We start from the raw sequence: 55,434 nt of genomic DNA, 5'->3' as shown, positions 1-55,434 counted from the left end.
ATGATTAGAAGATTGAGTTACAATCATAAACAATCAAGGAAACTCTAATAAAACATGAAAAAAATGAGGAAAAATCTAGAATAATGAAAAAAATAAAATTTTTACACTATAATACAAAAACAAAGGATCACAAGATGCAAAAAAATCAACTAGAATTACTCCCCGATAATGGCGCCAAAATTTGTGTGTTGTCGCAGTCAACTAAAAATAAAACCTATACTCCTAAAAACATATGTTGCAGTACGAGTAAGGATTGTACCCACGAAGAGTGATTAGTCTAATTTTATGCTCCGTGAACAAGGATGGGGGTTTTGAGTATAATGAAAACACTATTAAGAAAAAAAACTAAGAAACAATTCAAATTAAAGGATCGAAATCAATCAAAAGAAGAAACCTTGATCTAAGTCAACATCCACCATTGGAATTTCACAACTGATCATCGATGCAAGCATATAGCAATTCACATTTGAGTATTCACCATTGGAACTATCTTCCTCTCTCTCTCCTTAGTTGTAGCTAATTAGAAAATAAGTGATCCAATTAACCCTAACTACTAAACAACCCAAGACAAGCGCTAAAGGTTTAATCAAGCAACAATCTTAAGAATTAGAAAGATCAATGAAACTAAACAATACAAGCACAAGTGGCCGTATTTAATTTAGTCCAGCATTCTTCTTAAGAACAATAATTCCTGATGCATCAAATTATCAAATCTCAATTGCTTCACAAGATAGAGGAATCAAACAATTATGGATTTGACATCTAACCTAGCAGTAGATTGCAATGAGTAATAAACTGGTAGGCCTCCTAGTGATTGAACAAGACAAGCATGAAAAAAATTATAGAAGGACATCTGATACTCAAAACATAAATTGAACGATGAAAACAAATCAGATCTCACAATTTTATTAATTCTGAGGCTTCAATTTCCTTTCACCAAGTTTGAAAGTTTAGCCATGCAAGGCCATGAAGAAAATTGAAGGAAAACTAGAGAAAAGAGGAGGAAAATCTGGAAAATGGAAAAAGTGGGGGCGGTTGACAGAACTCTACTTGTGCCTCCTTCTCTTCTTAGTCGCCTAGGGTTTAGGGTTTTCCTTTTTTTATTCCCCCGCTTTTTCCCCTTCTAGGACGTCATAGTGCACGTGTTGCGACTTCAAGCCAGATTTAGACCTAGATGCAGCCAGTATCTCTAAAAATTTAAAACATAAAAGTTTTAGAAAGTTTTCCTGGCGTTCCATATCATCTTAAATAATCTCAAACAGAGCTCATATGAGAGAGTTATGCCCAGATTACGAAGCATGTTGAAACTGTCCAAAATTACCCAATTAACTACGTTTTGCACTTAACGCCTCCATTTGCATCCTAAAGCAAAATATAAGAATAATGAGTATATTTAGGCACCAAATAATTATAAAAACCTAAGCATTAAGGGAGAAAAATACGACATTTTGCATTCTCTTCAAATTCCCCCACACTTAGCTTGTCCTCGGGCAAAACGCAAATTCACTTTCCCGAAAACACCAAGGTTGTAACGCCATCAACTAAGAACAACCAAGCTCTTAAAAACTCATAAAATATCATGATAAAATATTCCTAAATAGCTTAAAATTACTTACTAAGCATTTTCATTCAAAAATGGAGTAAACTAAATAAGTAGACCCTCGTAAAAATAAACACTCGACTCTCATGTGTTTGAGGGATATGTATTTCGCTCAAATTCATTCCAATGGAAATGATCTACCATAGGCTTGCATATCTTCTCATTCTCCACCACTCAGGTCACATGCATCACACAAATCATAAGGACTTTTCAAGGGTTGTAACGGGGTTTAGGATCAAGGTGGGAAATATTTAGGAATGTAGCTCAATAGCCATCGAAACTAGTGGAGAAAAAATGAATCAACTCAAACTCGAATATATAAGACATGTAAAACCAATCACTCCACTCAGAAACTTCTTCAATTTGTATCTATCTCGTATAAATAGACCCCTTTCTTGGAATTTTAGGACGAATTATGAACACGATCTGTTTGTAACTTTAAAAGCCATTCCCTCCATCACTACCTTTCTTCTTTTCTTTTTCTCTTATTTTTTTTATTTTTTTGAAAATTAAATTAACAATGGAACTCATGAATTGAGGATGAAAACATGTTCCATTTCACCGGTGATAGCCATACCACAAATCCAGACACCCCCACACTTATTTCTTGCACAACCATACGAATCATAATGATGAACAATGTTCCACTAGCTCTACGGCTTGGGTAAATGTTTTTTTTTTTTTTTGGTTTAAAGCTTGTAACATGGGTTCACAAAAAAAGGAAAAAAAAACCTCGAAGGGGTTCAACAAAAGGAAAAAAACTGTTTTGAGTACAACAGGTAGCAACAGTTTTGCCTTACACAGAACTGATAAAATATTTCTTTCAGAATCTTAGAAATAAGTTCAAGAAAAAGAAAATCACAAAATTTCATGATCGGCTAGTTCCATGGACAACCAAATTGGTCCTAAGTCCTATCAAATACGCAGTTAAACCAAGGTTGAATAGCATGTAGAAGACATACAGAGGACGGTATGGCTTGCTGACATCCTGAGGAGAAGTAGTCACACCAGAGGGAAGCGTCATGTAGATCACCATGCAGAAATGCATTCTTCAAATCCATCTGATGCAGATGCCAGGACTATGAAGCAACAATAGCTAAAATATTGTGAACCATGTTCATCTTGGCAACTGGAGCAAATGTATTCTCATAATCAATCCCATATTCCTGCGTGTTTTCCAAAGCTACGAGGCAAGCTTTGTACTAATCCAAAGAACTATCTAATCGAAGCTTTACAGAGAAAACCCATTTGCTCCCAAAAGGCTTAATAGTAGGGGGGAAAGTAACAACATCCCAAGTGTGATTCTCCTCAAGAGTTTGAAGTTATGTTTGCATTGCCTTTTGCCAACACTCATGTGCCATTGCCTATTTGTAGAAAGAGGGAATGGAAATAGATGATAAAGTAGCCACAAGAGAGACAGTGGAGTAGAAACCATACTTATCAGGGGGCAACAAGGGTGAATAGACCAGCGAAGAGTGGTGGAAGCAGGAGCAGGAGGAGGATCAGGAGCAGGCACCAGGTCAGGATCATATGGGGGCACAGATGAGGTGGAACTAGGCTCATAAAGTCTAGGGAGAATAGATAAAGATGTAGATGGCAACACAACATGAGTTGGAAAGAAATATTGATTTTTAAAGAAAACCATATTCCGAGAAACACATAGATGATGATGATGGGGATCATAGCAAACATAGCCTTTTTGAGATATAGCATAACCAAGAAAAACACACTTAATGGATTGGGCTGTAAGTTTATGTCATTCATGAGCAAGTAGATGCACAAAACTAACACAACCGAATGTCTGAAGATCCACATATGAAGAAGAATGACCAAATAACTTAAAAAAATGATGAAACATGATGCAATGTAGGAGAAGGCAAGTGGTTGATTAAATGAACTGAAGTATACAGTGCTTCACACAAAAAATGAGGAGGAACAGATGAATCAAGTAAAAGAGTTTGTACCACATCAAGAAAATGATGATTTTTCCTCTCAGCAACGCCATTTTGGTGCGGTGTCAAAACATGAACGCTAAGAGATGATACCTTTGCTTTGAAAAAAATCCTGAAACTCATTAGACATGTATTCGCCACTAGAATCAGAGCGCAATACCCTGATGCTGGCAGAGAATTGAGTCTGCGTTTAAATATGACAAAAAACTTCAGACTTAGCTCATAGGAAATAGACCCAAGTAAAATGACTAAAGTCATCGATAAAAGTAACAAAGTACTTATAATGCACATGAGAAACAATAGGAGCAATTTCCTAAACATCACTATGAATAATCTCGAAACAGTGTGAGGCATGAGATGCATGATGAGGAAAAGGTAAGACTTTACTTTTGCCAAGTTTACATGATGAACAATCAAATGAAAGATTAAGAGAAGAACAAGTTGTACTTTTTAATAAACCAGAATTAAACATGGTACAAAGTACATCAAAGTTTTGGGTAGCCGAGACATCTATGCCACATCTTAGTTCCAGAACTAACAAAATTACATGCAAAGGAAATTAAAGGAGTACGAGGAATACTGGTCGAGAGAAAAACTTGAAGGGGAAATAGTCGTCCCACATTAAGCCCCTTCGTGATCATCTTCCCTGACGCTTGATCCTTCATAACACAACCAGATCGAGAGAACAAAACATTACAATTATTATCAACTAACTGACCAATAGAAATAATATTTTTGGAGAGATCAGGGGACACAAAAACATCTGTTAAGGTAGGAGAAAGATCACCAACAACACAAATAGGCAGAGAGCTGCCATCAGTAGTGTTAATTTTTAGATTTCCATCATACTTTCTGACATTGGAAAGAGAAATAGCAGTGCTGGTCATATGGTTAAAAGCTCCAGAGTCAACATACCATGGCCGAGTAGAGACTTTATTCTTACTTGATAGCCCAAAAGTGGAAAGGGCAGAAATGATCATCTATTGTGCCATTTCAGGAGTGAGTGTACTCGGATTTGGTGGGGCAGTAGGAACAGTAGTCGGAGTAAAATGATCATCTACAGAACATCTTAGAGAAATCCCGAGCAAAATGACCAAACTCTTTACTGTTAGAGCACTGGACAAACTTCATGTCCCTACCCTGGTTTCTCCCCTGTTCTGCATAGACCATAGTAATAGGGGCATCAGTATTAGTCCGATGTTCCATGCCAATTTGAGTGGCAATACGTTGTTCCTCCCTTAGAAGCTCACTCAAATAGATATCCAAAGATGGTACAAGATGACGATTCATCAGATTAGAACGTGCAATTTCAAACTCAGAACGGAGCTTCATCAAGAATTGAACTCTCTTGTTTGTCTCATGCTCGGCTTGAACAACAGAGAGAGCAGGAATTGGAACATTCTCATAAATAATCTTGGCATAGTCGGCCCAAAGGTTTTGAAACCCAGAATAATATTCTTCAATGGAGAGGCTTCCCTGTGTGAAATGAGCCATCTCATACTCCCATTGAAATCGGTGAGCCGTGCTATTTTGGTTGTAAATCTTGTGGAGGTAATTCCACATATTAGCTGCATTTCTATAGGGCCACAGATTAATAACAAAGTGTGGCTCAACAGAGCTAAGTATCCAGGTCATTACCCTAACATCCATGGTTGTCCACTTTGACAAAGCTGAGGCCTCTCGAGGTGCCGGATCACTTCCATCTATATGACCACATAGCTCTTTTCCCATAACAAATAAATGGAATTGAAGTGCCAATGTAGGGTAGTTCTTACCCGTGAAATGAATAGGTAAAAAATCTAACTTGTCAGATGACATGATAAAATACAGATAACCACATAGAGACATAGCAATTTGAGGGCAATCCTTGCTAAAACGCAAGCCTTGAGTCATCAAAAAATGCCGAAACCCACTTTCTGAAAATTTCTGAAATTGGGTTAAATCCCCGTGAGTCACCAAACTTTCTTAAAAGAAACTGAAACCCCTTTTGTTAAAAATTGTTTTTCGAGAATAAATTATGAAACCCCTTTGATGAAAACACCAACTCAAAGTCAAAACTTGGAACTCCGAATCAGAGTCCAAACTCAAAATGCCAACTCTAAGTCCAAATTCAATGTCACCCAACAGCTCAAGCATGCCAAGAAAAATAACAGTAGCACCATGAAAAAAAATCTCTAGATGGCGGTGTGAGCCAAAAAGGTTCGGTGGTCGCAGTGCCAAGGCGGTGCCAGAAAGACCATCACACCGAATTAAATCAAAGCTTGTTCAAGGTGGTGCGAGCCGAAGAAGTTCGATGGTCACAGTGCCAAGGCAATGCCATAAATTTTTCCAAGGAAGGAGTTTTAGAGGTTACCGGAGCCGAAAATTAGAGTCCGCGATGGTGTCAAATGTCGCTTGTGAGACGAATCTTGATACAGGGAGCCCATCTTTCCAGTTCACCAGAGAAGAAAAATTCCCCTTCTATCCGCGTTTGGGAGTAATGGACTGTGGTGAAATGGTTCTGGAATGGCGATTTCAGGATTGGCAGGTAATCTCTGATACCATGTCAATATTTTCTAGCCCAAGAGTGGCTACTAAAACAGCCAAACTGAGTTTCTGAAGAGAAGAGCAACGACCAAGGATTTCCACCAAGAGGAGCTACTGTGAACAGCCAAAATAAAGAGCTTCAAGCTCTGAATCTACCAAGAGTAGTTGCTAGAGGAAGCAACAACAACCAGGAAAATCTACCCGATAGGCTCCTAGAACAGCCACAACCGAGAGCTCCAAGCTCTGAGACTGACGATCACACCAACACACAAGAGAAGCTAAAAAATCGGGGGCCCTCTTCCCCTTCCTTTATCTTCTGTTTAAACATAGGGTTAGGTTAAGTACAAGAAAGTCCATGGGCTTAATTACAATCCAACCTAGCCCATTAATCCTTGCTTATTAACCTATATACATATAAATATCTAAACAAGTAACATTAATATTACTTATAACTTATATGAATTTCAAAAGATGGTAACAGAGACATTATTATTGAAGAAGTGGTTTTGAGTGTTGCTTCGGTTGGGAGTTTGTTGGAAGATGGGGTCAGACCCACAAGCTCAAGGCAAGAAACTCACACGTCAAATGAGTTGCACATGTGTGAATTATGATACTTCACTTAAAGATGGCATAGAGGTGTACATATGTGTTCTTTTTATGTCTTTTATTTCATCAAGTTGTAGCCTTAAGGGCATTGTAAAGACTATAAATAAAGGTATTGGCTAAGAGGTAGAACATTGAAGCACTCTTTTCTCTTTCCATAAATTCGTCCAGCCCTCACTTTCACTTTGACGTAAACGTCTTTTCCCTTAATCCAAACTCTCTCCTTCCATGTCCTTCTTCTTCTCCTCTCCTTCTCTCTTCTTCTTCTTCTTCCTTGTTGATCTAAAGCTCCTTTCATGAGATCCTAAATTCCACATGGTATTAGAGCAAGGAGTTTAGGATCCCTCTTGATGAAGTTATTATGAAATTTGTTCAAGAAGTTGTAAAAGAAGGAGTTCAGTCATGTAGAGATAAGTTCATTCTCTTCTTATTTACATTTTATTTCCTTTCCTTATTTACATACCCCTCTTTAATATTTTTTCCACTTCTTGAACTTTGAATCACATCAAGTCAAGATAAATCTTTATATGTTGTGAAGATTAATTTTTATGACTAAATTGATGTTATAATCTTGATCTCCTTGTAAATAAATTACAAGCGTGATCAAGATCATTTGCTGTTTGCGTCTTATTAAGATTGATGGGTGAGATTCAATTACCTTTATGTAACTTGGATCAATTTCATTTGAGGTAGAATTCCAACACATGTTGCTTTAACTTCTCCAACTTAATGATGCTCATGGGTTTGTGTTATGTTGTTGGATGCCCACTATATGTTTGGTGAAATTTCAGCAGCCATTTACCCTTTGTAGTTCCTTTTGAACTTCAACAATTGATTTTTTTTAACGTTGAAGTATCCCATGAGCTGAAGATAAATTTCTTCCAAGTATCTTGATTTGACTTTAAATCTTCTCTAAATATTTTCTCTATCTCTCAGTTTGTTTTGGAGTTTGGATTAAGACCTAATCGGTTGCATCTACCTTCTTCTCTTTGTTTTTAAGAATACAAGAGGAGTTGAGTGATGACTGGATGTTATTCTCACTTGCTAAAAGCATAAATTTGTTGATAATTTGGTGCTTGCTCTCATGAAATAAATTGGTTCTTGTTCTCTTTTTTTGTGACTGATTTGGTCCACGGGTTCTTCAAATTACATTGAGTAATTGTTCTTTGAATAAGGCCCCTTCCCTTGACCTCCACATTTGACTTGCCTCATCATGGAGAGTGGACACAATAGTAATAAGAGTGATATACTCCGTATTACTACAATTCCACTTAGAGGTCTCTCCAATTACATGAGCTAATCACAATTGGTTCAGAGGGTTCTTATTACTCGTGACCTCTTAAGCCACATTATTAAATTTCCTCCTCCAATTGATGAAGAAGATGAGACCTACCACAAGTGGGTTAAGCATGATAACATGAAGATAAGTTGGCTCATCAATAGCATGGAAGAGCATGTGGCCAACCATGTGGTCCACTTGGAAACCGCCAAGAACATATGGGACACTTGTGCTAAGCTTTACTCAAGTACTGCATCATTACAAAAAATATATGATGTCTTACAAAATATGCTGCATACGAGACATGGAGATAATATTTGCGAATTTTTAGCACGGTTTCGAGGCCTTCTCCAAGAATCAAAACTAGCTCAGCCATACTCCACTGATATTGTAGTTCAAGAATGACAATGAGAAGCTTTGGCAGCAGCCATTTTATTATTGAATATTAAACCTTACCTTGAGGTTGCCAAAACTCAGCTTCTGAGTTCTTCCGCTCTTCCATCTTTCGATGACATTAGTGTTACATTACTTCGGATACTGGATCCATCCCCTCCTTCTCCTATTGATGCCCCATCGGCGATGTTCTCTGGCAATCAGGGTACCTTTTCCTCATACCGGGGACTGGGCAAAAATATGAGAGGGGGGTCGAACTATGAGAGGGGCTAAAAATAGAGCTGGTAGAACGGGTCCGAATTCTTCCCATACTGAGCCTTGAATTTGCACTTACTATGGTGGTCAGAACCACCTTGTGGCAACATGTTGGAAACTTCATGGCAAGCCTGATTGGGCGACAGCTAACCCAGTCTTTGTTAGCGTTGAGAAACAAGAAGATAAGGCTGAGTCATCCTCGGAAAATGTGACTCTTACTTCTGAAAACTATGTTGCATTTCAGAAAATGAAGTCCTTCATGGAATCCTCTATTCCCTCATCATCTAGTGCTGCCACTACTAGTGCATCAAGTATGCTTTCTTCTTCTTCTTCCTTTTCCTCTTGGATCATCGACTTTGGGGCCTCCGAACATCTATCAGGTAACGAACACTTGTTGCAATCCTTGTCTCCTTGTTATCCTCAGAAATTCGTTACTATTGCTAATGGTACCCAAACCAAGGTCCTGGGAAAAGGTTCATTCTCTCTTACCTCATCTATTCCACTTCAAGATGTTTTGTTTGTTCCTTAATTTCCTTTAAATTTGCTCTCGGTTAGTCAATTAACTAAACAATTAAATTGCTCTATCACCTTCTCACCGTCTTCTTGTATAAGCAGGTGATTGGTGGCGGCCATGAAAAGGGGGGTTTGTACTACTTCACTCTTCCAACTTTAGCTGCATTATCATCCACTACATCCGAGGCCCAACTTTGGCACAACCGACTTGGTCATTCGTCTACCCCTTCACTTCGTTCTTTGCTTCCGTCCTTAAAAGAACTTTCTAATTTTAGTTGCAAGGTTTTTCAATTAAGTAAACATATTAGGAGTACATATTCTCCTCGTCTTACAACTACAAGTACTGCTCATTTTGAGCTAATACATTCTAATGTATGGGGACCGTTATGTGTCTCAAATATTTCCCAAGCTAAATATTTTGTCATTTTTTTTTATAATTTTACTCGAGTGGCTTGGTTATTATTTATTTAAAGAGCGTTCAAAAATTCTTCCTTTGTTTAAAAATTTTCATGCTATGGTCTTGACAAAATTTGGGAAGAAAATTCAAATCCTTAGATCTGATAATGCTAAGGAATACATGTCTCATGAATTCAAATCATTTTGTGAGAGTAATGGGCTTATTCATCAAACATCATGTGCCTATACTCCTCAACAAAATGGTGTTGCTGAAAGGAAGAATCGCCATCTTCTTGAAGTTGCTCGGGGCCCCCTCTACTCCATGAAGGTACCCTATTTCTATTGGCTTCATGCTATACTTACAATATGCTTTCTTGTTAATAGGTTACCTTCATCAGTCCTTCATCATAAAACTCCTTACTCTATGTTATTTAATGGTGAGGATCCTTTTTCTCTTCCTTTTTCTCTATGTTTTGTTCATGTTACATCCCTACATAAAAATAAACTTGATCCTTGGTCTATGAGGTGCATTTTTTTGGGGTACTCTCACACTCAGAAAGGTTATGTCTGTTACAATCCTACCCTTTGGAGGATGCTTATCTCTAGGGATGTGACTTTCTTTGAGGACACCTCCTTCTACTCCTCCCATGATGCTCCTCCAAGATGGACTTGTCCTTCTACTACTCCTTGTTCATTTGTGCCTTTTAATCTTGAAGTTAACCCATCCCTTAATGCACCGGCTGTACCTTAACCTATGGAGTTGTCGGATCCACCAGAGGTAAGTCCTTCTCCTCCTATGTATGGGCCTGAATTTGATACTCGGCCTATTAGTTTAAGAAAGGAACGTCGTTCTTGTACTACTTCACATCCTATCTCAAATTTTATGTCTCACTATCACTTGTCTTCCAAGTATTTTCAGTTCCTTTCGTCTCTTTCTTCTACTTCAATTCCACAGTCGTATCAGGAGGCTCTGAGGCATCCAGGATGGAAGGCGGCTATGGATGAAGAAATGCATGCCTTATACGAAAATCAAACCTGGTCCTTAACATCACTCCTGAAAGGTAAAAGATCGATTGGTTGTAGATGGGTTTTTTTGATAAAAAATAATCCGGATGGATCGGTTGCTCATCTTAAAGCTCGACTCATTGCTAAGGGCTATATGCAGTGTTATGAGGTAGATTATGAGGAGACCTTCACTCCTGTTGCAAAATTGAATTCAGTACGCATCATCCTGTCTATTGCTGCTAACTCATCATGGCCCGTCTATCAATTGGATGATAAAAATGCTTTTTTAAATGGTGATATAAGTGAGGAAATTTATATGGTCCAACCACCTGGTTATGTGGTTGAGGGGGAGTCAGTATGCCGGTTAAAAAAATCTTTATATGGGCTTAAGCAGTCTCCTCGCGCGTGGTTTGATAAATTTAGTAAAACACTTCTACGGTTTGGTTTTCATCGGTGCTCGGTTGATCATTCCGAATATTATAAAGATACAGTCAAAGGGAAAATATTAATGGGTGTATATGTGGATGATATTATCTTAACCGGTGATGATGCTTTGAGCATACAAGAGGTGAAGAAGATGATATGTCAGGAATTCAAGACTAAAGACCTTGGTATGCTTAAATATTTTTTGGGTATAGAAGTTCTTAAATCCAAACATGAGATAATATTATCTCAAAGGAAATATGTCTTGAATCTCCTTGAAGAAACAAGAATGAAGGGTTGTAGACCAGTTGACACACCTATGGATAAAAATTTAAAATTATGTGCCACAAATGAAGAAGATATTGATATTGGCAAATATCAAACACGCGTGGGAAAACTGATTTATCTCACGGTAACTAGGCCAGACTTATCATATGTTGTAAGTGTGGTGAGTCAATTCATGCACAAACCACAAATTACCCACTGGCAGGCTTTAGAGAGAATATTACGTTACCTAAAAGGAGCTCCAGGAAGAGGATTGATGTATAAAAAACATGGGCACTTCAACATAGAAGGCTTCTCAAATGCAGATTGGGCTGGATCACCTGATGATAGAAAATCTACATCAGGATATTGTACTCTGGTTGGAGGAAACTTGGTTATATGGAAAAGTAAGAAGCAAAATGTGGTTGCAAAATCTAGCGCCGAAGCAGAATACAGAGCTATAGCTCATACCATTAGTGAACTTTTATGCGTTAGGACCCTTCTTACCGAACTAAGTTTTTATAAAAAAGGGTCCATGGGTCTGCATTATGATAATCAAGCAGCCATTCATATGACTTCAAATCCAGTTTTTTATGAAAGAACTAAACATATTAAGGTGGATTGTCATTTTATATGGGAGAAGTTTCAAGCAGGAATAATCTCTCTCAAACATGTGTCATCTCAAGAGCAAGTAGCTGATATTCTCACTAAACCCGTTACTTCTAAAATCCTATCGTTTATATATGGCAAGCTGGGTATTTATGGTGTCTTTTCTCCACCAGCTTGAGGGGGAGTGTTGGAACATGGGCTCACGCCCACGAGCTCAAGACAAGAAGTCCACACGTCAAAGGAGTGGCATATGTGTAAAATATGGTACTTTCCATAAAGATGGCATAGAAGTGTAAATATGTGTTCCTTTTATGTCTTTTGTTTTAACAAGTTGTAGCCCTAAGGGCATTTTAAAACTATAAATAAAGGCATTGGCTAAGAGGTTGGGCATTGAAGCACTCTCCTCTCTTTCCACAAATTCGTCCAGCCCTCATTTTCTTTTGACGCAACCTTCTTCTCCCTTAATCCAAACTCTCTCATTCCACGTTCTTCTTCTTCTCTTCTCCTTCTCTCTTCTTCTTCTTCTTCTTTCTTGTTGATCTAAAGTTCCTTTCATGAGGTCCTAAATTCTACACCAAGAAAGATGGATTGATATGGATAAGGAATTGGAAGAAATACGAGCACGATTAGATGCTTCCATTGACCGTTATGCAAGGGAGGAACGCGTTGCAGCAGCAAAACAAGTCACACGACCTCAAATCTCCGACCACATATGCGCACAAGAGGTAGCAGACAGGCCAAGGGCCAGAAAAATAAACATATTAAGGTGGATTGTCATTTTATACGGGAGAAGTTTCAAGCAGGAATAATCTCTCTCAAACATGTGTCATCTCAAGAGCAAGTAGCTAATATTCTCACTAAACCCGTTACATCTAAAATCCTATCATTTATTTGTGGCAAGCTCGGTATTTTTTATGTCTTTTCTCCTCCAGCTTGAGGGGGAGTGTTGGAAGATGGGCTCAAACCCACAAGCTCAAGGCAAGAAACTCTCACGTCAAAGGAGTTGCACATGATTGAATTATGATACTTCACGTAAAGATGACATAGAGGTGTAAATATGTGTTCTTTTTATGTCTTTTATTTTATCCAAGTTGTAGCCCAAAGGGTATTGTAAAGACTATAAATACAGGTATTGGCTAAGAGGTAGAGCATTGAAGCAATCTCCTCTCTTTCCACAAATTCATCCAACCCTCACTTCCACTTTGACGCAAACCTCTTTTCCCTTTAATCCAAACTCTCTCCTTCCACGTGCTTCTTCTTCTCCTCTCCTTCTCTCTTCTTCTTCTTCTTTCTCGTTGATCTAATGCTCCTTTCATGAGTTCCTAAATTCCATAGAGTTTAAGTCCATCATGTATACATATGGGTGTTTTAAGTCCATAGAGATTTTTTTATATATATACCTATGGTTTTTTTATTGTCGTCTTATGAATGACAGACATTACCCACTTTTCATGTTTGATAGTCGGTGCCTGAGTTGGGACACCATGATGGAGGAGCTTATTACTACATATATGTCACCCCCTTAATTGGCATTTATTACTCCTACAACTTGAGAGTCATTGTCCTGTGGAGGGACACGGTGGTGGAGAAGTTTTAATACACTTCTGAACACTGCGTATAGACCCACTACCTGAGAATTATAGGAGTGTGCCCTACATCTAGCATGGTGTTATGGACTCCACAGCATCACGAGTTATCCACAGGCATAGGAATTAAATTATGTCAATTTAATTTTAATGTAATTCCATTTGGTTTAGTTTAGTTTGGTTTGGTTTAGTTTGGTTTGGTTTATATGTAATATGGCATGAACCAATTGACCCATGGGTCTAATTTGTAGTTCCATCCTCAACCCTATTTATGGCGACGTCAAGGTGAAGGAAAGTAAGTATTGAGAAAATTAGAATTAAACAGGTCAGATTCTCCCTCAGAGGTCTAGGTCGGATTCTCCCTCTGAGGTCCAGGTCGAGCTTCCTTCAAAGCTCAATCATTCCATTCCGATTTCCATCATTCCACATTCAAGAAACAAGAATCCTCTTCCAGCGTCAAGATTCAATAGGGAGGGAAGAGAGGAAAGAAGGGTGATGCGATCCATGGCTCGGGAAGAACCTATCATCTTGGTATCAGACAGGTCCACCCTTGGGGATTCCTTTTCCCCTGAGGATTTGTGGCAATTAGTTGAAGATAATCGCTAGAGGATAGACGTTCAGGCTCAATCCCTGGAAGAAGTGTGTCAGCCCACATCTGACCTACATGAGTCCATCAAATCCATGGACGCCGCCATCCAAGCCCTCCTCCGGCGACAAGATGACAGTGGTCCACAAGCACCGCCGGCGGCAGCCTACTCTCCACCGGCTGACCACCATCACTACCAACCACCACCTCCTCCACCACCACCAATGCGCCATAACTATCCCCATCTGGGGCTGGCCGCACAGGGACCAAATACGGTTCCCAGGTATTTCAAACTCGATTTTCCTACATATGATGGGTCTAAGGACCCCTTGATTTGGTTAACCAAGTGTGATCAATTATTTTATCATAAAAAAAACACATGCGGATGAGAAGGTTTATTTGGCCGCATACCACATGCTTGATGAAGAGCTCCAATGGTACCACCAATTCCGAAATGACCAATTGGTTCAGGATTGGGCAACATTTAAACAATCATGCATGATGAGGTTTGGTCCCCCAGCTAGTAGCAATCCATTGGGCGAATTAATCAATTATAAGCATAATGGATCACTAGAGGTGTATCAAAAGACCTTCCAGGAATGTTTGGCTTGCACTAATAAGTTTCTTAGTCACACCCAGTATGTTCACATCTTTACTACTGGTTTGACAGAAGCTCTACGGTTGGAAGTTGAATTACATGGTCCTACAGATTTGGACCACGCTATGAATTTAGCCAGGTCAATTGAGCATAAACAGCGAGTTCTGAAGGATTCACTGGTTAGAAAACCAACTTGGCCAGGAAGGCACATTGCCACTGTGCCAACACCATATTCTGGGCCTCCACGTTCTGGAGCCAGTGCAGCACCGTGCCCAGACAGTTCTAACTCTATTCCACCAGCTCCTTGCTTCAAAAAACTGAACAGACAAGAAATGGAAGTTGACAGAAGCTCTGCGGTTGGAAGTTGAATTACATGGTCCTACAGATTTGGACCAAGCTATGAATTTAGCCAGGTCAATTGAGCATTAGCAGCGAGTTCTGAAGGATTCACTGGTTAGAAAACCAACTTGGCCAGGAAGGCACATTGCCATTGTGCCAACACCATATTCTGGGCCTCCACGTTCTGGAGCCAGTGCAGCACCGTGCCCAGACAGTTCTAACTCTATTCCACCAGCTCCTTGCTTCAAAAAACTGAACAGACAAGAAATGGATCAAAGAAAGGCCAAGGGCCTTTGTTTTAACTGTGATGAACAATATGTCCAGGGTCACATATGCAAAAGATTATTCAGTATATGTCTGTGGGAGGATTGTGAGGACATACTACCAGAGGAAGAGATTGTGGAGATAGACCAAGAGGGTCCAGAGATTTCACTTCATGCCATGAATGGTCTGCGCAGTTCTAATACCATGCAAGTTAAAGCCCAGTTACATCATCTACAATTACTTGCTTTAGTTGACTCTGGCAGCACACATAATTTCATCAGTCAGCCAGTGGCCGAACAACTTGAGTTAGTCGTCCAGCAATAGACAGGCCTTTCTGTCTCAGTAGCCAATGGGGTTAAAATTACCAGTGTGGGCATCTCTCCAGCCACACACTTTGATATTGAGGGACACGGCTTTATTGCAGATTTCCTGGTGATTCCACTGTCCGGATTTGATTTGATACTTGGAATTAAATGGCTACAACTTTTGGGGCCTATTTTACGGGATTTTCAGGCTCTGACCATGACCTTCACAAAGGACCACCGTCAGATTACATTGCATGGCACCCAGGCACCAGTGCCCTTCACCCTTCAGACTGTTCAGGTCCATAGCACTGACAACTGTAAGTTATCTCAATTACTTACAGACTTTGAGGATATATTTCAGGAACCTACTGGTCTACCGCCTATTTGGCACTGTGATCACCGCATCCGTTTGAAAACGGGCACTGAACCTGTAGTGGTGCATCCTTATCATTACCCCCACTTATAGAAGGATGAGATTGAAAGGCAGTGCCAAAATATGCTCGCCCAGGGTATTATTCAGCCAAGCAGGTCTCCTTTTTCCTCCCCAGTATTATTGGTCCGCAAGCATGATAAGTTGTGGAGATTTTGTGTGGATTACAGGCAACTCAATGTGCACACCATTAAAGACAATTTTCCTATACCAGTGGTGGACGAGTTGCTAGATGAGTTACATGGTGATACTATATTTACCAAGCTAGATTTGAAGTCTGGCTATCATCAAATCCGCATTCATCCATCAGATGTGGAGAAAACTGCATTCCACATGCACCACGGGCATTTCAAGTTCCTCGTGATGCCATTTGGTCTCTCAAATGCGCCTTCCACATTCCAGGCCCTTATGAATGAGCTATTTTCCTCTCTCTTGAGGACATACGTTTTGGTATTTTTTTATGATATTTTGGTATATAGAAACAGTTGGGAAGAGGATCTTTAACACCTTCACCAGGTATTTACTCTTCCCCGCTCACATCATTTGGTTTTAAATCAGTCCAAATGTTCTATGGGTACCATAGAAGTGGCATACTTGGGCTACGTTATTTCAGTAGTTGAGCTGAAGGTAGACCAGAGTAAGATTCAGGCCATCACAAATTGGCCTCCTCCCACCTCCATTACAGCCTTAAGGGGATTTTTTGGCCTACTTGGGTATTACAGGAAATTTATTCGTAGCTACGGCCAGCTTGCAGCATCACTCAACAACCTACTCAAGAAAAATGCCTTTACCTGGTCCGAGACAGCGGCTCATTCCTTTCATAAGACTGGACTATGGAGAGATGTCATAAGACTTGGAGTGATTTTAATCTCACTTATCTTATGCCAGTTGGGCCTCATGGAAGAGACCAGCAACGTGAAGGGTAGTGTTGGAAGATATGGAGGACTGCCATTAGAAGATCCGATACACCATTTGCAACAAGTTAGGAGTTCATGATGTTCTCTCATCCCCAACTTGAGGGGGAGTGTTAGAAATGGGCCCAAGCCCACATGACCAAGGAAGATGGGCCCAAGCCCATAAGATATGGACCACAATGATCACGAGTTGGTGGGACCCACCATGATCACGTATATTATAAATAGAGGTTCATGTACTTTGATTACAACAAGTCAATGAAGTATTTCTCTTTTCTATAAATTCAACACCCCAGATGACAGAAAATCTACTTCGGGATATTGTACAATGGTTGGAGGGAACTTGGTTACATGGAGAAGGTAGAACCAGAATGTAGTTGCAAGGTCTAGTGCAGAAGTAGAATACAGGGTCATGACACACACAGTTAGTGAGCTTCTATGGATCAGATCCCTTCTCACTAAACTGGGATTCTATAAAGAAGCCCCTATTGATCTACATTGCGATAATTAGGCAGCAATACATATCACCTTAAATCCAATCTTCCATGAGAGAACAAAGCACATTGAAGTAGACTACCATTTCATATGAGAGAAATTCCAAATCGACATATTATCTCTCAAACATATCTCCTCACAAGGCCAAGTTGCAGACATTCTCACCAAACCAGTCACTCATAAGATCTTGTCCACAATTTGCGGTAGGCTGGGATTTTACGATGTTTTCTCACCCCTAGCTTGAGGGGTAGTGTTAGAAGGTGGGACTCACCATGATTACACTAGCTGGTGGGACCCACCATGATAACGTGAGGTGGCATGATAGGTCATCACATGAGCTGGCATCCTTATCACAGGAGATGGAAGATTTGGCAATCAAATGGGGCCCTCCATGATAACATGATGTAGCATGATGGGTCATCACACGAGCTGGTATCCTTATCACATGAGTTGGAAGATTTGGCAAGCAAGTAGGACCCACCATGATAACGTGTCTCATAGAAGAGTTTTAGTTTAAATAAATTTTAGTTATGTTAGTCTACTGTTTATGTTGAGTTATTTAATTATGCGAGGACTTATCTTTAAGTGTTAGAGTTTGGGTGTAATTGGGACAAGGGTAGTTTAATTGTATTTGGATTCTACTACTTTCCTCTATTATAAATAGGGGTTCATGTACTCTGATTACATCAAGTCAAGAAGCTCTCCACTTCTCAACTTGTGAAGAATCTTTCTCTAGCATAAACTCCTTTTCTCTCTTTTCTCTTCTCTCCTCTCTACCCTCTCTCTCTCTCTCTCTCTCTCTCTCTCTCTCTCTTCTCTTTTTCTTCTGCCTCTCTCATCTTGCTCGAGATTTCAATCATGGGGTTCTAAATTCAACATGAATGAAGTAGATCATTCACTTGAACAACCTAAAGAGTTAAGTGGGTGAATCATGTTATAGTCCCTAGCCATGGATCGAGTAACTCGGCGTGGGATTTGTGAATCCAGCATTGTAATAGAGCTGTTGCTCTCTGTAAGGATGAAAGGAGTCTCCTTTCTTTGGCTGTTCTCGGATAGGAGGAAAGCAGCCTCCTTTGTGAAGCTAGGCTGTTGTTCTCGGTAAGGGTAGAGAGCCCTTTCTGCTGCTGCGCAAACAAGAAAGGTCCCCTTTGCTTCTCACTGTTGAGAGGGTTTAGAAACCTCTCAGCTGCTGCTCGGGTTAGGGGCTGAAAAGCGTCTAACTTGGACAGTCCTTGGATCAGAGGTTAGGGGTTCCTAACCTTGCTGCTTTCTGGCTTTGAGGTTGAAGCACCTCTCTAGAGGTTGCTCTCGGTTTGGGGTTGGGAAACCTAGGTCCTTGGTCAAAATGAAGGAGAGAAGCCCCCTCGTGCTGATGTGGACGTAGGAGAGGCTACAACCTCTGATTGAACTCGGAAACAGGAAAACAATCCTTCTCCCTTGGCTTCAGTAAGATCAATGCAAACCAGAATTCAAAAGGAAAAGAATAAACCCAAAATCAAGAGAGAACTATACCTGGAGCTCGTCAAGGAGACCTCCCAAACACTAGAGCTTGTTAAGGAGAACTCCAAACTCTGTTTAACCTAATTCAATGTTTGCCTTTCTTCTACTTCTCTACCTCTAAATAGGGTTTGACGTCATTAGAGTTTTAGGGCTTAAATTGACAATTCTGCCCTTGCGACTTGGATCCTTCCATACTTAATGAAAAGCTATACTTAAAAGCAATATAAAATATGAAATTTAAAATTAACTAACTCAGTGAGTCATTTCCGCCTCCTTTGGGTGATTCGGTGAGCTATTGAGTCCTCAACAAATCAGGACTCCCACCAAAATCTTGATTCATCCACTTGAATTCGTCGGGATGCATTTTTTTCCGCACGACGGTCTCTTTCTTCCTCTCAAAAAATTTCCTCTCCCTCTCGCACCTGCTCTCTTCTCCCTCTCACACTCAGACTCCCTCTCCCTTCTCCCTCTCGCTCTCAGCCTCCCATCGTGTTGCAACCTCTCGCTCTCGCTCTCGAAAATTTTTTCTCTCTTATCTCCCTCTTGCTCTTGGCCCGCAACAACATTTCTCTCCCCTCGACCTTCCTACCCTCTACGTCATCTCCGACCTTTCTCCCCTCTTGCCTTTACCTCTTTTTTTTCCCCTTCTCTCATTCCTCACTCTTTTCCCCTAAAGAAACCTCTCGATTTCCTTCAATTTTCCCCATTTGAATTTTGATTTCCTTCAATTTCCCCCATTTCGGTGTCGATTTCTTCAATTCTACTTCGATTTCCCTTAATTTTCCCATTCGGCTTCGATTCCCCCATTGGGCTTTGGTTTTCCCCAAATTTCAGAAGGTAACCCTAAACCATAATTTTTTTAATTTAATTTATTGTTGTATTTGATTTAATTTAATTTTTGTATGTGGTATTTATTTTATTGTTTAATTACTGCATAATTCCTGGATTTAGGGTTGGGGTTTATGGTATTTAGGGTTTAAATTCCTCTTTATAGATTATAATTTCGGGTTTAGGGTTAGAGTTTAGGGTATTTAGGGTATGGTTAATGGCATTTAGGGTTTTGGGTTAATGGTTTATGGTATTTAGGGTTTAGTTTTTTTTTTTTTATGGGTTCTTGGTCTTAAGGTAGGGTTAATAGAAATTAGGGTTTAGGGCTTTAGAGTTTGGGTCTTTCAAGGGGTTAGGGTTTAGGGGTTTGGGGCTTAGGGTTTTTAGGGTTTAGGGTACTGGTTTAGTATGATGTACTTTCTGGAATTAGGGTTAGGGTTAGGGTTAATAGAAAATAGGGTTTTTGGAGGTTTTCAAGGGTTTAGGGTTTAGGGTTATTTGGGTGTACTACCTCGAATTAGGGTTAAGGTTAATAGAAATTAGGGTTTGGGTTTAGGGTTTAACGCAAAATTCATACAATCAAACTTGTTGATTCCGAGTGCCGATCCTTCTTTACCAACCATTGCTCTCAATCACGAACCCAAGCTCTAATACCACTTGTTAGGATTTAGACGGCCTAATTCCAAACTAATGAGAGCAATAATAATAATCACGGAAGAACGGAAAAGCATGCAAAAGAACAAACAACAAGATTTATATAGGTTCACCTCAAGGTGAGACTATATCTTGTCTTCTGCAGTTGTAGTAATCCACTATGAAGATAAAATAGTTTACAAGAGAAATCACACACACTTATAGGTGTTTATCTCTAAAATCTCTCAGGCCGCAACAGATGGTTCTCCACGATGATGATACAACCCTAACATAACCCCGCATGCCCACCCAATTATAAAGAGAAAACTAGGGCAACTACTTTATAAGAGTGAAATTCCCAAACTGCCCCCTTCCAACCCCACAATGACTTTACCGTCGATCCGCATACCGACTTAGCGTAGGGCGTTGATTAGGTATATTGTCACAACAGAGATGTTTGATAGATCAAACTGGACCATAAGTAGGTATTTTAATAAGGTGTTGGATGTTGTTCTCAAACTTCACTCTGATTACATCAAAAGGCCTTCAGAATGCACTCATTCGAAGATTTTAAACAATCCAATGTTTTAATCGTACATTAAAGTAATATCACTTTCCCTCTAATGAACAATTTTTGATTAATATACTAATTTATGTTTGTATTAATTGAAATGGTATAATTAGGATTGTATTGAGGCTATTGATGGAACTCATATCAAAGCGAACGTCCCACTTGAGCAACAACAAAGGTTCTGGAACAAGAAGGGTTATCTCTCACAAAATGTAATGGTAGCATGTACATTTGACATGCAATTCACTTATGTACTTGCTAGATGGGAGGGATCAGCAGCTAATTCCCATGTATTGAAGAACGCATTGACTCGCCGAGATAAACTCTTTGTACCTGAAGGTAAATAATATGTTTTTATGCAATAATTTTTTTATCTATTATTATCTTCAATTATTTTATGTGGAATATATTTTCTATTGTACGTAAATATTATCTAGTCGATGCTAGTTATGCAAATCTTCCATGATTTTTGGCTCTGTAATGAGGAACTCGTTATCATTTGCAAGAATTTGGAGACAATCTTCCTAAAAATGATAAAGAATTATTCAACCGAAGGCACTCGTCTTTGAGGAATACTATTGAGAAAACTTTTGGTGCTTTAAAAGCTAGATTTTAAGTGTTGAAGGCACTCCATTTTCTTTTCAGATCTAGATAAAAATTGTAATTGGTTGTTGCATATTACGTAATTATATACGTAGAGAGGATTAGAGTGATACATTTGAAATGGAAGATGATGTTTTGGGTGATGAGCTTGGTGGATGAGGCGATGTGTTATGGACTCAATAGCTCACCGAGTCACTCAGAGGAGGAGACAATGACTCACCGAGTCACCTACTTTTACTTTTATTATTTATGTTGCTTTTAATTTCGAATTTTATTGAGTATGTAATAAGACTTGAAGGTAAGGGTATAGTTGGGATTTATAAGCCTAACCCTAACCTATCTTGGCATGAATGACCCTATTTCAAGGGTAAGGAAGGAGAAGTAAAGGTAAGTTTGGATTTAGATTAAAATAGAGTAATTAGGTTCTTGCTAGTCTCCCTATTCTAGGGCTCTTGGCGTTAACTCACTTGGTGGTTTGTTGCATCCATTGAAGAGTCCTTGAGGAGATCGTGGGAGGAAGAGGAAGAGGAATCACCCTTCTCTTCCAAGCTGCAAGAGCAATCTATCTCTGCCATGAACCAACAGCAAGACGAGGAGGTTTGTGTGAGCCTTATCATCAAAGGAGGAGGCTTTTGAGTCGCTGGTTGGAGGAGATCTTCAAGAGGTATTTCTGATTACCTTTTTCGAGTTTGGAAAGTCTTCTCTGGTCTCTTTTAAGTATAAGAGAATAGATGCATGGTTTTAGGGATTTATACCTGTTGATGTGAGTCATAAAATACGGGTTTCATATCTGAGTGCTTAAATATTCCTTTAACTTGCTGGTTGTATCTATAATTGAGATAAGGAAACTCCTTTTCAATCCTAACGTGAAAGGAGAAGTAGAAGAGAGTTCTTTTCACAAAAACGTGTTAAGAAACCCTCAAACAGTGCTGGATCCTTATTCAACTCGCCGAGTTACTAGATCCATGGCGAGGGACTATAACAACTTGATATCAGAGTAGGGTAACAGCTATCCTCAAAGGTCAGGCAGAAGACAGGGCAGAGAATGAGAGAAGATTTGCTGGATTGGAGGAAAAGTTCTCTAAAGTTGATATCAGTATGGAGACTTTGAATGGAAAAATGGACTGCATGGAGGCTAGTCTGGCTACTGGAAGGAACACAACTCCAGAGCAAAGAGGAGGGCACCATTCATATAACAGAGGGGGAGATGAGTTTACGAGGCGCATGAGTTTCTCTGGCCAACAAGGACCCTTCATTTATGGGGGACCCTTCAACCAGGGAGGAGGCACTATACCCAGGTATACTAAACTCGAAAATCCCACTTATAATGTGTCAGAAGACCCTTTGGTATGGCTATATTGATGCGAAAAAAAATTTGGCCATCAAAGAGTACCAGCGTATGAGAAAGTGGGGATGGCTATTTTCCACTTACTGGGAGAAGCACAACTCTGGTATCAACAGGTAGAGGCAGATAGACCGGTTGTTGATTGGGAAGAATTTAAGAATTTATGCTCTCTTCGTTCTGGTCCTCTTGCGTACAGCAATCCTTTGGGTGATTTGGTTCTGTTATGACAAACTGGTTCCATGGAGCAATATCAAAAACTGTTCCAGGAAAAATTAGCATGAGCAAACAGTATGGTACTAGTGGACTAGCAAGTGGCACTATTTATAGCACGCCTGATGGAGGCATCAAAGCTTGAGGTAGCTCTATGCACCGATTAACTTATCCAGTACGATGAATATAGCCCATGCTTTAGAACAGCGACAAAAGGCCCTGGACAGATGACCCACGTTGTCTGGGGAGAAGAGCACTTCCTCCACCTGGCAGAGCAGATGCAATTATCCTCCGGGGCTTCAGACCACAACCTCCACCTAGACACACTCCAAGCACCACTTTACCAGGGGATATGAAATCGAGCAGTCATCCACCTCAGTACATAAAAAAATTGACAAGTGCTGAGATAGCGGAAAAGCGGTCCAAAAATTTGTGTTTCAACTGTGATGAACCGTATCGGGCTGGTTTCGATATGGTGTTCAGAATCAAATGGTTACAAACATTGGGACCCATTTTTTAGGACTTTTCTACATTGACAATGAGTTTTGTCCTAAGTGGTAGCCAAGTACTCCTACAAGGAAGATAGACAGAGACACAACAACACATTCATTCTCTGACTGCCCCGGATATTTTAGCAAGCAGTATTGTGTTATGGACTCAATAGCACACCGAGTCACTCAGAGGAGGAGACAATGACTCTCCAAGTCACCTACCTTTACTTTTATTACTTATGTTGCTTTTAATTTCGAATTTGATTGATTATGTAATAAGACTTGAAGGTAGGGGTATAGTTGGGATTAGTTGGGATTTATAACCCTAACCCTAACCTATCTTGGCATGAATGACCCTATTTAAAGGGTAAGGAATGAAAAATAGAGTAAGTTTGGATTTAGATTAAAATAGAGTAATTAGGTTATTGCTAGGTTCCCTATCCTAGGGTTCTTGGCGTGAACTATCCTTGGTGGTTTGTTGCATCCATTGGGGAGTCTTTGAGGAGATTGTGGAAGGAAAAGGAAGAGGAATCATCCTTCTCTTCCAAGCTGCAATAGTTATCCATCTCTTCCACGAACCATCAGTGAGGGAAGGAGGTTTTGCGTGAGCCTTAGCATCAAGAAAGAGATTTTTGAGTTGCTGATTGAAGGAGGTCTTCAAGAGGTATTTTTATCTATCTTTTCCGAGTTTAGAAGAGCTATAGACTGTCTTCTTTACATACAACATTGGTAGTTGCATGAATTCAGAAACCCTACTCATTGACATGAGGTATAAAGTGGGGTTTCATAATTGGATCCTTAAACAGTCTATTGATTGATTTGGTGCATCTATAATTGAGAAAAGGAAACTCCTTTTCAATTATTACATGAGAGGGAAGTAAAAGAGAGTTTCTTTTTAGAAAAAAAGTGTTAAGAAACCCTCTAACAGTGCTGGATCCTTATTTGACTTGCTGAGTTACTAGATCCATGGCTAGGGACCAGAACAACTTGGTATCAGAGCAGGGTAACCCAGCAGATATCAGCATCCATGAATTGCTTGAAGCTATCCTCAAAGGCAATGCAAATAATGAGAAAAGATTTGCTGAATTGGAGGAGAGGTTATCTAAGGTTGATATTGGTATGGAGACCTTGAATGGAAGAATGGAGAGCATGGAGACTGGTATGACTACTAGAAGGAATACAACTCCAGAGCAAAGAGGAGGGGATCATTCATATAACAGAGGGGGAGATGAGTTTACGAGGCACACGAGTTTCTCTGGCCAGCAAGGACCCTTCATTCTGGGGGGGCCATTCAACCAGGGAGGAGGCACTATACCTGGCCAGCAAGGACCCTTCATCCCAGGGGGACCCTTCCACCAGGGAGGAGGCACTGTACCTGGCCAGCAAGGACCCTTCATCCTGGGGGACCCTTGCACCAGGGAGGAGGCACTGTACCTAGGTACACTAAACTCGAATTACCCACTTATAATGGGTCAGAAGACCCTTTGGTATGGCTATAGAGCTACGAAAAGTTTTTTGCCCATCAGAGAGTACCAACGTATGATAAAGTGGGGATGACTGTTTTCCACTTACTGGGAGAAGCACAACTCTAGTATCAACAAGTTGAGGAGAATAGACCAGTTGTGGAGTGGGAAAAATTTAAGAATTTATGCTCTCTTCATTTTGGTCCTCCTGTCTACAGCAATCCCTTGGGTGATTTGGTTCTGTTATGACAAACTGGTTCCGTGGAGCAATATCAGAAACTGTTCCAGGAAAATTTAGCATGAGAAAATGGTATGGTACGAGTGGACCAGCAAGTGGCGTTATTTACAGCAGGCATGACAGAGGCATTAAAGCTTGAGGTGGAGCTCTATGCACCGATTACATTATCACACGCGATGAATGTAGCCCGTGCTTTAGAATTGTGGCAGAAGGCCCTGCACAGACGACCCACATGGTCTGCGGAGAGGAGCACTTCCTCCACCTGGCAGAGCAGACACAATTATCCTCAGGGGGTTCATACCACAATACCTCCTCCCAGACACACTCTGAGCACCACTTTACTAGGGGATATGAAATCGACCAGTCATCCACCACAGTACATAAAAAAATTGACGAGTGCTGAGATGATGGAGAGGCGGTCCAAAAATCTGTGTTACAACTATGATGAACCATATTGGGTTGGTCATCAGTGCAAAAGATTGTTTTTAATTGATACGGTTGAAGATGATGATATCAAGGTGACAGAGGATATGATAGAGGAAGCACCACCGAAAATTTCCTTGCATGCAATTACTAGGCAAAAGTCGCCCAAAACCATGCATGTTAGAGCTCAAATCTTTGATTGGGAACTCGTGGGCCTAGTGGACTCAGGGAGTACCAACAATTTTCTTAGTTTGATGGCTGCCCAGCACCTGTAGTTACAGATTCTTCCCCATCCGACAGCCATAGTCTCAGTGGCCAATGGGGAGAAGGTTCCTAGCTACGAAATCAGCAAGGCGGTAAATTTTACTATTGGCACTACTTTGTTTCATGCTGAGTTTTTTGTTATTCCTCTGGCTGGTTTTGATGTGGTGTTGGGAATCAAATGGTTACAAATATTGGGACCAATTTTGTGGGAATTTTCTGCATTGACAATGAATTTTGTCCTACGTGGAAGCCAAGTGTTCCTACAAGGAAGTCAGACAGAAACATAGGAGCACATTCATTCTTTGACTGCCCCGGATAATTCAGCAGGTAGTATTGATGGTCTTATTGATGAGTTTTCTGACCTTTTATGTGAGCCTACAGGGCTCCCCCTGCTCAGACAGTGTGATCATCGGATATGTTTGAAAGCAGGGTCAGATGTGGTAGTTGTTCGTCCGTATCGGTATCCTCACCTCCAGAAAGATGAGATTGAAAGACAGTGTCAGGCGATGCTACAACAGGGTCTTATTCATAGCAGTAGGCCCCCCTTCTCTTCACCAGTTCTGCTCGTGAAGAAACATGATGGGACTTGGTGTTTTTGTGTTGATTATCGTGAGTTGAACGCGTTGACAGTGAAAGACAAATTTCCCATTCCAGTGGTGGAGGAGCTCCTCGATGAGCTACATGCATCATGGGTCTTCACAAAATTAAACTTACGGTCTGGGTAACATCAGATTCACATGCATCCAGCAGATATTGAAAAGACGGCGTTTCGAACACATCACAACCACTTTGAATTTGTGGTCATGCCTTTTGGGCTATCAAATGCTCCTTCTACTTTCCAAGCGCTGATGAATGAGGTATTTAGCTCTTACCTTCAGAAATTCGTACTTGTTTTTTTTTTTATGATATACTCATATATAGCAAGTCTCGAGATGACCACTTAGCACATTTGAGAATTGTATTTTGATTTATTGTGAGCACACCAACTATATTTGAAGAAGTCCAAATGCTCCTTTGGGGCATCTCATGTTGCTTACCTGTGCCACATTATTTCCCATGAGGGGGTCACTGTTGATCCCGAGACGATTCAGGCCATTAGTGAGTGGCCATAGCCTCAGTCTTGCTCAGCATTACGTAGATTCTTGGGTTTGGCAGGCTATTACCAAAAATTTATTCAGAGTTTTGGTTCATTGGCAGCACCATTGACAAACCTCCTTAAAAAGAATTCCTTTCAGTGGAACGAGGAGGCTTCCATGGCATTTGACGCACTCAAGAATGCTCTTGCATCTACACCGGTGTTACAGCTTCCAAATTTTGATGACTTATTTATGATAGAATGTGATGCTTCTGGTGGCGGCATTGGGGCAGTGTTGCATCAGAACTCCCACCCATTGCTTATTTCAGTCGATAGTTGGCCTCTCATTATCAGAAATTGGCTGCATATGAACCCAAGATGATTGAGTTGGCCAAGGTGGTCCAATACTGGTGGCCGTATTTATGGGGCCGTATTTTTCTCTTCTGTATTGATCATGATAGTCTCAAGTTCTTACTTGAGCATCGTCTCACAACGAAACCAGAACAACATTGGATTAGTAAGTTGATGGGCTTTGATTTCTCAGTGGAGTATAGTGCGGGCAGATTAAACAAGGCAGCGGATGCCTTGTCCAAACATTTTGAACATCAGCAGCTTGTCTATGCCATCAGCCAAACGCGTTTTCTCATTCTAGACATGGTCCGTGATGCGCATGCCACACTTCCAACACTACAGGAGCTGCACCACAAAATTTCTAATGGGGAGATGGATTCTAAGTGGTCCATTCATGATTCACAAATTTGCTATAAGCAGTGGATTTACCTTCCGACCACGTCTGAGTTGCTTCCAGCCATTCTCTCGGCTTATCATGATTCTACCCATGAGGGGTTACAGAAGACGTTGTGGCGTATTCGGGTGGATTTCTATTGGCCGGCTATGAAGTCCTCCATTACTACATATGTCTCTGACTGTCAGGTATGTCAAAGGAACAAATCAGATCATTTGAGTCCTGCAGGTCTTCTCCAGCCTCTCGCTCTCCCTACTCAGGTATGGGCAGATATTTCGATGGACTTCGTGGAGGGTCTTCCCCTCTCAGTTGGGAAGTCTGTTTTGTTTGTGGTGGTTGATCGTTTCTTCAAGTATGGTCATTTTATCCCGATGGCTCACCCCTACATGGCAGCTCGCGTGGTACATACCTTCTTGAAGCATATTGTACGCTTACATGGCATTCCTGAATCTATTGTGAGTGACCGGGACACTGTTTTCACAAGTACTTTCTAGAGGGAACTGTTTCGACCGAGTGGAACACAATTGAAATTTTCCTCCGCATATCACCCTCAGATGGATGGCCAAACCGAGGTGGTTAATCGGACCATCGAGGAGTAACTTCAGTGCTTAGTGGGAATCGACTGAAACAGTGGGTTCAATGGCTACCCTGGGCAGAATACTGCTATGACACTTCATTCCACTCGGCCTTGCAGTCCTCTCTTTTTCGGGTTCTTTATGGGAGGGACCCCCCGAGGCTTCTCTCTTATACTAGAGGCACCACCCGTGTGGATGCCATTGATGAGGCACTCATAGATCGAGATCAGGTGTTGAAGATGTTTACAGACCGGCTACAAAAGGGTCAGGACCGAATGACTACGGCTTACAACAAGGGCCACCGGGATGTCTCATATGCGGTTGGGGACTATGTGTGGCTACGTCTTCTACAGTACCGACATCACTCTCCCGCCGGGCCAACGTGCAATAAGCTCTCCCCCAAGTACTTTGGGCCCTTTGCTATTATTCGACACGTCGGGCAGGTGGCGTATCAACTACAATTGTCAGACACAACGAAGCTACATGATGTGTTTCATGTCTCACTACTGAAACCTCACAAGGGGCCAACCCCTTCTTCCCCACCATTCCTTCCTCCAGTGGACAATGGCCACGTCATTTTGACACCCTACGCGGTGTTACGGGCGCATGTGACAAATGACCAGTGGGACATCCTCGTGCAGTGGACCGCTACAGACCCCGAGGCAGTGACATGGGAGCGGTTAGAGACCTTCAAACAGGTTTATCCAGCTTATGAGTTTGAGGACAAACTCTTTCTCCAAGGGGAGGCAGATGTTATGGACTCAATAGCACACCGAGTCACTCAGAAGAGGAGACAATGACTCTCCAAGTCACCTACTTTTACTTTTATTACTTATGTTGCTTTTAATTTCGAATTTGATTGATTATGTAATAAGGCTTGATGGTAGGGGTATAGTTGGGATTTATAACCCTAACCCTAACCTATCTTGGCGTGAATGACCCTATTTAAAGGGTAAGGAATGAGAAATAAAGTAAGTTAGGACTTAGATTAAAATAGAGTGATTAGGTTCTTGCTAGGTTCCCTATCCTAGGGTTCTTGGCGTGATCTATCCTTGGTGGTTTGCTTCATCCATTGGGGAGTCTTTGAGGAAATCGTGGAAGGAAAAGGAAGAGGAATCATCCTTCTATTCCAAGCTGCAATAGTTATCCATCTCTTCCATGAACCAGCAATGAGGAAAGGAGGTTTTGCGTGAGCCTTAGCATCAAGAAAGAGGTTTTCGAGTTGCTGATTGAAGGAGGTCTTCAAGAGGTATTTTTATCTATCTTTTTCAAGTTTAGAAGAGCTATAGACTGACTTCTTTACGTACAACATTGGTAGTTGCATGAATTCAGAAACCCTACTCATTGACGTGAGGTATAAAGTGGGGTTTCATAATTGGATCCTTAAACAGTCTCTTGATTGATTTGGTGCATCTATAATTGAGAAAAGGAAACTCCTTTTATATTATAACGTGAGAAGGTAGTAAAAGAGAGTTTCTTCTCACAAAAAACATGTTAAGAAACCCTCTAACAGTGTTGGATCCTATTTGACTCGCCGAGTTACTAGATCCATGGCTAGGGACCATAACATATTGATGGTCTTATTGATGAGTTCTCCGACCTTTTCTATGAGCCTACAAGGCTCCACCCGTTGAGACAGTGTGATCACCGGATATGTTTGAAATCCGGGTCAGATGTGGTAGTTTTTCATCCGTATTGGTATCCTCACCTCCAGAAAGATGAGATTGAAAGACAGTGTTAGGCGATGCTCCAACAAGGCCTTATTTGCAGCAGTAGGTCCCCCTTCTCTTCTCCAGTTCTGCTCGTGAAGAAACATGATGGGACATGGATCTTTTGTGTTGATTATTAGGAGTTGAACGCGCTGATAGTAAAAAATAAATTTCCCATTCCGGTGGTGGAGGAGCTCCTCGATGAGCTACATGGATCGTGTTTCTTCACAAAATTAGACTTACGATCAGGTTATCGTTAGATTCGCATGCATCCAGCAGATATTGAAAAGACAGCGATCCGAACACATCACAACCACTTTGAATTTTTGGTCATGCCTTTTCGGCTTCCTAATGCTCCTTCTACTTTCCAGGTGCTAATGAATGAGGTATTTAGCTCTTACCTTCAGAAATTCGTACTTGTCTTTTTTTATGATATACTCATTTATAGCAAGTCTCGAGATGACCATTTAGCACATTTGAGAATTGTCTTTGAATTATTGCGAGCACATCAATTATATTTGAAGAAGTCCAAATGCTCCTTTGGGGAATCTCATGTTGCTTACTTGAGCCACATTATTTCCCATGAAGGGATCAATGTCGATCCCAAGAAGATTCAGGCCATTAGTGAGTGGCCACAACCTCAATCTTGTTCAGCATTACACGGATTCTTGGGTTTGGTAGGCTATTACCGAAAATTTATTCGGAGTTATGGTCTATTGGCAGCACCTTTGACAAACCTCCTCAAAAAGAATTCCTTTCAGTGGAACGAGGAGGCTTCCAAGTCATTTGACGCACTCAAGAATGCTTTTGCATCTACACCGGTTTTACAGCTTCCAAATTTTGATGACTTGTTTGTGATAGAATGTGATGCTTTTGGTGGGGGCATTGGGGCTGTGTTGCATCAGAACTCCCACCCCATTGCTTATTTCAGTCAACAGTTATCCTCTCGTTATCAGAAATTGGCTGCATATGAACGAGAGCTGATCGGGTTGGCCAAGGCAGTCCAACATTGGTGGCCGTATTTATGGGGACATACTTTTCACATCTGTACTGATCATTATAGTCTCAAGTTCTTACTTGAGCGGCGTCTCACCACAGCAGCATTAGATTAGTAAGTTGATGGGCTTTGATTTCTCAATTAAGTATCGTGCAGGCAGATTAAAGAAGGCGTGGATGCCTTGTCCAAACGTTTTGAACATCAGCAACTCGTCTATGTCGTTAGTCAGCCGTGTTTCCTCATTCTAGACATGGTGTGCGATGCACAAGCCACACTTCCAGCACTACAGGAGCTGCACCGTAAAATTTCCAATGGGGAAATGGATTCTAAGTGGTCCGTTCGGGATTCACTAATTTGCTATAAGAAGCGGATTTACCTTCTAGCCAGTCCAAGTTGATTCTAGCCATTCTCTCGGCTTATCATGATTCTACCCATGAGGGATTACAGAAGACGTTGTGCTGTTTTCGGGCAGATTTCTATTGGCCAGCTATGAAGTCCTTCATTACTACATATGTCTCCGACTGTCAGGTGTGTCAAAGGAACAAATCAGATCATTTGAGTCCTGCGGGTCTTCTCCAGCCTCTAGCTCTCCCTACTCTAGTATGGGCAGATATTTCGATGGACTTCATGGAGGGTCTTCCCCTCTCAGCCGGGAAGTCTGTTTTGTTTGTGGTGGTTGATCGCTTCTCCAAGTATGGTCATTTTATCCTGATGGCTCACCCCTACACGGCAGCTCGTGTGGCACAGACCTTCTTGGAGCATATTGTACACTTACATGGCATCCCATAAACTATTGTCAGTGATCGAGATGTTGTTTTCATGAGTACTTTCTGGAGGGAACTGTTTCACCTTAGTGACACGCAATTGAAATTCTCCTCCGCCTATCTCACTCAGATGGATGGCCAAACCAAGGTGGTTAATTGGACCTTCGAGATGTATCTCCTGTGCTTCATAGGAGATCAACCGAAACAATGGGTTCAGTGGCTACCCTGGGCAGAATACTGTTATAACACTTCATTCCACTCAGCCTTGCAGTCCTCTCCTTTCCGAGTTCTTTATGGGAGGGACCACCCGTGTGGACGCCATTGATGAGGCGCTCATAGATCGAGATCAGATGTTGAAGACAATTACAGACCAGCTACAAAAGGCTCAGGACTGGATGACTACGACTTACAACAAGGGCTACCGGGATGTCTCCTATGTGGTTGGGGCCAATGTTTGGCTACGTCTCCGGCAGTACCGACAGCACTCTCTCTCCAGGCCAGCGTGCCATAAGCTCTCCCCCGAGTATTTTGGGCCCTTTGCCATCGTTCGATGCATAGGGCAGGTGGCGTATCAACTAAAATTACCGGACACAGCGCAGCTGCATGATGTGTTTCATGTCTTACTCCTAAAACCTTACAAGGGGCCAACCCCTACTTCCTCCAGTGGACAATGACAACGCCATTCTGACAACCTACGCGGAGTTATGGGCGCGTGTGACGAATGACCAATGGGACATCCTCATGCAGTGGACCGCTACAGACCCCAAGGCAGAGACATGGGAGCGGTTAGAGACCTTCAAACAGGTCTATCCAGCTTATGAGCTTGAGGACAAGCTCTTTCTCCAAGGGGAGGCAGATGTTATGGACTCAATAGCAAACCGAGTCACTCAGAGGAGGAGACAATGACTCACTGAGTCACCTACTTTTACTTTTATTATTTATGTTACTTTTAATTTCGAATTTTATTGAGTATGTAATAAGACTTGAAGGTAGGGGTATTGTTGGGATTTATAACCCTATCCCTAACCTATCTTGGCGTGAATGACCCTATTTAAAGGGTAAGGAAGGAGAAATAATGGTAAGTTCGGATTTAGATTAAAATAGAGTAATTAGGTTCTTGCTAAGCTCCCTATTCTAGGGTTCTTGGCGTGAACTCTCTTGGTGGTTTGCTGCATCCATTGAAGAGTCATTGAGGAGATCGTGGGAGGAAGAGGAAGAGGAATCACCCTTCTCTTCCAATTTGCAAGAGCAATCTATCTCTGCCACGAACCAGTAGCAAGAGGAGGAGGTTTGCGTGAGCCTTGTCATCAAAGGAGGAGGCATTCGAGTCGCTAGGTGGAGGAGATCTTCAAGAGGTATTTCTGATTACCTTTTCCGAGTTTGGAACGGTCTTCTCTGGTCTCTTTTACGTATAAGATAGTAGATGCATGGTTTTAGGGATTTATACCTATTGACGTGAGTTATAAAATAGGGTTTTCATATCTGAGTGCTTAAACATTTCTTTAACTTGCTGGTTGAATCTATAATTGAGAAATGGAAAGTCCTTTTCAATCCTAACATGAAAGGAAAAGTAGAAGAGAGTTCTTTTCACAAAAAACGTGTTAAGAAACCCTCAAACAGTGATGGATTCTTATTCAACTCGCCGAGTTACTAGATCCATGGCGAAGGACCATAACATGATGAGGTCGAATAAGGTGTAAATAATGATAAAGATAGCGATGATAGCAATAGTCTTGTGGATGAAGACAACCAATCAACAAATATTCAGAGGCAACGTGCATTACAATCCACAAGAGTTGCACAATACCGAGATGCCTTAGCGACTCACATGTGGAATGATTATTGATTATTGTATCTTACTGCTTTTGAACATGTATGTTGTCTTTCATATGTACTAAACGAGTAACTTGATTATTTTAATATTAAAGGCACAAACTCATTATTATCTAAATGTTTGCTTTTATGTTATAAATTGTGGACTATTACGAATAACTCGATTCATTATCAAGCATGTTTTTAAATTTTTAATTATATATATGTTATTAATAATCTATCTGATGTTATTAATAAAATAGAATATACTTATTTATTTATTTATTTTATTACTATATTAAATTAGAAAATTAAAACTAGTAATTAAAATATTGTTAAAGTAAGCATTTGATCAAATTTTTTTTAATTATTCTATTTTTTATAATTAATTAAACTAATGGTTTTTAATTTTATGAAAATATATTATTAATTAATACTACAAAAATATCTATCTTGCGTTAGTAACAAAATAAAATATTTATTTATTTATTATATTCATTTTTTATTATTTTATTAAATTAGTGAATTAATAGTGATAATTAAAATATTATTAAGTAAACATTTGATCAATTATTTTGTTTAATTATTCTATTTTTTATAATTAATTAAACCAATGGTTTTAAATTTTGTGGAAATTTGTTATTAATTAATAACACCTAAGAATCTATCCTGTGTTATTGATAAAATAATATATTTATTTATTTATTATATTCATTTTTTATTACTGTATTAAATTAGTGATTTAAGAGTGGTAATTAAAATACTATTAAAGTTAACATTTGATTAATTATTTTTGTTTAATTATTATTTTTATTTTAAAATATATCTTATGAAATTAATATATTTATTTATTTATTTATGTTATTTTTTACTTTTTATTTATTTATTTTTATAATTAATTAGTGCACAGTTAATTGTCACACGTAATTATTGTATTAATGTACAATAAACTACAATCATTAATTAATATAATATCTTATTTTATATTTTTAATTCTACATTAAATTGCTTATTAGTGTAGTAACCATGTTTGTTTTGGTTAATTATCTGTTTAGGTATATATGTTGTATTTCAGTATATTATAAAAAAAGTTACTCTACCTCTTGGTCTATGGGCTTGAGCCCATCTTCCACACACTTGGACATGTGGGCCTTCCTTGGTCGTGTGGACATGGGCCCATCTTCCAACAATAAGTGAAACTTTGTGCAATTTATGTTTCATGTCAGTTGTTGATTGCCATTACAAACCTTAAAAATAATTCAATTGAGTGTAGTGATTGCAAAAATAAAACAGATATTGTACAGGTATGAATGATTTTTGGAGTTGTTTTTATTTTATTTTATATATTTCATGCTCGGGAATGCACTAGTAACCTTTACTGTGATTCTGATGTTAAGAGTCTTTAGTGTAGGCGAATTCTTAATTTTCTTTTATATTGCTACTTTGGAAAGTTCCTCTTAGCTTTTGTTTATGATTTTGTAGGTACTTTTGGGAAGTTTCAAGTATTCATGTTGTAGACGGTTGGGAGTTGGAATCTGGAGGTATGCTTTTGAGGCAGTATGGAAAAGGATAACAGAGGGAATCTTCATTTATGGTTTGTGAATCTAGGAAAAAAAAGCAGGCATAAATGAAAGAATTTAGTGTATGGTTGGGATAAGGCGCTTTCTGAACACCCTCATTATGTGCTTTTGTATTACTAAAATTTCAAACAACCATGAAAGTATTTAAAATCAAGGTAAATTTTAGAAAACGCTACACCAAGGCTTATTTATTTTTCTATGTTTCTGATGTGATTCAATATGTTTCACATTAGGCAATATACGCATCTACAAAAATGTGGATATAAGGAAATGGACGCAATGAGTTTTTTTTTATGACTTCTTCATGTGCACTTATTATATTATGTTACAAACTTTTAAGTAAAAGAAGAATTTTTTTATGGTTGGTTGATTGGAGTAATGAAATTAAAGGTGTTAATTAAATTAAATAGAGTTTTTTTAATAATTAATATCTAAAATTTATATCTTATTATAATAATTATAAGGTAATAAAACGTATACAAACAAAATAAGATTTAAAAAAATAATTTAAAATAAAAAAATTGAAAAAAATATTAAATCGATAATGAAAGGTATTAAATTGATTAGAATATAATTTTTTATAAGTATATATATATATATATATATATATATATTTATTATAATTTATTAAAATAAATAGAAGGTAAACAAACATGTACCGACATAAGATTTTTAAAAATTAAATAAAAATTTCTAATATTTAAAAAAATCGTTTTTAATATATAATGCTATATTTTTTATTATATAGTAAAACAAATTTATACTTTATTACAATAAGTTGAAGGTAATAAAACATGTACTGAAAAATAAGATTATTAAAAACTAAAATATCTTTTTAAAAATATTTTTAAAATTTGAAAATATCTTAAATCGATAATCGTAGGTGTTAATCAGATTTGAAGATCGTTTTATAATAATTAATATTCAAATTTATATTTTATTTAATAAATTAAAGGTAATGAACTGTGTTTCGATAAGGTAATAAAACATGTACCAATAAATTAGATTAGTAAACTCTAAAATAATTTTTTCAAATATTTTTTCAACTAATAAAATTTTAAATAGATAATTAAAAGGTGTTAAATAGGTAAGAGTAAATTTTTTAATTAATATACTTATTTTATAATTTATTATTGTAAATATCATGTAATAAGGCGCATGCAGATAAATTAGATTTTAAAATAAATAAAATAAATAAAATTTTCAAATTATTTTTTAATTAAAAATATTTTAAATTGATCATAAAAAGGTGTTAAATAGGTAAGATTAATATTTTTAATTAATTAATGGACGAATTTTAGATTTTTTATTATAAAAAAGAAGGTAGAAAATTTGTACCAACAAATAAGAATTTTAAAAAATAATTTATAAAATTAAATAATATCTTAATTTAAAATAATTACTTTGAGGTATTAAGTTATTAATAAGGTATTAAGAAAAATAAGGTATTAATTATTTTAAAAAAATTAAATTTTTTTATTAATCAATTTTTTTATTTTTATTTTATTAATGTGAAGGTATTGAAATGAAATGTGCAAAAATTTTTAAAACCAGATATTAATGTTTAAATTATTTTTATTATAAAATAACCTAAATCAATCATGAAAAAAAAATGAAAGAAAAAAGCAAATTAGTGTGGAGGGCGTGGTAGATGATGTGTCATCTACATGAAGGATGATGTGCATTACTTATGACGTTGTGGGTGACATGGTGTAAGACTCTTCAGATGCTGATGTGGAGTGATGACGTGGTGCTATGTAAGGGGTCAAAGCTTACAAGTCACTTTTGTGTGTATACATGTGTAGTTGACAGGTCAAAGTTGGGTATTATTTTAATTAAATTAAAAAGTTTATTAGTATTATTATTTATAAAAAATGGGTAGTATGCTAAAATTTTCTTTGATCAATTAAGTTAATCTTAGTCCTCAAATACAGGACTCAGATATTACTAGCATCGAGTTATACAAAATCATGCATCTTAAGCTTTACGATTACAGGTAGCAAAACCATGAATAAGTTTAGATATACGAGTAGTACATCGATGAGAAAGACAGAAAATAACCTGCGAGACCAGAGATGGAAATCAGAACTCCCACTTGAAGGAAAGTTGCCGCCATGAAAAGGTTACATGTGGATAAGGAGAAGATAGCCATGGAGATAGTGATGGTCCTAGCTAGGCTCATTGTTGATTTTATAGAAGAAAGAGGTATACACAGATGTGACGATTTCCTCCCACCCATTTGAAAATCGATAGCTATTGAATGCTCAAAAGGTAAAGCCCTGTATGAGTTTGGTGTCAAGCTCGCAGGTCAACAATGATTTTAAGCTTCCTGGCACTTTCCTTGGGTTACCACAACTTTGATCGCTTTAAAGACTCAGAGATGAGCTCATTTTCTATTCAATTTTCTATTAATTTTTGAGGTTTTTCATTTTCTTTTCCATGACCGCTAGTCTACCACTGATTTTGAGACAAGATAGCGAGAAGAAGACACTTCTTCTCCAAGTCGATGACTGGAAGATTCACATCTTTAAAAGACTATATCCGTCCTGAGATGACGTTGTTAGCAAGATCAAACACTTTAATAAAAAAAAATTCTGGTAAAGATTCTGCAACTTTCTATGTCATTTCGTTGAGAAGATGAAAGAGGGGTGTAAGGGAGAACATTGTTTTGTTCTCCAAAACACTTTAAAAAAAAGCCCTTTTGAATGTGGCCAGCGTCAGGCTTATCCGAATTATATAGGTTTTGGAAGTAACGATGTTATACAGCACGTAACGTTCATTAAGTTTCAGATTTAGTAATTATTGAATTTATGAAAAAGTGAAATACTTCATTGACATCAATAACTTGTTGTAATCAGAGTACATGAACCTCTATTTATAATAGAGGAAGGTAGTAGAGTCCAAGTATAATAAACTACCCTTGTCCCAATTTCACCCAAACTCTAACACTTAAAGATAAGTCCTAGCATAATTAAATAACTCAATATAAATAAAAGACAAACATAACTCAAACTAAAACTCTTCTTTGACTTGACCATAAGATAAGATACTTTTGTGAGTCCTTCTTGATCTTCCAACTTATGTGATAAGGATACCGGCTCATGGTAATCATTGTGGGTCTTACTTCTCATGGGTTTGGGCCCATCTTGTAGGTCTCCCTTGGTCGTGTGACCCATCTTATAATAATCTTAGATATGTGGGCCTTCCTTGGTCGTGTGGGCTTGAGCTGATCTTCCAACACTCCCCTCAAGCTGGGGGTGAGAGAACAACATGAACTCCCAGCTTGCTGCAACTGATGTATAAAATATTTTTGTATAAAATGGCACATCTTCTAATATGCCTTCATCTTCCAACATTCCCCCTCATGCTATTGCATCCTTCCATGAGGCTCTATGGCATAAGTGAGAGTAAAAATCACTCCTAGCCGGTAAGTCATTGCTTCATACTCCAGTCCTAATGCTGGATGTAGGGTACACTCTGTCTTCTATCGGTAGTGTGTCTAACGGCATTGCTCTGAAGTGTCCACCACCGTGTCCCTCCACAGGACAACAACTCTCAAGTGGTAGGAGTCATAAAAGCCATTACAGGAGGGGGGGCGCGTAACATGGATGTAATAGTAAGTTCCTCCATCATGGACTTCCAACCACAAATAATTTTGATCTTTTTGACGGGAATGAAGTTCCTCTGTCATGGACTCCCAACCACAAATAATTTTTATCTTTTTGATGGGGTAAAATAAATGATAACATGAGGTCACCTCTTCTTCAATAATAATGTCCCCAAAGAGACATAATAGCTACAACTGAATATAACACGACCATCTTCCAATACATATAACATGAACCAAAATAATAAATCTTGTAGAAGGACCCATGAAATAATCATAATCCGATATAAATATTTTTTTCTTAGATGCACAAGCTTCATCTTTTGTGCTCCCCCTTTCTTGAATATTTTGGTCACATAAACTTATCCACAACATAAGGAATAAATACCTCTTTCTTGTACTGCATGTACTTCTCCCCCTCAAGCTGGGAAGTAATGGCAGTGATCCCAGCATGAACCAAATATCATAAACCAAATATCATAGATGTAGCAATAGGCCCAAATAACAGAGATGTATAAATAATCCCTCAAACCTGGGAGAAGTGAGATATTTTCATGATATATCAACTCAAAAAATGACACTAAACAATCTGCTTAAATTCGGATTTTCAATGTAACAGAATACCAGCTTGACCTTTGATTCTTCCAATGTGAATATTTATTTAAATATAGATCAGATTAACATGAAATTTTCTCATTATGAAATTATACTTAAATACCTTTCATTCAAGCATAACTTCTCTTCATAAAATATAATTATTAGAAGATAAATAATCTTATATATTTCGGTCTCTGTCATCTGGCCGAACTAAGTACTGTTTCTCCTTTTCTTTCTGGAATGACCATCGACTCTTCCAAGAATAATCTCCTTATAAAAAAATCATACCGAGAATTGGTTAAATAGGTAAGAAAAATAAACTTACGTATCTTTCTTTTGATATATAATTCTCCATATAAAGTCTCTTTTTTTATATCATAAAATACCTCATAATTTGAAGCTTTTTGCTGCCGCTCGAACCTCTTTTTTAATCTGACCTTTGCTGCTTCAAATATCGATTTCTCTTTGTAGATAACTCAGATAAAAAAAAATTTGAATAGGTAAAAGAATATAATTACAGATATTTCTTTTGATATATATTTCTCCATATAAAGTCTAGTTCTTGATAGCAAAAAATACCTCGGAATCTAAAGATTGCTGCTGCTGCTCGAACCTTTTTTCAATCTGACCTTCTATCATTCAAATATCAACATCTCTCTGTAGATAACTCCGATTGGAAAAAATCATTTTTATTTGGAAACTAGACTCAAATATCTTTCTGTCAATATATAATTTTCAATATGAAAAACTCCGTATAGAGGTAAAAACCACAAAGAAAACTATGGATATAGGGACTAAAAAAATAACTACGAACCTAGACTTAGGGTTTAGGGTTTAGAGAAAAGGATCACATTACCTCCGTGAGTTGACCAAGTCAGCTCATAGAACCTGCTCTGATACCATGTTAAATTTATGGAAAAGTGAAATACTTCATTGACATTAATAACTTGTTGTAATCAAAGTACATGAACCTCTATTTATAATAGAGGAAGGTAGTAGAGTCAAATTACAATAAAACTACCCTTGTCCCAATTACATCCAAACTCTAACACTTAAAGATAAGTCCTAGCATAATTAAATAACTCAATGTAGATAAAAGACAAACATAACTCAAACTAAAACTCTTCTTTGACGTGACCATAAGATAAGATACTTTTGCGACTCCTTCTTGATCTTCCAACATATGTGATAAGGATGCCAACTCATGGTAATCATTGTGGGTCCTACTTCTTATGGGCTTGGGCCCATCTTGTGGGTCTTCCTTGGTCATGTGGCCCATCTTATAGTAATCTTAGATATGTGGGCCTTCCTTGGTCGTGTGGGCTTGATCTTATCTTCCAACAGTAATCAAACTGAGCGCTATCTCACCCAAACTACTTGTTTAGACATCACTTATTTAGTTCTTGGTCTTCCATCTAGGACCAAGTTGTTCTTATTCAGTTCTATATGTCGATCCCATGGCTTCCACAAATGATCCTCAAGGGAATGTGACAGGATAAACAGGTTGTTTATTAGGATAAAAGAGCCCAAAATTGCGCTCTTCTCCTGGCGGCTGTTTGTTGTTCTCATTGAACATAGCAAAGACGTAAGTCTCTATACCCTTTCCTGGCCTCCTTGGTGTCCCTTGCCTTGCATGTGGAATCAAGTTCTGGTTGTAAGTCTTCGCATTTGTGATGGTGGTTGCGGCGTTCCCTGCCGATGGCCAACCACTCTCGGACACAACAATGGGCACTCCGACGACATTCATCTTCTCCACGGCTGCGTATAGAGCGTCGGTAATGGCATAAAAAAGGTTTTGGTACCGATAAGGAAGATCTTACCTGATAGGTTGTGGGGCAGTGAACAAGGCATAAGGAAGAGATATGGAACCTCTGCTATCTTTTTAACTGAAGTAAGGGTTGACATTGGCAAGAAGTGGAGCGCCTGTGTCGGTCAAAAACCGTAGAATTTGTTCCATTATGGGTCGAGCTTGAGGTGAGAACTGGCCCTTTGAAGGGGGGTAAGAATCTACCACGACGCTCGTGGCAACTTCTGTTGACACCTTAATCTGGTTATGTAGACCAGTGGCTTTAATCGTGTTATAGACGTTGCGCATGGTGGGAAGGATGAACTGAGCATTACGGCCGGGGATTTCTTCATTCCCAATGCCGATGTATTTCAAATGGATGCCAGACCAGTAGTTTCGAACGTTGTTTTGGACCCAAGTGGTTGCGGCAGAAGGGTTGTTGGCGAGTTCATGGAGTCTGTACTGCTCGATGCCCAGGATGACTTCAATGTTGGATCCTCTGAGTGCGTTGAGAGCTTGCAGCAGAGGGTAGTAGAGTCTCATTTCTTTGATATTTTTAGATTTGTAAAGATTGACCACTTCTTGCTCTAAGGGTAAACCTGTTAGACTTGATGTCTAATAATAATAAAATAAACATCATAGAAATAGATATTAAATCCTTCATAATTTTCCTTATCATGAGAGCCATACATATATCATAGAATTGAAATAAGAAGAATAAAGAGAGCATAACTTTCATCTTGAAGAATATAAATAGAACTTGAAGTGCACCAAATAACCTTTGATAATTCGTTTACAAGTGATAAGCTTGCTCCCATTCAGCCAAACTGGGTGTACAAATAGCCTTAGCCTCACTTGTAAGACCATGGAGGAATTTATAGATTTCGAAAGGGTGTGGCACTAATGACTATTCATAAGGATACATCCCCTTAGGAGAGATACATCCTCTAAGGAAAGATACATCCCCTCAAGAGAGATACATCTCCTTATTCCCAAGGGATGTCCACTAAGTCAATGCAACCAATTAATCTACCTCTACAGGGGGATCTGCTGGCCATTATTCCCTGTACTGAACATTCAATGACAAAACATCTAGAAGTGGGCCCCACGTCTATCAAATCATGGTAATTTTATTTCATAAATAATATATTTGAAACCATAATTCCAACAAACTCCCACTTGGTTTCAAATCCATTTCAAATTCCGATTTTTGAAAAACCATAAAAAATCAATCTTGAAGCATAAAACCATACCATGACCACAAGCATTACCTTAAATACTTTAATATACATGTGTAGTTATACATGTGTAGTTAACCCGGACCTAGACAATATATATCTTAGATATCCAAGGCTGGGGAATAAACCAAATCCATACTTGTCAAATTTGCAAGTTCAGCGGTCTCCATTCATAGCATACTCGGACCTGAACTTAGGGTAAAGCTCTGTACCAGTTCGAGTATTGGCCACTAAGGTAACTGTGCCTAATCAGTACCATAGGCCTAAATAATTTAGACATCCAACCCTAACTTCCTATTGAGACCCTTCTATATATACATACAAGTATATACCTAATATAAAAGCTGGACATCAAGGCATCTCACCGTCCATAGCATACTCAGTACATGAGCTCAGGGTAAAGATCTATACCAGCATGAGTATTAGCCGTAAAGGAAATTGTGCCTATGCAGTCCCATTGGCCTAGACAATTTAGAGACTCAACCGTCACTCCCTATTGAGACCCTCACATATACACGTACAAGTGCATGCCTAATAGGGAAGCTAAATCTCAAGGCATACACTGAGTACTCATATTATCACATAAAAGCATATGCATTCTTTTAAAATCATTCTTTCAAAATGGTCATTCCATGGAATATAAATTACAATGTCATGACATAGTATTACAAATCATTGAGACCACTATGCATACAAAACAATGTTCTCCTACATGGTCTCATCAATTATAAACAAATCAAACCCATGTTCCCCACATGGAAAGTGAAACTAATCATGAGAAGACACTTGGTTAGTGGATCAACAAAGTTGTCCAGAGAAGATATTTTATAAATAACAACCTCCTCCTTCTTCAGTATGTCTCTTATGTAGTGGTATTTCCCTTCGATATGTTTAGCCTTGGAGTGACACTTCGGATCTTTCATGATAGCAATAGCAGATACGTTATCACAAAAAAGAGGAATAGGTCGCTCCACACAGTCTACCACTAGAAGACTTCGCAAGAATTTGCGAAGATAGACAACCTCCCTTGTAGCTAAGTTCATAGCCACATATTCTGCCTCCAAGGTTGATTGTGCGACAGAGTTTTGCTTCTTGCTTTTCCAAGAAATGGCACCTCCACCAAACATAAAGATAAAACCAGAAGTAGACTTGCAGGTATCAATACATCCTTGATAATCTGAGTCGGAATAACCAATCAATTCCAATTTGTCTGCCCGATAATTCAAAACATATGACTTTGTTTGTTTTAGATAGCGCATTTCCCATTTAACCCCTTTCTAATGAGTGAAACCTGGATTTGCCTGAAACCGGCTATGAACCCCAATAGCATAAGCAAGATCAAGTCTTGTACATATAAGAGCATACATAAAACTCTCCACAGTAGAAGCCTATGGATACTTAGATTCATCCAACTTATCTTTGAGGCGAGAAGGACAATCCACCTGACTCATCTTTTTAGTGTTATCATAAGGTACTTTACCTTGTACACAGTTGGACATGTGAAACCGATCCAGAAGAGTGTCGATATACTTCTCTTGAGACAAACTCAATTTTTGCAAAGCTCTATCCCGTAGAATTTTAATGCAACGAATATAAGAAGCTTCCCTAAGGTCTTTCATATCAAATGTCTGAAACAACCATGTCTTTATACCTTGGTGTAACTGAATATCATTCCCGGCTAATAAAATATCATCTACATATAAAGTAAGAAAGGCAATGCGATCTCCCACTGTTTGATATAAACACAATGATCTTCTGGATTCTGAGTAAAACCATATGCTATAATTGTTTCATTGAACTTGATATTCCATAGTCTTGAGGCTTGTTTCAAACCGTAAATAGACTTGTCCAACTTACACACTTTTGCTTCAGTTCCAGGTCTAACAAATCCATGTGGTTGTTCCATATAAATCTCCTCATCCAAATTTCCATTTAGAAAAGCGGTTTTAACATCCATTTGAAACAACTCATAGTCATAATATGCAACCAATGCCAAGAAAGCTCGAATAGACTGTATTCATGCAACAGGAGAGAGTGTTTCATCATAATCAATCCCGTATTGTTGAGTAAAACCCTCAACAAGGCAAGCTTTGAATCCTTCAACTTTACCTTCAACATTTTTCTTCCTTGTAAAAATCCACTTGCACTTAATAGGCTTAACCGATGTAGGAGGATCAACAAGTTTCCAAACTTCATTTTTATACATAGAGTCCATCTCTTTTTCCATTGCCAACTTCCACTTGTCAGAATCCACATCAAGGAGTGTTTCCTCGTAAGTGTCATGATCAATAACATCTTCATTCAACCTTTTTCTTTCATAAGTTTCTCCAGCATAGGTATAAAAATCTAAAGATGATAGGAGTTGACTAGGTTTTCTTTCTCTAGTCCCTGTTCGAATATCCGTTTGGGTGGAATTCTCTATAGTAGACTGAGATTCAGAAGAAAACATTTCAACATATTCTTCCAAGTGAGACTTCGTACCTAAATCTTCATCACAATCATATCTATCCTCAATGAATTTTACATGTCTACTTTCAATAATCACCTTCTCCTTGGGATCATATAACCTATATCCTTTTGAATGTTCAGAGTACCCAAAGAAATAAACATCTTTGAGTCTTACCCTTCAATTAGTCCTTAGGATCAAGTTTTAAAACATGAGCAACACATCCCCATACTTTAAAATGGTCAAGACAAGGAGTTTTGCCTGACCATAACTCATAAGGTGTTTTCTCAACTGACTTTGAAGGCCCTCTATTTGAGATATAGGTAGCTGTCAATAGTGCTTCACCCCAAAAGGATATTGGCAAATTTGCAAGTGCCATCATAGATTTTACCATCTCTAGTAAGGTTCGATTTCTCCTTTCAGCAGTACCGTTCTGTTCAGGTGTATAAGACATGCTAAACATATGGATAATCCCGTTTGACTTGCAAAATTCAGAGAATAACTCCGAACAATACTCTCCACCTCTGTCTGTGTGCAATGTTTTGATCTTCCTTCCTGTGACATTTTCTACCTCTAATTTGAAGGTTTTGAAATAATCTAAGGCCTCATTTTTTCTTTACAGTAAATATACTCTTCCATATCTTGAGCAATCATCTATAAGTGTGATAAAATATGAATGACCATTACGAGTATTCACATTCATAGGTCCACATATATCAGAATGAATAATATCCAAAACATGAGAACTTCTTGAGCCATTGGATGGAAAGGGTATCTTTGTCATTTTCCCATATATACAACACTCACAAATAGGAAAATCATTATGTGAAAGATTTTTCAATAATCCTTGTGTCTCAAGTCTTGTAATTCTATCCTTGTTTATATGCCCTAGTGGTAAATGCCAAAAATACAATTTATTTTTTTATATCCGAAGAAGTAGAAACATTGAACACCATACTTCCACTAAGTTGCAATTGATATAGACCAAAATTTCAAAAACCTCTCAAAATAACTTTATCATCTTATAACATAAAAAACTTTCCACTTCCAAAGTAAAATGTAAATCCAAGTTTCTCAAGACAAGATACAAATAATAGACTTCTTCTCATAGAAGGAGCATAAAGACAATCTTCTAAATAAAAAAACTTGTTATCAATAAGCTTGAGCCGGTAAGTTCCAACGCCTTCCACAATGGCCTTTTCATCATTTCCCATGTAAATAAATTTTGTTCTATCCTCAATCTTTCTTAGCTCCTTGAAGCCCTACAACTCATTCGATACACAAATAGTTGCACCAGAATCAACTCACCAACTAAAAGGCTTGATATAAATAGTACAAGTTTCAAGAGATAAAGACTCACTAGTGTTCTCTTGTTGCCCTTCTTGTATGGTTTTCAATGCCCTACAATACTTCTTTATATGTCCTGGCTTATTACAGAAGAAGCAAACACGTTGATTTGCATGTACTTCAACCCTTCGTTGATTGACCTTTTTGTCCTTGAAGTTTTGAAATCAAAAGTTTTTTCCCTTCTTCTAAAAATTCTTCTTCTTCGGCTTCAAAACTATTTTAGTGCTAGGTGAAGGTTTATCCAACTCAATACTTGGATTGAGTTTATCGGACTGGTGGTCGATCATATTAACCAAATCAAATATAATCCCACTTTGTCTTGGACAAAGAATAAAAATCTTGAATATATTTGAGAGATTTGGGTAAAGAGTTGATAATGGTGACCACTTTAGTTGTTCATCCATTGGTCTACCATGATATTGTAACTCATCTGCCATGAGAAGCATGTCATTTACAAGTTTTCTCACATCAGCATTTTCTGCGCATTTAGCATGAATGAACTTTTGCCATAAGTTATTGATGTGAGTAGACGACTTTTTACCATATTTAGCCTCAATCTGGTCGAGAATCTCTTTTGTAGTGGGGACATGAAAATAAGTCATCAAGAGAGTCTCACTTAGAGCCCCAAGAATATGTGACCTAGAAATTTCATTAGCATCATCCCATTCCTTGAATTTTCTAAGGTCCTTATACTGTTTCAGATTATCGGGGTAGTTTATTCAAGAAGGTCTTTGATGAGGAGTATCCACTTTGATAATCTTATCAAACCTATAGCCTCGTATCATTAATTCAACCCGTTGTGACCAGTTGACATAATTAGTCCCATCAAATACATTTTTCTTTAGGGACTCAGCAAAATTATGTTCACTACTGGATGTTACTGTCATCCAAAAAATATTTCAATATTTGGGAGAACATATATAATTATACAATCATCTCAGCCATCTAGTACTCCCACTTACCCTTTGGGGATTCATGAGAGTTACTAGGCAAATTATTCCACACATAATAAACAAACAATAATATCAAAAACAAAAAAAAAACAAATAAATTAATTCATACTTACCCTTTGGGGATTCATATGAATTAATTTACTATGTACTAATCTAATTATACAACTTGTATTACCCTTTGGGGATTTTGAAAATTATATAATTAAATTATTTTTCACATAAAATACATAAATATATAACAAGGCATGCAATAAGACAAATTATAAATACTTCAAGAAATTATAGCAAAGAAATAATTATCCAACAACTAAACCAATTAGATATGAACTATTTAAAAAATATCAACACATAAATCTTCATACCTATAGTCTTGGATCTCAAATAGCCAAATAAATTCCAAATAACATGAAAATTCCATTAAAAATAAATTTCTGGGTCAAAACAACTCTTAAAACACATTCTAACTCATTATATTAGCAAAAACCGGTTTGGTTCATGGTCCTGGGTCATTACAGACTCGGACCGCACAAGCCCGCGTGTAAATAGGCATGCCCAAACAGTAGCCCGAGCATTGGCAGGCCCATGCACAACAGCCCACACCAGAAGGCCCGCGCACAATGGCGCGCACATTTGCAGGCCCGCGCACAGTGGCACGCGCATTGGCAGGCCTGCACCAACAAGCCCTCCTGCAGCGCCAAAACACAAAAAACCTAAAATAGACTTATTTCCATTCACAAATAAATAGCCAAAAAATTCTAAACAAATATGGAAAAAATATAGAAAATTAGAATCTATCTCTAAGATACCAACAGAGGCATTAATCACTTGTATTTTTTAGACTTGATGTCTAATAATAATAAAATAAACATCATAGAAATAGATATTAAATCCTTCATAATTCTCCTTATCATGAGAACCATACATATATCATAGAATTGAAATAAGAAGAATAAAGAGAGCATACCTTTAATATTGAAGAATATAAATAAGACTTGAAGTGCACAAGATAACCTTTGATAATTCGTTTACAAGTAATAAGCTTGCTCTCGTTCAGCCAGACTAGGTGCGCAAATAGCCTTAGCCTCACTTGTAAGACCATGGAGGAATTTATAGATTTCGAAAGGGTGTGGCACTAATGACTATTCATAAGGATACATCCCCTTATAAGAGATACATCTTCTAAGGAGAGATACATCCCCTCAAGAGAGATACATCTCCTTATTCCCAAGGGATGTGTCCACTAAGTCAATGCAACAATTAATCTAACTCTACAGGGGGATGTACTGGCTATTATTCCCTGTACTGAACATCCAATGACAAAGCATCTAGAAGTGGGCCCCATGCCTATCAAATCATGGTAATTTTATTTCATAAATAATATATTTGAAACCATAATTCCAACAAGATATGTGCCTTCCATACCATAACAAACGCCGACTGTTTGTCCAACTGCATTGTTCATGTCAATCAACAGAGAATATTAAATCAAGCAAGAAGCTTTAGTTACAAAAATCAGAGAGAGAATGAGAGAGGTAGACCTGTAAGAGGTAGATTTGGTAGAAGCAATCCAACCATGAGGAGAAGGGCAACAACAGAGTTGTTGATTTATGCTGTTGAGAGGACAACCATGATGAAAGTTTCTAAATGGATCTTATGCGAAATCTCCATGCAAGCCTCCACGTATATACAATTATCTATTCATTGTTCTCAACAGTACACTATGCATACTGTCAATCTTCCCATAGACTAAACTTCTTTCATTAATGGCAGCAACCAAAGAGTCAAGCTGCATCTATCATGGATAGGAATTTTCTTTTCTATGCTCAGAAAAATGCCAAACACTCTGGCTGGATTTCAAACTTTTTACCAAACATAGAAGCAAGAACCAACACCGAACCGTGTTTTTTACTAGAATCTAGCAGCCTGAACTTGTATAGGTCTTTGGCTGGAGTGGGATAGAAGGCTTCCATCAGATCAGATTAAAATCAAGGATGGGAACTTCCTGCAAAACCTCCGCCGCCTGCGTCGTCCACGGGCTAGTGGGAGCCCCATTAACGTCAAGTGGGATGACCAGAAGACTACAGAGCTTGAAACATTCATATCATCTACCTAAGAAGTGAGTTTGGCAAATTAAATCGAAAGTGTGTTTGAAACCCCACGGAATAAATACACCTTATAAATGATATTATAAAAGAGAAAGTGGGATATAATGGACCAAATTGCTTTGGGGAGAGAATCAAGAGTTTCTTGCTGTTGTAGTCCCTCTAAATCTGTTCTAAACTTTAAGCATAGGTGTGCTAGCATCTGATCTTGAAGGCGGATAGAAAGTTGGTTTCTTTGTATCGCTCTGTAATTGCAACAGAAAAAAATGATAACCTTTCCATATCCCCCAAATGGTACATTGGAAAACAAATCTCTGATTTACCATATTTTTATATATCCAAAAGGTACATTGAAAAATAAACCATGATTTACTCTGTGTTACAATGTGGGACCCACCATAGTGCTCAAGCTGGTGGGACCCACCATGAGGACGTGGACACCAAGAAGAGTCCTAGAAGACGTAGGACACCAAGCAGAAGCCTTACCCAAGCAAGCATGAGTTAAGGAATCAAGAAGCACAAGCATAATTGAATTAGAAGACTTGAAGATCAAGTGGGATCCACAAATATCTCACGAGCTGTCAACCTTATCAAAATGAGCTGGAGGATCATGAGGGACCCAAAAGGACAAGGCTACAAGCTAGCGTTCTCCCCTATAGTCACGTGAAGAAAAAACGAATTCTAGCTCAACTCATATTATGCTTTGTTGTGGACTCAATAGCACACTGAGTCACACAACGAAGGAGGCAACAACAACTCACTCAATAGGATTTATTTCTTATATTACTTTGAGTAGGATTTATTTCTTATATTGTTTTAAGTAGGAGTTATTTCTAATTACATTTATATGTAGGGGCATTATGGGGAATTATTGTAACCCTAACCCTAAAACTCCATGACGTGATCTATTTCAGTGGTGAGTCTCCCTTGAACGGTTTGAGAAGGGAGACGTGGAAGACGTCATGGACCTTGGTGTCTGGTGGTAGTTTCAAACGATACGCCACAGTGCCAATACGTTGCATGATCTGGAATGGCCCATAAAATTTTGGAGAGAGCTTATGGCGTTTGATGGCTGCAAGAGATAGTTGGCGGTATGGCTGAAGTTTGAGCCAAACAAATTCTCCAGGTGCAAAGGAAAGGGGACGGTGTCCTTTGTCATAAGTATGCTTCATAGTTGCTTGTGAACGTTGTAACTGAAGGCGGACTTGAGCAAGCATTGCATCTCTGTCGGCTAATGCTTGGTCCAATGCTGCTACCCGAGAAGACCCCGGTTCATAAGAAAGTAGTCGCGGAGGTTCGCGTCCATAAACAACTTGAAAAGGGGTAGTACCCAAGGCGGTGTGGTATGAGGTATTATAACAATACTCCGCCCATGCTAACCAACGAACCCACAGTCGGGGCGTGTCCCCCACAAAGCACCGCAAATACATCGCCAATGTGCGGTTAACCACTTCTGTCTGGCCGTCTGTTTGAGGGTGGTATGCTGACGAAAAAGCTAGCTTAGAACCATGGAGCTTAAATAGTTCCCCCCAGAATTTACTGGTGAAGATCGCATCACGGTCGCTGGTGATGGTCTCCGGAAGGCCATGGAGACGGACAATATTATCCATGAAGAGCTGAGCGACCTGTGTGGCTGTATACGGATGGCTGAGGGCCATAAAGTGGGCATATTTCGAGAACCGGTCTACCACAACAAAAATAACAGATTTCCCTGCAGAAGGAGGAAGACCATCGATAAAATCCATTGATAGATCTGCCCATACCTGTGAAGGAAGTGGAAGTGGCTGGAGCAAGCCGGCGGGTTGTAAGGATTCTGACTTATTCCTCTGACAGATCTGGCACGCTGCAACATACTCAGCAATGACCCGCTTCATCCAGCTCCAATAAAATTCCCGACTGAGGCGGAAGTATGTTTTCTGCTGGCCCTCATGTGTACTATCATGAAAGGTGGCAATAATGGCAGGAATGAGTACCGACGAAGGATGAAGATATATGCGTCCTTTATACAGAATGAGACCGTCCTGTAGTGTCCAGTTCTTGTCCTTGGAATGGTTTTCGATTTGAGCTTGTAACTCAAGGAGATCTAGATGATGGCTAGTATCCTGACGGATTGTGTCCAGCAAGGGCAACTTGGGGTGGCTCAATGCGTGCAAATGTGAAGCCTCTAGTTCCCGGCGTGACAAAGCGTCTGCTGCCCTGTTGAGATAACCCGGTTTGTATTCCACCTGAAAATCGAATCCCATTAATTTGCTGAGCCAATGTTGTTGTGGGGATGTAGTAAGGCGCTGCTCCAATAAATATTTGAGGCTACAGTGGTCTGTCCTGATCACAAAAGGTCTGCCCCACAGATACGGCCGCCAATGCTGCACAGCTTTGGCCAAACCGATAAGTTCCCTTTCATACGTGGCTAACTTGTGATGGTGAGGAGCGAGATGGCGGCTGAAATAGGCAATGGGGTGACCCTGTTGCTGCAAGACGGCACCAATCCCTCCCCCGGATGCATCGCATTCTATGATGAAATTTTCGGCAAAGTTGGGCAATTGGAGAACTGGTGCTGACGCTAATGCCAGTTTTAAGTTGTTAAATGAGGAGTCTGCCAACTGAGACCACTGAAAGGCATGCTTCTTCAGTAAATTATGCAATGGTGCTGCCAGGTGACCGTATTCTTTGATAAATTTTCTATAATACCCTGCGAGACCAAGGAACCCTTTCAAAGCTGTAACGGTGTGAGGTGTGGGCCAATCCATCACCGATTGTATCTTGCTGAAATCTGGTTTCACCCCGGATGCTGAGATCACATGCCCCAAATAAGCTACTTCGGATGTGGCAAAGTCACATTTGGCACGATTGAGAAATAAATGGTGTGCTCGGAGAATGGTGAAAACCTGTCTCAATTGATGCAAGTGTGCTGCCCAAGTTTTGCTATAGACCAGGATATCGTCAAAAAAAACTAAGACATGCTTCCGTAAGAAAGGGCGAAATACCTGGTTCATAAGCGCTTGAAAGGTGGACGGGGCATTGGATAGCCCGAATGGCATCACCAAGAACTCGTAGTGACCATGGTGGGTGCGGAAGGCAGTTTTTTTGATATCCTCTGAATAAACCCGAATCTGATGGTAGCCAGATTTTAAGTCCAACTTTGTAAATAGTTGAGAGCCGTGTAGCTCATCCAATAATTCATCGACCACTGGAATTGGAAATTTATCTTGTTGTAGCATTTGTTGACATTGTCGTTCTATCTCATCTTTTTGCACATGGGGATAGCGGTAGGGACGCACTACCACTGGTTCTGTGCCCATCTTCAAACGAATTCTGTGATCACACTCTCTTATAGGAGGAAGGTCGGCAGGTGCCTGAAATAAATCAGCATATTCGGCCAACAATGAAGCTAAGTTATCCCCTATTGAAGGATCCACCGAAAGTGTGTGGAGGCTGCATGGCCTCTGGGCGCTATTGCCATGGAGGGTGATCGGATGTGTGTCCTGGTTAAAACTCATGGTCAGGGATTGGAAATCCCATAAGATCGGACCCAATCGCTGTAGCCATTTAATTCCCAAGACAAGGTCAAACCCAGCCAGCGGTATGACCAAAAAATCTGCTACAAAGGAGTGACCTTCAATAGTAAAGGGCACTGCTGAACCGAACCCCACTGTGGTGACCTTGTCACCGTTAGCCACTGAGATTGATATTCCTGATTTCTGCTGTAGTGATAACCCCAACTGTTGTGCTGCCTGGCTGCTTATAAAATTATGTGTGCTGCCTGAGTCCACGAGTGCTAGCAGAATATGATGGTTCATGGTGGCATGGACCTGCATGGTATTTGTGCTATGCAGTCCGGTCATGGCATGGAGGGAGATCTCTGGTGTGTCCTCCTCGGTTTGGTCCATATCCTCCTGAAAGTCATCCTCTGAGGGGTCTTCTATTTCGACCCAAAATAGTCTTTTGCATAGATGGCCCTTGACGAATTTCTCATCACAATTGAAACATAGGCCCTGAGCCCTCCTCTGATCAATTTCTGCTTTTGTCAGACGTTTGATAAATCCTGGTGGGGGTGTAAAGGCTGGTGGTGGTGGTGATGGTTGGTTGGGAGGAGGCCTGGGGGGAGTGGGATAAGGGCCATGGGGCTGTGGGCGAGGTTGCCAAGGAGGACGTTTGTTTAAGGACTCACGGAAGAGGCGCTGTTTGGTGTCCAATGCTCTTGCCAAATTCATGGCGTGGGCTAGGGAGGTGGGGGCTTCCAGTTCCACTTCTAGGCGAAGGGGTTCTACCAGGCCAGCCGTGAACAAATTGACATAAAGTTCAGGTCGGACCAAATGACTTGCACGAGCAAGTTTTTCTTGGAACAATTTCTGATATTGTTCTATAGTGTCAAGCTGTTTTAGATTGACCAAATCCCCAACGGGGTTGCTGCGAAGCGGAGGACCAAACCGTAGCATACAATTTTCTTTGAAAAATTCCCAATCATAGACCACAAATTCGTTTTTGAATTGATGAAACCACATAAGCGCTTCATCGAGCATGTGGAAGGCGGCTAATGGAACCTTGCCTTCGGGCAGAGTTCCTTGATTGGAAAAGAAATGATCACACCTGTGCAACCACATTAAAGGGTCGGAGGACCCATCATACGTTGGAAAATCAAGCTTTGTGTACCTTGGCACGGTAGGAGGGGCTGGATTGAGGCCCCCACGAGGTTGAGGTGTTTGGCGCAGGGGAGGAGGTGGAGGCGTTGGCAGAGGGTTGAGAGGATCTGCTGGACGTGATGAGGATGCCATCTGGACTGAAAGCTGGGTGAATCCTTCTTCCATGCGTGACAGCAACATCTGGAATTTTCCCTCCAAGCCATTGATTTGAGATTGAAGACCAACATGGTTTTCTTCCACAAAATTTCGAATTTCTGCAGGTGAAGAGGAATCACCAAGGGTGGTCCTGTCTGATACCATGTTGTTAGGCTCTCTAGCCATGGATCGAGTCACCCGGCGATCTCCTCTAGCTTCCAGATTGAATGATGAGGAAGGGAAGGATTTGGGGCTCTTGGAACGCCCAATGGTGAAGGAAGGAAGCCTTGAAAGGAGCTCCCACGTTAGGCCTCTTTTGAGAGAGAACCTGATCTCATTTAGACTAATGATCAATGCTTGTCTTCATTCCTTCACTTGACGCCCTAAATAGGTCAAGGAAAACATCAAAGGTTCTATAATTACAATTAAACCCTTATGGAACTTCAAATTACAATTAAACCCCTAAGGTACTAAAATACAAGTTTACTCCATCTATTCTCTTCTCCGGTTAGCCACTCTTGATGCTATGGAGTCCATAACAGAATGAAATAGGTAAGCTTTGAGATTTTAGAATAACCTAGTGTAAACAGGCTGATATCACTTCTTCATCTCGAGTTTAGGGTTTACTCCAAAAAACCAACCTATCCTTCACTCTCCATTGCCATCCATCTTCATCCACCTTCATCCATCATCATCCATTGTTGGAAGAGGAGCTTCCTGCCCCTTTTCCGAGCCCAAAGAGAGGGTCTTCCCTCCTCCTTAGCGTCAACAACAAATAGGGGTTCTAACCCTCTTGACGAGCAGAAAAAGGAAGAGTTTTTGCTTCTTCCATGTGAAGGACTAGTGCAACTCCTCTAGTTTGGGAGTCATCATGAAAACAGAGCATAAATAGCCATCAACGTGAGCCAAGGCTACCCCCTCAGTAAAGACTTCAATCCTAGCACAAGCAGCAACCAAATCAAGGTTGAAACCCTGATTTAAGTGAGCAAGAAAAGGTACCTCTTTCAATCCTCTCTCCACGTGATAATATTTCATTTCTAGCTATAATTCTAGCACTAGAGGGGTTCATCAAAAGGGAGACTGATCACATGTGGAAGACCAGTCAAAGAAGGGGTCTTTAACCCTCCTTACAGAGTCCAACAACTCAAGACCAGTGCTGGATTCACAAATCCCATGCCGTGTTACTCGATCCATGACCCGAGACCGTAATAACGTGGTATCAGAGCAGGGTAATATGGGGAAAACTCTCAGCAATGAAGAAATCCAAATCAGGATACAAAAGATAGAAGATAGCCTTGAAACAGCACAACCAGTGTTGGGGAAGGTTTGTGGTTTGGAAGAAGAGATGAGCCGAGTCATCAGCATGCCAATGGAGTTGAGGGTAGAGAGACATCAGAGTCCCAAAGTGAGAGAGGTTGCTCA

At 39.4% G+C, this 55,434-nt stretch overlaps 1 protein-coding gene and 1 pseudogene across 1 annotated transcript; both read right to left on the bottom strand.

Moving 5' to 3' along the window:
- Nucleotides 1-4,605: 4,605 nt before the first annotated feature.
- Nucleotides 4,606-5,445, bottom strand: LOC137940633 (uncharacterized). Its single transcript, XM_068785787.1, has one exon. The coding sequence runs from the start codon at nucleotides 5,443-5,445 to the stop codon at nucleotides 4,606-4,608; it is 840 nt and encodes a 279-aa protein (XP_068641888.1).
- A 35,397-nt stretch (nucleotides 5,446-40,842) lies between these two features.
- LOC137940632 (glucan endo-1,3-beta-glucosidase-like) lies at nucleotides 40,843-48,597 on the bottom strand (annotated as a pseudogene).
- Between the last annotated feature and the right edge of the window lie 6,837 nt (nucleotides 48,598-55,434).

This window comes from Aristolochia californica, unplaced genomic scaffold (assembly GCF_029961685.1).
Source record: "Aristolochia californica isolate CCGP_79_NKW_82.1479 unplaced genomic scaffold, dmAriCali1.0.hap1 SCAF_9, whole genome shotgun sequence".
NCBI classification, from domain to species: domain Eukaryota; kingdom Viridiplantae; phylum Streptophyta; class Magnoliopsida; order Piperales; family Aristolochiaceae; genus Aristolochia; species Aristolochia californica.
This window is presented reverse-complemented; position numbering and strand designations above follow the sequence as displayed.

Bases quoted from the DNA above. Each gene is read 5' to 3' on its own strand.
- LOC137940633 (XM_068785787.1), bottom strand. From the start codon at position 5,445: ATGACTCAAGGCTTGCGTTTTAGCAAGGATTGCCCTCAAATTGCTATG.